Here is a 72,089-nt window from a genome sequence, read left to right as displayed (position 1 = left end):
TTCCAGGGATAAATCCACCAACCAAGGAGTATACATAGAGTAAGCCTTGAATACAAGTACATATAAAGCAGAGTATGGCCTTATCTGACATCAATGGGGGGGATGCCCTTTGTCCTGAGGAGGCTTGATGCCTCAGCATAGGGGGAAGCTACAACAGTGAGGTGTTTTTGTGGAAGAGCACCCTCATAGGGCCAAAGTAGATGTAGGAGATGAGGTGTGGAGAGTTAAACAGGAAGAGAATATCAACTGACCCCCACTGTTGAATTAGTGAAGGCTGAATGAAGCTGAAGGCAACCCTGTAGGAGGACCAGCAGTCTCAATTAATCTGGACCCCCAGGATCTCACAAACACTGGACCACCAAACAGGCAGCATATGCCATCTGATATGTGGTCCCTAGTATACATACAACAGAGGACTACTAGGTCTGTGTTCATTCAGAGATGATGCACCTAACCATCAGAAGACTGGAACCTCCAGGGAGTTTAGAAGTCAGTTGGGGTGGGAGTAGGAATATCCACATGGGGACAGGAAGAAGGGAGGATATATGAGATGTAGAAGAGTCGGGTAGGAGGGTAGGCAGAGTTTTATGGGGTGGGGAATAAAATATAGTGTATAAAATATTAATAAAATATTTAAAAATAAAATATAAATGAATAAAATAATAAATAAAATAATTAGCCTTGAAAAAAGTCCAGGTAACATAAAAAGGCAGTCCTGTCAAAATTTCACCTGAATTTTGAACAGAGACTCTACAAGCAAGAAGGACTTGTTCAGATATCTTGCAACTTTGAAAATAAAAATCACAGATACTAACCTAGGCTACTAAATCAAAACTCTCAATCAACACAAATGGAGAAAACAAGGCATTTCAAGACAGATCCAAAATCAAACAATATTGGTCCACAAATCAAGCCACACAAAAAAATAAAAAATAAAAACCCTAACCAATCCACTGCCTGTCCTTTCTGCTGGGGCAGACTCTTGCCAGGTTTTCCAAAGTAAAGACAACATTTCCTGATACAATCTAGAGAACCAGCTGCACTCAGGGAATTTGGTAAGATCCCCTTCCCACCCCTGGAGTCTAGAGCTGCTGCTGGGTGTCCAGTAGGACTTGCTACCCGGCAATCACCAAAACCTTCACCTTCCAGAATACCACTCTTCTTCCATTCCTTCTGCCCCTTCTGCTGCCTGTCCTCTCTGCTGGGGCAGATTCTTGCCAGGACGGCCACCGTGAAGGCATCCTAGATGTCTCCCCATGCATCCTAGAGTTCTCACTATACTCCAAATATTTGGTAGGCACCCCCTCCCACTTCTGGAGTCCCAGAAGTACTGCTGGGGGTCCAGCGGGACTCACTATCCAGCAACCACTAAAACCCCCACCCCTTTCAAATACTTCTCCCTTTAAAACCCTTCCACCATTTTGCCACCCATCCTTTTGCTGGGGCAGACTATTACAGGGTATGCCACAGTGAAGACACCATCTCCTCATACAAGCTAAAGAACCACCTAAACCAAACAAAGACCAAACAAGGAAAGAGAACTTCAGACTAATTTCCCTTATGATCATTGATGCAAAAATACTCAATAAAATTCTGTCCATCCAAATCCTAAGAATGTATTAAAATGATACATCACAAAGTTCAAGAGGGCTTCATCCCAGGAATGCAGGGACAGTTCAATATATGGAAATCCATCAATGTAATCAACTACATAAACAAACTCAAAAAGAAAAAAAATGACACATGATCATTTCATTAGATGCTGAAACTGGTTTTGGCAAAATTCAGTATCCCTTGATGATAAAATCTTGGAGAAATTTGGAATTCAAAGCCCATAACTAAACACAGTGAAAGCAATATACAGCAAACTAGTAGCCAACATCAAACTAAATGAAGAGAAACTTGAAACAATCCCATTAAAATCGGGGACCAGATAAGGCTGCCCACTTTCTCGCTATCTATTCAGTATAGTACTTGAAGTCCTAGCCAGAGCAAGTAGGCAACAATAGGAAGTCCAAAGTATACAAATTGAAAAGGAAGAAGTCAAAATATAACTATTTGCAAAGGATATGATCCTATATTTAAGAGACCCCAAAAATTCCACCAGTGAACTCCTAAAACTGATAAACAACTACAGCAAAGTGGCTGGATATAAAATTAACTCAAACAAATCAATAGCCTTCCTATACTCAAACGATAAACAAACTGAGAAAGAAATCAGGGAAATGACACCCTTCATAATAGTCCCAAAAAATATTATATTCCTCGGTATGACTCTAACCAGGTAAGTGAAAGTTCTGTATGACAAGAACTTTAAGTCTCTGAAGAAAGAAATCATAGATGTCAGAAGATGTAAAGATCACGCATTGGCAGGATTAATACAGTAGAAATAGCCATTTTGCCAAAAGTAATCTACAGATTCAATGCAATTCTCATCAAATTTCCAAATTAATTCTTCACAGAGCTAGAAAGAGCAATCTGCAAGTTTATTTGGAATAATAAAATACCCAGGATGACAAAAACTATTTTCCACAACAAAAGATCTCCTGGGGGAATCACTATCCCTGACCTCAAGCTCTAATATAGAGAAATAGTGATAAAAACTGTATGGTATTGGTACAGAGACAGGCAGGAAGATTAAGGGAATAGAATTGAAGTCCCAGAAAAGAATCTGCACACCTACAGTCACTAGATATTTGACAACTGAGCTAAAAACATGCAGTGGAAAAAAACAGCGTTTTTCACAAATGTTGCTGGATCAACTGGAGGTCAGCATGTAGAAAAATGCAAATTGACTCATTCTTTTCTCCTTGTACAAAGCTCAAGTGCAAGTGGATCAAGGACTTTCATGTAAACCAGATTCACTGAAGCTTATAGAGGATAAAGTGGGGGAAGAGCCTTGAACACATGGGCACAGGGGGAAATTTCCTGATTAGCTTATGCTCTACAAACAAGAATTGACAAATGGGACCTCATAAAACTGCAAAGCTTCTATAAGACAAAGGACATTGTCAATCAGACAAAATGGCAACCAGCAGATTGAGAAAAGATCTTTACCAATCCTACTTCCGACAGAAAACTAAAAAAAAAAAAAAAAAAAAAAAAAAAAAAAAAAAAAAAACAATGTCTAAAAAGAAGTCAAGAAGTTAGTCCCCAGAGAGTCAAAGAACCCTATAGAAATGGGGTACAGAGCTAAACAGAGAAATCTCGACTCAGGAAACTCAAATGGCTCAGAAGCACACAAATACATGTTTAGCATCATTAGTTATCATGGATAACTAAGCAACCCTGAGATTCCACCTCACACCAGTCAGAATGGCTAAGATGAAAAACTCAGGTGACAGCAGTGCTGGTTAGGATGTGGAGAAAGAGGAACACTTCTCCATTGCTGGTGGGATTGAAAGCTTGTAAAACAACTCTGGAAATCAGTTTGATGGTTCCTCAGAAAATTAGAAATAGTACTACCCGAAGACCAAGCTATATCACTCCTCAGCATACATCCAGAAGAAGCTCCTATATGTAATAAGGACACATCATCCACTCTGTTAATAGCAGCCTTATTTCTAATAGCCAGAAGCTATAACGAATCCAGATGTCCTTCAACAGAGGAATGGTTTCAGAAATTGTGGTATGTCTACACAATGGAGTGCTATTCAGCTATTAAAAACAATGAATTCATGAAATTCTTAGGGAAATGAATGGAACTAGAAAGTGTAACCCTGAGTGAGTTCAAAAAAGAACAAGCATAGTATGCACTCATGGATAAGTGGATATAAGCCATAAAGTTCAAAATAAAAATCACAATTCATGGACAACAGGAAGCTCAAGAAGAAGGAAAACTAATGTAGGGGTGCTTTGGTTTTTCTGAGAAATGGAACAAAATACACACAGGAGCAATTATGGGTACAAAATGTGGAGCAGAGAATGAAGGAAAGGCCACCCAGAGACTGTCCTACCTGGGGATTCATCCTATAAACATTCACCACAACCTGACACTATTATGGATGAGAGGAAGTGCGTGCTAAATGGAGCCTGTTATGGTTGTCTCTGGAGGAGTCCTGCCAGAGCCTTATATAGAGGCACATCCTAGCAGCCAACCATTTGAATGAGTGCAGGGACTCCAATGGAGGAGTTGGAGTGAGGATTTGAGGAGCTGAAAGGGTTTGCAGCTCCAGGGGGAAAACGATGATGTTGTCCAAACAGACAGGACTCCAAGGGACTAAGCTGTCAACCAATGGGTACACATGGTTACAGCCAAAAGTGGGGTGGATTAATGCCGTGTTGGGCATCAATGAGAGGAGAGGTCCTTGGTCCTATGAAGGTGTGAGAGATGCCCCAGTCTGGGAGAATTGAGGAGGGGGACATGTAGGTGTGCAGGGCTTGGATGAAGGGGCATCTTCATGCAGGCAGGGAATGGAAGGATGGGCTGGGAGTTTTCTGGGAGGAGGGAAAGCAGGAAAGGGTATAACATTTGAAATGTAAATGGAGAATACATTCAGAAAAAACTCCAACCATAGGATGATATTAGCATCCAACAACATGCAAGAAAACACACAAGATAACTAATCTCATACCAGCAGAATTAGGGAACCACAAACAAATACACATACTTACATGTAAAACACTGCTCATTAATATCTCAACATTAATTGATTTAATTCTCTAATAAAAAGGACACAGACTAACAAAATGGATATGAAAACAGGATCCAACCTTCTGCTGCATACAAGAAACACATAGCAGTAAAAACAGACACTTCAGAGTAAAGGGCTGGAAAAAGAGTTTTCAAGGAAATGGATGAAGAAGCAAGCTGGAATAATCATTGTTATGTGTAATAAAATAGACTTGTATTCACATGTATATTTCATGTATTTGTGCCTGTTCACATATCTACACATAACTGTATAGACAATGGGCTAATGTTCAGTAACTTCCTCAGTGTCTCTTCAGTATACTACTGATACTTTGTCTTCACAGAAGTTGAAGTTTGTTCAGTGTTTTAGGATGAGTCACTATTGAGTTTCCGAGTTGCAACTTTTTCTATTTTATGAGAAGAAAACTTTTTGCATGTACTTTTGTACACACAATGTTTTTGTAGAAAAGGGATGAGAAATATTTTAATAATCAGAGGATCATGCAGATAGTTTTGAGATTATATCTCTTGTGATTGTCAGAAGCTGCACCCATGAACTCTTACCAACATGAATGCTTAAAAATGGACTGAAAACAGTGGCAAAAGGCCTCAATGCTATATAAACATATACTGTTTCTAAGAATGCTGAGAGAAGAAATAGTTCTATCCAAGGGATAAATGAACTTTTTACATTTTCAAAGGGTAATTAAACTTTTTTATCTAATACCAAATAGACAACTCTACAGGAATATATATGTGTAACTACCTTATATGTATTGAGCAAATTACATTGGTATATTTAGGAATATATATATATATATATATATATATATATATATATATATATATATGTGTGTGTGTGTGTGTGTATATGTATATATACATATATATATTCATATATGTATATAATGTTTTTAAAATGATGCCATTAATATGAAAGACAGCATAGTAATATGTAGAGAAGTTATTGTCAGAAGGAAAGGGAATGGAAAAAGGACGAAATTGCTTTGTAATTTCAAAATTAACAATTATTAGGACATATATCATAAATTTTGATAATTCAAACATTATTTTTGCCATATCCAAATATACTTTAGTTCCTTCAATTTCTGCCATCTTTACATGTCCACAGATCTTTGTTTCACCATTTCTTTTAAATAGTCAGGTTGTGTCACTGTTACTCTATATAACTTTTTTCTAGTAAAATTGAGGCAAATTATAGTTTAAAAAACTGACTCTTCATCCAGTAGTTATTACAAGACGATTCATAGCCATGGGTGGCTCTGTGTCTTACTCAATCTTCAAGCTGATTTTGTATGACTTCTTTTGGAATATGTCTTGTGTGTAGCTGTCACACAACTTTGATTTTATAGTTGTAACAATCCAAATTCAGTGCAGTCATCTACAAAGTTTGTTCTTATAGAATAGCTGATACCTATTTAATGATGATCTCTGAGCCTTTTGCAGTAGTTTGAATGAGATTTAGGAGGCCAGTTTGGGTATTTTATTCTTTTCTCACTAACTGATTTTGAGTATGTGTAATTTTAACTATCACTTAAATGGAAATTCTACTTCTGCATAATTTATATGTTATCTAAAATTGCAAGTATGTTTTCTTGTGCTTGTGTGGCAAGCACTTTATATGATGAGATATTTCTTCAGTTACAAAGAATAATTTTAAGCTAGAAGATTTTTCTTGGTATCTCAAATCTGTATAAGGCACATGGGTAGTCATAATAGAGTTGGTACAAGGTTACATAAAACTACTCAGAACTCTTTAAGTCAATAATTTAATATGTTTACAGAGGTGACAGTAATAGTTTATTAAGTTTTAGACACATCATAGTGATAATCTTATCCATTCTCTGAGCACAGCATGCTTAGAAGCCTTGTTATAAATTTAAAATACCTCAGCATATCTACTGACAAAGAATCCTCTCACTATTTGTATGGATATAACCTCTGCTATCAAATCTCATTTCTTAAACAAAAATGGAACATGTTAGTACCTCAGAAAATGATCCAGTAACCGAGATGCTTATCTTTCAAAATTTGGAACTTCACACGTGGAAAGCAGTTTCATTAAATAGATAGTGGAGTATAATTGACGCAAACATTACATAGGAATGACCGACTTCAGTATACACATGCTAATATATTCGAACACACAGAATGGAAAAAGTTATGGTGGTTTTTTTAATACAAAATGAAGACCAATAAATGTAAGATGGAACACTATTGAGTATATATATGTTCAATGAATATTTGAACTTCATTCTTCATTCAAGTAAAGTTCAGGCTAGATAAGACATAAGCTGAACTCGGCCTCCCACCAGTCAGGAGAGGTGCATCCATCTTGGTTCCGGACTCCGGGGATCGGACAGACTGAGGTACACAAACATAATCCGAGGCCAACACCGCGGTGGTCTGAGCCCGATGGGCGTTGGCCTGCACCCAGGCCCTGGGCTGGTCGGGGGGCCATCGGGGTGCCAACCCAGCCAGGGGTTTTTTTGCCCAGGTCTGCGCGCGCGCCGCCGCCATTTTGCCTGCAGGACAACAGAGAGCTCTGGCGGGCAGACCTATAACAGGCATAGCCTGAGGCTAACAAAGCGGAGGTCTAGGCCCCAAAAGGCACAGGACTGACCCCAAGGACTGGGCGGCTTGGTGGGCCATCTGTGAGTCAACCCACCCAGGGGATTGTTAGCACAGCAGACTCTCCCGGCGCTTTCAGGGAGTGCGGGCGCGCACGCCCGCCATCCTAGTCACCTGGCGGACCCAATTAACAGTCATAGCCCTAGGGGAACTTTGCTCAGACCTTGGCCTCCCAGGCTTTTGCCTGGACTCAGGGACTGGGCGGCCAGGCTAACCTTGTGTGCCACAGCCCGGTTGGCAGATCGGCTGCCCAGCGGAGTGAGCGGAACACAGGGGAGATCACAGCAGCATACACCATCCGCACTTCCTGGGGGTGCACACGGGCTCCATCTGCTCCACAGACACAATCTGGGGCAAGGCCTCAGGCTGAAGCCCTCAGATCTACTTCCTCCGCTTCCGGATCCAGATCAGCCTGGGCGGCAGCACCACATCTCCAAGTCCTGCAAGTGGCTAGCTGGGCTTCCGGGAGGCCAGCTGGGAGAAGTCAGTGTGCTCCAGTGAATCCAGCGGGCCCCAGCGGGAGCCTTCGGGTGCCTGCTTTGGGATCCGAACAGCCTGGGCAGCAGCACCTTGTCTACAAACAATGCAGGAGGTAAGCTGTGCACCAGAGGCCAAATGGGAAGGGGCAGCTTGCACTGGTGAGTTCAGCACTGACAAGACAAACAGACACCAGTGAGAACTAGATGGCAAAAGGCAAACGCAGGAACGTCACTAACAGAAATCAAGGCAATATGGCAACATCTGAACCCAATTCTCCTCTACCAACATGTCCTGGATACCCCATCACACCAGTGAAACAAGATTTGGATTTAAAATCACTGGTCATGATGCTGGTACAGGAACACATGAAGGACATACTTAAAGAAATTCAGGAGAAAATGGATCAAAAGTTAGAAGTCCTTGCAAGGGAAACACAAAAATCATTGAAAGAAATCCAGGAGAATACAAAAGCCAACAAGGAGGAAATGCAAAAAACACTTAAAGAAATACAGGAGAACTTTGGTCAACAGGCTGAGGTCATGAAAGACGAAACACAAAAATCTCTTAAAGAAATACAGGAGAACTTTGGTCAACAGGCTGAGGTCATGAAAAAGGAAACACAAAAATCTCTTAAAGAATTACAAGAAAGCACAAACAAGCAAGTGAAGGAGCTAAGCAAAACCATCCAGGATCTAAAATCAGAAGTAGAAACAACTAAGAAAACTCAAAGGGAGACAACTTTGGAGATAGAAAGCCTTGGGAAGAAATCGGGGAACAGAGATGCAAATATCAACAACAGAATACAAGAGATAGAAGAAAGAATCTCAGATGCTGAAGATTCCATAGAAACCATGGACTCAACAGTTAAAGAAAATGCAAAATGCAAAAAGATTGTAACCCAAAATATCCAGGAAATCCAGGACACACTGAGAAGACCAAACCTAAGGATTATAGGCATAGATGAGAGTGAAGATTTACAACTTAAAGGGCCAGCAAATATCTTCAATAAAATTATGGAAGAAAACTTCCCTAACCTAAAGAGAGAGATGCCCATGAATATACAAGAAGCCTACAGAACTCCAAACAGACTGGACCAGAACAGAAATACTTCCCGTCACATAATAATCAAAACACCAAATGTTCTAAACAAAGAAAGAATACTAAAGGCAGTAAGAGAAAAAGGCCAAGTAACATATAAAGGAAGACCTATCAGAATCACAGCAGACTTTTCACCTGAGACTATGAAGGCTAGAAGGTCATGGGCAGATCTCATGCAGACTCTAAGAGAACACAAATGCCAACCAAAACTACTATATCCAGCAAAACTCTCAATCACCATAGATGGAGAAACTAAGATATTTCATGACAAAACCAAGTTTACCCAATATCTATCCACAAACCCAGCCCTAAAAAGGATAATAGGAGGACAACACCAATACAAGGAGGGAAACTTCACCCTGGAAAAAGCAAGATAGTAACCTTTCATCAAACCCAAAAGAAGTTAAGCATTCAAATTTAAAAAATAACGTCAAAAATGATAGGAAATAACAATCACTATTCCTTAATATCTCTAAACATCAATGGACTTAATACCCAATAAAAAGACACAGACTAACTGACTGGATATGTAAACAGGACCCTACATTTTCCTGCTTACAGGAAAAACACCTCAGGGTCAAAGACAAACACTACCTCAGAGTAAAAGGCTGGAAGACAATTTTACAAGCAAATGGTCTCAAGAAACAAGCTGGAGTAGCCATTTTAATATCAGATAAAATTGACTTTCAACGCAAAGTCATCAAAAGGGACCCTGAGGGACACTTCTTGCTGGTCAAAGGAAAAATACAAAAAGAAGAACTGTCAATCCTGAACATCTATGCCCCAAATGCAAGGGCACCCTCTTTCGTAAAAGAAACTTTATTAAAACTAAAAGCACACATTGCACCTAACACAATAATTGTGGGTGACTTCAACACTGCACTTTCCTCAATGGACCGATCAGGAAAACAGAAACTAAACAGGGACACAATGAAACTAATTGAAGCTTTGGACCAATTAGATTTAACAGATATATATAGAACATTCTATCCTAAAACAAAAAAATATACCTTTTTCTCAGCACTTCATGGTACCTTCTCCAAAATCGACCATATAATTGGTCACAAGACAGACCTCAACAAATATAAGAAGATAGAAATAATCCCATGCCTCCTATCTGATCACTATGGAGTAAAAGTGGTCTTCAATAGCAACAGAAACAACAGAAAACCCACATACACGTGGAAACTGAAGAATACTCTACTCAATGATACCTTGGTCAAGGAAGAAATAAAGAAAGAAATTAAAGACTTTTTAGAACATAATGAAAATGAAAACACAACATACCCAAATCTATGGGACACAATGAAAGCAGTGCTAAGAGGAAAACTCATAGCCCTGAGTGCCTCCAAAAAGAAAATGGAGAGAGCATACATTACCAGCTTAATGACACACCTGAAAGCCCTAGACCAAAAAGAAGCTATTTCGCCCAGGAGGAGTAGAAGGCAGGAAATCATCAAACTCAGGGCCGAAATCAATCAAGTAGAAACAAAGAGAACCATACAAAAAATCAACAAAACCAGGAGCTGGTTCTTTGAGAAAATCAACAAGATAGATAAACCCTTAGCCAGACTGACCAAAGGGCATAGAGAAAGTATCCAAATTAACAAACTTAGAGATGAAAAGGGAGATATAACAACGGAAACTGAGGAAATCCAAAAAATCATCAGATCCTACTACAAGAGCCTGTACTCAACACAACTGGAGAATCTGGAGGAAATGGACAATTTCCTTGACAGATACCAAATACCAAAATTAAATCAGGACCAACTAGACCATCTAAACAGTCCCATAATGCCTAAAGAAATAGAAGGAGTCATAGAAAGTCTTCCAACCAAAAAAAGCACAGGACCAGATGGCTTCAGTGCAGAATTCTACCAGACCTTCAAAGAAGAGTTAACACCAATACTCTTCAAACTATTCCACAAAATAGAAGCAGAAGGAACACTACCCAATTCCTTCTACGAAGCCACAATTACGCTGATACCAAAGCCACACAAAGATCCAACAAAGAAAGAGAACTTCAGACCAATTTCCCTTATGAACATAGATGCAAAAATACTCAATAAAATTCTTGCCAACCGAATCCAAGAACACATCAAAACGATCATCCACCATGATCAAGTAGGCTTTATCCCGGGAATGCAGGGTTGGTTCAATATACGGAAATCCATCATACAATCCACTACATAAACAAACTCAAAGAACAAAACCACATGGTCATTTCATTGGATGCTGAAAAAGCATTTGACAAAATTCAGCATCCTTTCATGCTTAAAGTCTTGGAGAGAACAGGAATTCAAGGCCCATACCTAAACATAGTAAAAGCAATATACAGCAAACCGGTAGCCAGCATCAAACTAAATGGAGAGAAACTTGAAGCAATCCCACTGAAATCAGGGACCAGACAAGGCTGCCCCCTTTCTCCTTATCTTTTCAATATTGTACTTGAGGTACTAGCTCTGCCAATTCGACAACATAAGGAGGTCAAAGGGATACAAATTGGAAAGGAAGAAGTCAAACTATCATTATTTGCAGACGACATGATCATCTACCTAAGTGACCAAGAGAACTCCACTAGAGAGCTCCTACAGCTGATAAACAACTTCAGCAAAGTGGCAGGTTATAAAATCAACTCCAGCAAATCAGTGGCCTTCCTATACTCAAAGGATAAGCAGGCTGAGAAAGAAATTAGGGAAATGACCCCCTGCACAATAGCCACAAACAGTATAAAGTATCTTGGGGTGACTCTTACCAAACATGTGAAAGATCTGTATGACAAGAACTTCAAGACTCTGAAGAAGGAAATGGAAGAAGACCTCAAAAAATGGGAAAACCTCCCATGCTCATGGATCGGTAGAATCAATATAGTTAAAATGGCCATTTTGCCTAAAGCACTATACAGATTCAATGCAATACCCATCAAAATCCCAACTCAATTCTTCACAGAGTTAGAAAGAGCAATATCAAATTAATCTGGATCAACAAAAAACCCAGGATAGCTAAAACTATTCTCAGCAACAAAGGAAAATCTGGGGGAATCAGTATCCCTGACCTCAAGCAATACTACAGAGCAATAGTGTTAAAAACTGCATGGTATTGGTACAGTGACAGGCAGGAGGATCAATGGAAGAGGATTGAAGATCCAGAAATGAACCCACACACCTATGGCCACTTGATCCTCGACAAAGAGGCTGAAAACATCCAATGGAAAAAAGATAGCCTTTTCAACAAATGGTGCTGGTTCAACTGGAGGTCAGCATGCAGAAGAATGCGAATTGATCCATCCTTGTCTCCTTGTACTAAGCTCAAATCCAAATGGATCAAGGTCCTCCACATAAAGCCAGACACTCTGAAGCTAATAGAAAAGAAACTGGGGAAGACCCTTGAGGACATCGGTACAGGGAGAAACTTTCTGAACAGAACACCAATAGCGTATGCTCTAAGAGCAAGAATTGACAAATGGGACCTCATAAAATTACAAAGTTTCTGTAAGGCAAAGGACACCATCAAGAGGACAAATCGGCAACCAACAAATTGGGAAAAGATCTTCACCAATCCTACATCAGATACAGAGCTAATATCCAATATATATAAAGAACTCAAGAAGTTAGACTCCAGAAAACCAAACAACCCTATTCAAAAATGGGGTACAGAGTTAAACAAAGAATTCTCACCTGAAGAACTTCGGATGGCAGAGAAGCATCTTAAAAAATGCTCAACTTCATTAGTCATTAGGGAAATGCAAATCAAAACAACCCTAAGATTTCATCTTACACCACTCAGAATGGCTAAGATTAAAAATTCAGGAGACAGCAGGTGTTGGAGAGGGTGTGGAGAAAGAGGAACACTCCTCCACTGCTGGTGGGGTTGCAAATTGGTACAACCACTCTGGAAATCAGTCTGGCGGTTCCTCCGAAAACTGGGCACCTCACTTCCAGAAGATCCTGCTATACCACTCCTGGGCATATACCCAGAAGACTCCCCACCATGTAATAAGGATACATGTTCTACTATGTTCATAGCAGCCCTCTTTATAATTGCCAGATGCTGGAAAGAACCCAGGTATCCCTCAACAGAAGAGTGGATGCAAAAAATGTGGTATATCTACACAATGGAGTACTATTCAGCCATTAGAAACAATGAATTCATGAAATTCTTAGGCAAATGGATGGAGCTAGAGAATATCATACTAAGTGAGGTAACCCAGACTCAAAAGGTGAATCATGGTATGCATTCACTATTAAGTGGATATTAACCTAGAAAACTGGAATACCCAAAACATAATCCACACATCAAATGAGGTACAAGAAGAAAGGAGGAGTGGCCCCTGGTTCTGGAAAGACTCAGTGAAACAGTACTCAGCAAAACCAGAACGGGGAAGTGGGAAAGGGTGGGTGGGAGGACAGGGGAAGAGAAGGGGGCTTATGGGACTTTCGGGGAGTGGGGGGGGCTAGAAAAGGGGAAGTCATTTGAAATGTAAATAAATTATATCGAATAAAAAAAAAGAAAAAAAAATAAAAGAAACTATGTAAACTTGGGTATGGTGGCTAACCTGAATTATGTATAAGATTTATTATCTTACTAATAAAAATAAACTATGTACAAAAGCAAAAAAAATAAATAAATAAAGGAATCATTACCCTAAAAAAAAAAAGACATAAGCTGTAGAAGAAAATCCAAAAACTATTATGCAACTAAGTCAGTATGCATTTAAATATATGCAAATCTATTAAAATATGTGCATCATACAAATGAGCTTTCAACACATATCTGGCAATCTTTTGTATTTGATTATTTGATTTTTATATGATTATTAACACAGAAATGCATGGGCCAAAGAGGAGATTATTGGAAACTATAAACTATGTATGTGAGACTTAATGGACCATATTTAATACAAGTTCCTCAAGGCACGAGGATGTATTGCATTAATTTGAACAGCCAGAAGTTGTAAATAACAAGAAGGAAACATAGTGCTCTGAACACAGCAGATCAGGCTGCAACTCCCCGCGACTGAGGTAGCAAACATAAGATCTTGCAAGACTAAGAGAGGTTACATACATATATGAGGATGAGAAATGCACACACAATTCTCACATTGTTACTACTGAATGCAGATTTTAGCTCCTGGAAAAGGAAAATAAAATTTAAATGAGAACTCATACCATGAGAAGTTGACTATACTTCTTTGGAAAATCCATTGTCCAAAAATGATTTTGGCAGCAAAAAGTAATCTTGAAAGGTTTAAAAAAATAAATGACATATAGTTGGATGGATAGTGAATGTAGGAATAAAGAATAAAAAACTGGTGTGATTATGATCAAAATGTCTTTTAAAACTAAAGACTATAAAAGTACTAAAATGCAGAATATAAAAGATTTTAACATATGACATACCTGTCCATTCAATATAATTCAATAACAATAAAAAACAACTAAAGCATATGAATGGCAACAAGCATATATTTTTCAAAATGCATTCTTACAAATGATATTAATAGTAAGCATGATCACTGATTACATGCCTAGCCACCTACAACGAAGTTATATTATGTTTTATAGGATGAACTTTGAGGATTTTTCTTGGCAGACATAATTTGTGCTGTGTAATATTTATGTATATCCACCAGAAAACATCCCATAATGGAAAACACCACGGATGATGAGTAATAAATAATGGTTATAACTGACTTTAAATTGTAAGTCAAACTGAAAATAATCTGAAATATCTGTGCATTGTACTAATGCATTTTTATGGAAATCACTCTTGCATTTAAAAGACAGTATTTCTTATTCAACATCACAACTAAGGTTAATACACTTGAGGACATTTAATACAGTGCATAGTACACTCTGCACACTCTCTGCTTGCCATTTCACATGCCCTTTAATGAACCATAAAAGAAAAAAAATAATTGCTTGCCTTAGATTTCTCATGTAATCAGTTTTTGTTAACAGCTATGAGTAAAATTAATTTAAAATGATGTAGTCTTACATTGTCCTGATCTAATATAATTCAGTCATAATTATAAATGCAAGATACATGAATCAGTCAGAAAGCAACCATATAAAATTAACATCTGCAAGTGTTGAAGACACATAAAGCTGTTGTTTACTTTTATTAATCTTTTTATTACTTAGACCAATTGGATTCATTTGAATTCATTGACAGAATTCCTTGTAAATCTCATTGGAATAACCTATGTAATCAAAGTCAACTATTACACTTGATTACAGAAAACTAGATTGATGAACTAGGCTTATGAGAAAATATTTCCAAATTGAATTAATTCTGAAACCTCATGTCTGTTTACATGAATTTAATCACAAGGGATACAGAGAAGCATAATCATGACAAAAATTATTACCCCTATTTTTCACCTGGACACAGGATCTCAGATGCAGAGCCGCAGGACAGAATGTGCTTCAGAATCCTCCAGAGGCAAACAGTGAACTGAAAAGTAAATTCTGTGAGAAGTACTTGTGTTCTTCTAAAGTAACTACAATAATAAAAAGTGACACCTGGATGTGTTCATGAAAATTTGATATGTGATTTCTGCCTGCCTGATGGTTCATGTTACATTTTCCTCAGGCACTTATCTTGGTGACATGGAAAAGATCCTCTCTTTGATTGTTTTCTTCTTGGTTTTGAAGCTTTCCTTCCTTTTTTGCCATTTGAGTGACCCGATGTGCTTTTGGAGAATAAAGGACAATGAAAATTATCTAGGAGATAAAGAGGCTGATTGTTTCTTTTCCATTTTTACAAGCGATGGTTATGTGAAGAATGATTACTTCAGTGAAAATCTAGACAAACAGTAAGTGCATCTTTAATTTATACATAAAAGCACATAAAGCATTCTAAAGATGCTGGATGATAAATAAGATCCTATGTGCCTTCTGGCTGTCCTGCTCTAGGACATGACTAAAATTTAGTTTATGTTTTACAGCTGGTCATTTAATTATGGTGGTTTTAAGGTGTAGCTTGCTTTTTGTCATTTTTGTATCACCATCCAATTAGATGCTGAGTGAATGAATCACACCATTGAATTTATTCTGAGAGAGATTCCTTTAATATGACAATTTCCATTTTAGGATTTCATGTGATATTCCTGAGAAAAGTAATAAAAACACTGGTTTTGGTTTATTTCATAAAGCCTAAGAGAATGTGATTTTTTATAGATTTGCTAATATTTCTTCCATCTGTCTGGATTTCCAGTGCATGAACATCAAACTTCAATATATCTGGCCTGACTTTCAGTTACATTTATTGAAAGGATACACAGATCTAGGTCAAATAATACATATGTCATAATTCCAAAATTAGTTGAAATCACAGAAATCCCAGAAGAAGTAGGAAATTTCAGTAGAATGCTAGGTTGATATGATAAGGAAAGTGATGATTTATTAGTAAAAAATAACTGCTTGTAAAATGTAGCATTGAGAATATGATGCAGTACTCCCAATAAAGTGATGTAGATGAAAAAAATTCAGGAGAAGTTGAAGACTTTGAATAAGAAAATCTTCTGAAATAAATGTGTTATTTCACCCATAACCTAGACTCATTGTAGGCAAGAATTGGCTCAGGTGTTAAAGAGAATGTGCTTATAATTCACTTTTATTCATTTTAAGTCCAACATTCTGACAATTTAATCTCCTTTCAATATACATACTTTCATGTTTTGTTGTATAAAATGAGAAAATTCTAGAGAGGTATTTTAATTCCTCCTTTTATGAGTAATAAAGAAAATAGCAAGATATTTGTTTCCTATCAAGACCCCTGCACTTCCATTTTAACAATGAAAATAAATTATTAATGTAGACCTTGACTAATGAACACATGATGAGCTGCAAAATGTTATTAGGTTGTCATTATTGTGTTTTATTTTATTCATTGCATATGTTCATTACATTGGATTGTTTTATCTAAGTTTCTATAAAACCTTGTACATTACATAACAAACATGTTTCCACAAGAGTGGATTTTACTCTTCCTATATTGTATCTACATAATTAAAATGGCTGCATGGCTATTAAATGTTATTTTATCAGCAATGTTTTGATATTTCTATCATTATTATTAACACACTCTCAAAGTTGATAAAGCAAGTGAATTTTTGGAAATAAAATACTGGATTATTGCTCCACCTATATGATGACTAGTGTGAGGTAGACTTTGATGACTAAGGCTGTTGAACATTTCTTTAGGTGCTTCTGGGTCATTTCAGATTCCTCAGTTAAGAATTTTTTGTTGATCTCTGTACCCCATTTTTTACATAGTATATTTGGTTGTTTGGATTCTAACTTAAGGTCTTTGTATATATTGGATATAAGCCCTCTATCAGATGTTCAGTTGGTAAACATCTTTTCCCAATCTGTAGGTTACTGTTTTGTCCTATTGACAGTGTCCTTTGCCTTACAGAATAGTTTCAATTTTATGGGGTCCCTTTTGTCAATATTTGATCTTAGAGCCTGATCCATTTGTGTTCTGGTCAGGAAGTTCCCCCGTGCAGATGTATTGGAGGTCCTTTCCCACTTTCTCTTCTCTTACTTTTAGTGTATCTTGTTTTATCTGGAAGTCCCACACATTTTAGTGTTGAAAGTGTTAATATTATTGAAATATATCATTTTCAAATCTAAATTTCAAGTACTTTGATGTCAATTGTGATAGACATATTCTAAATTTCTCTATTGCAAAGCAAGTATATTCACCATGTAGTTTCTGTGTTTGTCTCTATCTTAGAGTTTATTGGTAGAAAAAAACTGAAAAAGACATCATTATATGTATTTACTCCCTCTACTTCTTAAACATTGCTGTAGATTAGATATGAAGAATTCCCAATGCCCTTGTACAGTGCATTATTGATCTTAAGCTTGACAATGTTTGATATGTTGCTTTCAATATGAAGATTAAGTTATTGGTTAGAGCATTACAGGGATAGGGATCCTGACTTTCCCTATATGTGTTTAATTGTTTCATCAAACCGTGATGTCAAGTGATTGGTAACCACGGAAACCAAATATTCTTTCAGTTTAAGTCTATATCTCAAAACTTTTCATTTAGAAACTGGCTAATTGGAGCATATTTTTATTAGTTCTTTGAGTGTCATACATTGTATTTTGATTATTTTGATCTTTTTCCTCACTCAATTCTTTGTGCAATCTCCCTTGCCTACTCAAGCAATTTTTTGTATTTTATTTTCAACCTTTCAGGACTAATCAATTCTATCCATGTATTTTCAGATGTGAGATTTTATGCAAGGCTCTGGCCACCATAGACACTAAGAAAAAACTATATGTCCCTTTCCTCTCAGGTAAACCTGAACCTAAGTATGGGATTTTTTGTTGAATTCCACTTCAGTGATTGTATTTAGTTTGTCTTACCCTTGAATTCTTTTAGGGAGTTTGTTTTTTTTTTCTTTTTTTACTGCTTTGAGTTTTTGTGTGTACATTGTTTTCAATATCCAGAAGTTAGCTATCCCTTATAGTCAACACTCACTTTGATCTCTTAAAAGATTTACATTTTCCCAATGATACAAGATGTTTGGAAGGGAATAAAGTTTACACATCCCCTGTAGTGCTAATCATTCCTTAGTATCTGGTTCTCCATATTACTTTATTGTTCTTACCAGGGAAATAATGACCTTCGTGTGCATGAACAACTTATTTCTTATCCATAAATCTGTTGGTAGTAATTGAAATCAATTCATTTCCCATAAAAATGATACACGGTAGCATCAATAGTTATCAAAATATGCATGCTTTTTAAAAAAAATACTTTTAATGTCTTTTTCTTTTAAATTCCAAAGATATGATTTCTTTTTCTCATGTGTTCTATCATTTTCTTCATTTTAAAAAATATTTTAATATGTTTTTTAACCTTCAGTCCTTATCTTCCTCATGGTCTCCCATAAGATGACTCCTCATCTCATTTCTCCTCCTCATTCTCCAAGAGGGTGTCCCCATCCCCTATCCCACCACACCCTGGCAGGCTTTCCCAATCTCTGGGCCTCAGGTCTTTCCAAGGTTAGGTGCAGCTTCTCTCACTTAGGCCAGACCAGGCAATCTTGTGCTGAATATGTGTCAGGGGTCTTGGAACTGATAGTGTGTGCTGTCTCCTTCTTGGTTCAGTGTCTGAGAAATCTTAGGGATCTAGCTAGGTTATTTGAGAATGCTTGTCCTTCTAGGGGTTTGCCCTCATTCTTAGCTTCTTCCAGCCATTCTTTAATTTATCTACAGTGGGCTCAGACTTCAGTCCACTGGTTGGGTATAAGTATCTGCATTTGTCCCAGTCAGCTCTTTGTTTGGCCACTTGAAAAGCAGCAATGCTAGGCTCCTGTCTGTAACCACATCATAGCATTTATAATAGTGGCAGACCTTGAAACTCATAAGTTGCATCCCTAGTAATGCTGGTCACTGGACCTCTTTTCCCTAAGATTTTTTCTTCATTTCTGTCCCAGTAGTGCTTTTAGACAGTAACAATATTAGTTCAGAGTTTTTGACTGTGGTATAGCAACCCAACCGTGCACTTGATTCCCTGTCTTTCTCCTGGAGGTAGACTCTGCATATAAAATTCAAACTTTTATAGTATTAATAAGAGTTAGACCTGCTCCATATGATAATTATTATTTGATTCACATCTACAGAGTTATTTACAATTTCTCAGACAATAATTCAAATGGCATTCTTTGAACAATGCAGAAATAATTTACTATTTTTCTTCCACAAGTACCATTAATTGTGTTAATTTATTTTTAAAAAGAACATTATCTGTTTAAGAATAGCAGAGAATGTATTGTCATCATATTTAATCCCTTCCAATAATTCTTCCAGGTTCCTCCACACTGATTTATGCAATCTTTAAAAAAACCAATCAAGTCTAATTTGCATTGTAAATATGCTTTTATATTTATTGCCTGCCATTATATGAGGTTTAACTATCAAGGGGATACAATTTCAAAGATTACTGATTCTCCCTCATTCAGTATTTGTTCTCTCTCAACATCTATCAAACATCTATATTAGTTCATATTTTAATCATATTCTGTGTACATGTAGATATGGACTATATTATTTTTCATGCATGTATATAGTGGCTATTTAAGAAATAATAAATTCTAATGATGAAACAGAGCCTTCAGTCTGAAATTTCAGAATGTCCTTTCACTTTCATGCATGAAGACATTGTGGTGAATTAAATAGGAGATCATCATCAATAAACTCCTGGCTTTCTACAGCTTAAAGAGAATTCTCACAACTGATATCTAGACACTTACCAAGCAGATGAGAAGAAAACTAAAAATATTATAAAAATATAAAGCACTAAATATTTTATATAGAAACCACTGACTATAAAATGATTGTATAATATACATGTTAATGTAAATTAAAATCTATGAAATAAAAAAAAGTAATCATTAAATTTCATTAAAGCTAATTTGATTTAAACGGTCTTTATTGAAATTAGGTTTTCCTGATGTATCATTTATGATCTATTTGTTTAGGTAAGAATGCATCTATATACTTATATAGATGTATAAGTCCAACACATAATACCTAGAATATTTCATTGGGAATCTTGAATGCTGTTTCCTTTAACTCTTATCTTTTCATAACCTTATCCCTAACCTATTCCTAAATCTACTTTCTGTTCCATACCTGTACATTTATATTTTTAATATAAATGAGAATATATTCTTCATACATTATTATTTTTTTTACTAAGCATACTATTTACCAAGGTTAACTAAATTGCCAGCATAATTCAAATTTGTATTCCCATCATTATTTTTATAAAATATATTTTTAGTACGATATACTCAATTTGTGAATTTTGCTCCCTCAACTTCTGTAAAATCATTTCAAAATTACCTTCAATATGGGCCCACATCTTTGTATTCACTCATTAAAATTTATCATATAAAGAATAGTATTAAAATAGGATAAAAGAAAATTGTCTGAATATTAAAAAATTTGAACAAACAGAAAAGGAGCCCCTGCAAATATAAAGGCATGAGCAGCATAGTTAAATTCAAAGAGAAAAATAGACATGCACATCTTTACATCAAGTAGTCCATTAAAAGAAAAGCTTGGAAGCTATAAAATAAACACAGAAAACTATAAACTTAAAAAGTAAATTTCTTGACAAAATATCATAAGGCAAATGATTTCCAAAATGCCACTGAGTTTATCTTCTGTTTTTCATCCAAATGAAAATGTATTGCAGGTGAGTTTTTGTATCTCAAGTGTGGATAGAAGACATGGAATTGGGGTTTCTTCACTGTTATAGACATGGATGCATTTCTATTCTTTTCCTTGAAGCCATATATTTGGCCCAGTACCATTATTGAAGACAGCTTTTTTTTTAAATTATAGTGTAGTTTTCTGGATGTTGTTATAAAAAATATCTGTGCATCCAAAGGGGTGTGTTTATTTCCAGGTCTCCAGTTGCATTCTCTTGATTGACACCCACCTCCATTTTGGACAATTTTATTAATAGAGGTGTTAAGTACAAAGTGAGATCAGAAATGGTGACAGTGCTTTTAGTTATTTCATTACTTAGGGTTTTTTTTTTAGCTGTTCTTTTTTTTTTTTTAAATACTAAACTGCCGTTGGTAAAGAAACATTTAAAATTGCTTGACATATCTAGATAAATCCGAACTAAATAGAAACCAAGGCAAGTTATATGCTACCTAAGGATACACATGAAGTTAGAGGATCTCAGTTGTAACAGAGAAATATTATAGTTATAAACAATCTTATATCACTCAATTTTGTACAACCTCAAATAGAAGATGAAAAGAGATGACCTGTGTGGTATGAAAACAAGTGTAAGAATTACATTACCTATGAATTCATTAAACTTTTGCAATTATTGAAAAAAGCAAAAATGGCTACCTATCCTTTATATATTTATGAAGGGTCATGACAATTTTAGTCCTGATTCTGTAAAGCAGTATATCATTCTAGATAATTCTCATTTATTCTCCACAAATGTTAGGTATTAGAATTATGTATGAAAGCATTAGAAGAGTCAAAATTGGCTCATAAATATTATTTTCTTCGTGTAGGACACATGTTTCAACATGTTTCACCATGTTCAAAAAATAAGAACTGTAAAAAATGTCACAATGCTATTAATATAAAATTTATATTTAAAAAGTTTATTAAAAATCAAAAGAAAAATGTATACACTGTCTAATTTCAGAACACAGTTAAAGAAGTCAAAATAAGTTAACAGCAAACTGTGCATGCTTAACACTTCTGTATATATTAAATACAAAAGTTCAAAAGATGTTATAAACTTCAATTCATCTAATTTGATAAAACAAGTTTAAAACTTAAATTATTTTGCAGGTCTCACATCCTAATACATATACATAGAAAGTAACAGGATAGCCTAATCAATGGGTCATAAAACTGGACAGCCTAATCAATGAGTCACAAAATCCAAGAATTCTATGCTTAAAACACATTGAACTTTATTACGATTACCGTAATTAGAACCCATATCTGCTTATCAATAAGTGCGTACCATGTGTGTTCTTTGATGATTGGGTCACCTCACTCAGGATAACATTCTTCAGTTCCACCAATTTTCCTAAGAATTTTATGAATTCATTGTTTTTAATGGCTGAGTCATATTCCATAGTGTAAATATACCATATTTTCTTTATCCATTCCTCTGTCGAAGGCTATCTGGGTTCTTTCCAGCTTCTAGCTATTATAAATAGGGCTGCACTCACCGATAAGTGATATTAGCCCAGAATCTTGGAATACCCAGGAAACAATTCACATATTAAATGATGCCCAAGAAGAAGGAATGAGAGGCCCTGGTCCTAGAAAGTCTCAGTGCAACAGTGTAGGGGAATACCAGGATAGGGAAGTGGGAAGTTGTTGACTGGGGAACAGGGGAAGGGAAGAGCGCTTACAGGACTTTCTGGGAGGGGGGATCCTGGAAAGGGGTTTTTTACAAAAATCAAAAAGGGATTTTTTTCCAAAATCATTTGAAATGCAAATAAAAAGATATTAAATAAAAAAGAACCCATATCCACCATAATTGGTGTGCTCTGTTTTCAGTGTGACACCTAAGACCATCCTCTTGATTTCCTCTGTTTATTTTGCCATTGAAGAAATAAATAGGAACATTCATATTTTACCCAACATTTCCCTACAAGTTATGATTGAATGTAACTTAATGCAGGATCATGTGAAAGGAGGTTTGTTTTTGAAAAGAAAGGAAATTGTTCCTAATTACTACTGTAAAAATCAGAGAAGATATCTAATTGTACTTACTGGACCTCTATGGATGACAACTTACAAATTTGGACCAGTCCTCTACTTCTCTAGAACGCCAGAGGTAAGTCATTAAGGGTTACATTTAATGAAATACTATCTTACACACAATCTGATTTTTCTGAATACCAAAACTGTCTAAAAGGTAGAGAATTCATTTACATCTATTCTGATCAATCAAGCACAAAATTTAGATATTTTCTTTGACAAACACAAAAACTTTATTGCAAACTACTGGGAAAGACATGATAGTGTGAAATGTTTTGCCAGAAGACTTAGTCTATCTGTTCTTATATAGCAATTCACAAGAAGTTGGATATGATTTTAATAATAAAACGAAGAATCCATACTTTATCACACTTCTAGCATGTGCTCTAGCACACATAGAACTTAGAATGAGCACTATGCAGTTAATCTTCTTCATACTGATTCTTATGGTCAATATCTTTCAGATTTACTGTGGTTATTTTCATTTCCTAAGTGATCAGGAACATTTTCCTCATCTCTACCAGATGACTCCCAAGGACACTTCTCTGTCACTAGCCATGGTGTCCCTAGTAGTTCACTTCGGATGGACCTGGGTAGGAGTGATTGTTACAGATGATGACCATGGAATTGAATTCCTTTCTGAATTGAGAACAGGAATGGAAAGAAGCAGTGTCTGCTTAGCATTTGTCAGTATTATCTCATATGAGAAGTTTTCATATGTTAACAGGATTGATAAATATTATCACCAAATCATAATGTCATCAGCAAAAGTTGTGATTGTCTATGGGGATAAAGAATCTCCTATACAAATTAACTTCATAATATGGAAATTTGAAAACATTCAGAGACTCTGGGTCAGTGTTTCACAATTTGATATGATCACAATGATAGGAGATTTCATGCTTAACTCCTTGCATGGGACTCTTATTTTTTCACATCAGCAGTCTGAGATGTCTGGTTTTAAACAATTTATGCAGACAGTGTACCCTTCTAACTACAGTAATGGCATGTCTTTCGCTAAACTGTGGTGGACTTATTTTAAGTGTTCTTTGCCACCTCCTAATTGTAAAAAATTGAAAAAATGTCCAACCAAAACTCTATTTATGTGGTTTTTTGTGCCACCCCTTGGAATGTCTATGAGTGAAACATGTTACAACTTATACAATTCTGTGTATGCTGTGGCTCACTCACTTCATGAGATGGTTTTTCAACATGCAGACACATACTCAGAGAATGATGGAAAGGTACTGGAATATAACTCCTGGAAGGTAATGACTCTTAGACTAAATGGCATATATATCATAGGATGGCATTCATAAAGGCCATAGATTTGGTTCAAAATCTATGTAAAGAAATACAATTTATCCTAAATATATGTCTTTCTGTTCTCTACCACTGCATAAGGAGCAAATCATGTTACTTTTATCATTAATGATACAACTAGCATTGGAACCCAAGTCAGCATTTCATTATGTTTCTCATGATATGTCATCCGATATTCCAATCATATATGTATCTCATGACTTTATTATTTGAAACTTTTCTCATGAAATTAGTAAATGAAATTAAGAAAATAACGTGTCTTTTATTTGATCAAAAATTTTAATTAATGTAATGAATAAATCTGAAATAATTTTACGTTCTTTTGCCGTATTTTGAACTATTGTGTATTTAGCATTCTTAATGAGTAAATAACACTGTTGGCAGAAAAAAAATGGATAATTTATTACTACTTTCAAATAAGAAAATTCATGTGGATATGTGTTACCAAATCCAGTGAGAATACAGTATTTGTAAAGCATAAGGAAGCTACTTTACATGCATAAAAATGAATTTTATTTTTTCAGTACTGGATACATTTAGTAATCCAGTATATATGGAATGTATAATGGATATGAATGATTTTCCAAGCTTTATAATTTCTGTAGTAATGTGTCTGCATAGCTGAAAGTAAAATGTCAAATATGTTTTAGGTGTTCTCTTTTCTGAAGAACATAAAATTTGTAAATCCTCCTGGTGACCTGGTAAACATGAATCAGAATAGAAAACTGGAAGCAGAGTATGACATTTTCTATATCATTGATATTTTAAAACAATATGGACTAAAAATAAAAATAGGAAGGTTTTCTGGTCACTTTCCAAATGGACAGCAACTCTTTATGTCTAATGAAATGATTGAGTGGGCTACAGATATCAAGGAGGTAATTTGGTTTTAATTTTTCTGCTTTACATGAAGAAAAATTATCTACAATCTTATCTACTTTTGTTATAACATAAACATTTTACCATTTCCTAATTTATTGAATTCCACTACACTAGATTCATTCTCTGTCTCTGTCTCTCTCTGTCTCTCTCTGTCTCTCTGTCTCTGTCTCTCTCTGTCTCTCTCTGTCTCTCTCTCTCTCTCTCTCTCTCTCTCTCTGTCTCTCTCCCTCTCTCCCTCTCTCTCCATCTCACCATATGTTCCCCAAAATTTTATATATAAAAAACAAAACAATCTAATTTTGCTTTAGAATATGATATGTGTGACTAAAAGGTTTTTCAGTGGCTTTCCTTTGCAAATCACTACAACTTTTACCATATTCACCAAACTGTTTTTTCTATTATGTATCTTATTTTCTTCAGATGCTACCCTCTGTATGTAGTATTCCTTGCAGAGCAGGACTTAGAAAATACTTTAAGGAAGGAACAGCTGTCTGCTGTTTTGATTGTTACCCCTGCCCAGAAAACGAAATTTCCAACATGACAGGTAAGGGTATATGTTCTCAAAGCAGTGATATATTGCTTATATCTCCCATATGCACCGAGTTCTTGAAAGTCATTATGGAAAGCAAATGATAAATAAAAGTTCAAAAATTAACATCAGTAACACTGTGATTTGAATTACTGCCTTTTTTGAACTTCAGTTTTCTCTCATAATTCTAGAATGCATGATAACTATTTCTTCAGAGTAGTAAACATTAATGCATTTTTATAATTGTGTACTTCAAATTTATTAAAGACATTGATGCTATGCATTTTTGTTTTTCAGAATTCACTGAGTTTTACAACAGTCACTAGATGTTACTTGATGTTGTATCATGTTTTAGAAGTATGTGTTTTTGAATTTTTCTATGGTGGAGAAACAGTATCTTTAAAATTTTGTAATTTTCAATTGCCCTCTGGTCCACAGATGAGTTTTGAGACCAATAAATGGAACTATGAATAAACGCTTTTGTTTTAAGTTTAATATATTGTTTCCACAGAGATATTATACGTAAATAGTTACCAGTATTTACATTTAGATTAGTAAAAGCTTTGAAAATAATTTTTCTAAGTAGGAGTGCAATAAGAAGATGAAATATAAAATTACTTGCAGTTGCAGGGCTTAGAAATAGCCAAGCAAATAACTGAAAGTTTAAGAAGCAGGCCAGTGTATAAATGATTGTAAATGGTTTACATGTGAGGATTATAAAGAGAAAGTACAAATTGAAAAAATTACACTAAAATATTAACCAAATTTCATGATACAACTCAGACACTACCATAAAATAATGAAACTGCTTTTAGAATGATAATAAGGATAAATTAATAAAACTTATTAATTCAAATAATATTGTAGCACATGTTTCAAAATCAAATAATCAGTTGATTTTATTGGCTTTTGTATTGGTCGGATATAGCACACCAAAATAAATTTTATTAAATTTGCCTTGCTCCTATATATTTTTCTTTTTTATTGTAAATTTCTCATACAGAGCATCCAGGTACTCTAAACTTCCAATTTCTCTAATCTTCTTGGCTTCCTCCCACATCCTTCTCTGAAAGAACCATTCTCCCTGTTTTATGTCCAGAAAAATGTGGGCCTCTAAAACAAGATAGTCTAACAGGAACAAAGGAGATATAATATGTCAAGCCAAGAGTAACCATACCAAGGATAGAAACGGCAACCCAATAGGTAGAAATGAATTTCAAGGACCTCCAAACAGCCAGAGATATACCTGGTCCCATTCTTATGCGTCCCACAGGAACTCAAGCTAAGAGCACCTCAAGCAGACCTACTCATGCTTCTTGCTAGATCCTTTGTTTATTCTGACGCACATGTAACTGTTCTGTTTAGTGACATGGTAGAATATTTGCACAGATGAGCGTGTGTGTGCTTGTGCCTGTGTGTGTGTGTGTGTGTGTGTGTGTGTGCCTGTGTGTGTGTGTGTGTGTGTGTGTGTGTGTTTGTGCCTGTGTGTGTGTGTGTGCTGATCTGAATTCCCTCTGTATTTTTTCACTTTTCCCTATGGTATTTTCTGAAGAGTAGGACATGATGAAGATTTCTAATTTAGTCTCTCTCTGAATGACTGGATATTGGTCTATATACCTGCTCCTAACTGCTGCTTAGCAAATCTTCTCTACTGGTTCCAGGATAGAGGAAAGAACTGAACTGATCTAACTGCATAAATATGTATGTATGCATATGTGTGTGTGTTTATGTGTGTAGTTATATATATTTTTTTCTGAACTGTTATAGATACTGATATGCTGCTATATATATTGTTATACATTGCTATTTATATATTATTTATATGTCTATATAAATAATATAACAATATCAATTAGGAATCATTGCTTATTTTTTTATTTTTTATTAAACTAATAAAATATATTTAAAATGAACCACACAGAAATGGCATTTTTAATTATTCAAATTTATCTTAATAGTTAAATGCCTTTTAAATGTACATGATATCTTCTGATGCTAAAATTAGTAAGTACTCAACCATATTTTAAAATCAATTTGAAACTTTAAACATGAAAGAATTAAAAAAATATGTATCTTATGATGATCTCTATGAAAGGAATTTGTGACAAGTTCATAATTAGATAGAATGTGTTCCATCTCCAAGGGAGAATAGTCAGTGTAAATGAGGCTTCACAGAAATAATGGGATAGTGTTTCTATTTTGTGAAATAGTTTGAATAGTATTGGTATTAGGTCTTCTTTGAAGGTCTGATAGAGTTCTGCACTAAAAGATAGTTTATTTGATGCTGATTTAACTTTGGTATTTGGTATCTGTCTAGAAAACTGTCCATTTCATTCAGATTTTCCAGTTTTGTAGCCTATGTTCACCAAAAATTTGATGATTTTTTTTTTTGATTTTCCTGTTTCTGTTGTCATATCTCCCTTTTCATTTCATATTTTGTTATTTTACATACTGTCACTGTGCCAAATGGTTAGTCTGTCTAAGGGTTTATCTATCTTGTTGATTTTCTTAAAGACAAGCTCCAGGGTTTGGTTGATTCTTTGTATAGTTCTTTTTGTTTCTAATTGGTTGATTTCAGCCCTGAGTTTGATAATGTCCTGCCTTCTACTTACCCCTTGGGTGTATTTGTTTCTTTTTGTTCTAGAGCTTTCAGACATGCCCTTAAGGTGGTAGTTTATGCACTCTCTAGTTTCTTTTGGAGGCACTGAGAGCTGATTTTTCCACAAATCATTGCATTCATTGTGTCCCACAAGTTAAGGTATGTTGTGCCTTCCTTTTCATTAAATTGTAAAAAGTCTTTAATTTCTTTATTTCACCTTTGACAAAGTTATAATTGAGTCGGGAGTTGTTCAGCTTTCATGTATATGTGGGCAATCTCTTGTTTTATTTGAGATTGAAAATGAGCCTTAATACTTGGTGATCTGATTGGATGCAAGGAATAATTTGGATTTTCTCCTATCTGTTGAGGCCTGTTTTGTGACTGATTATATGGTGAATTTTGGAGAAGGTACCATGAGGTGCTGAGAAGAAGGTATATTCTTTTTTTTTTTTTTTTTTTTTTTTTTTGGATGAAATGTTCTATACAAATCCATTTGGTCCTCAACTTCTGTTAGTTTCACTGATTCTTTATTTAGTTTTGTTTCCATAACCTGTCCACTGATCGGGGTGGGTTGTTGAAGTCTCCCACTATTATTCTGTAAAGCGCAACGTGTGGTTTGAGCTTTAGTAAAGTTCCTTTTATGAATGTGGGTGCCCTTGCCTTTGGAGCATAGATGTTCAGAATCAAGAATTCTTCTTAGTAGATTTTTCCTTTGATGATTATGAAGTATCCCTATTTATCCTATTTGATAACTTTTGGTTGAAAGTTGCTTTTATTCAATATTAGAATGGCTACTCAAGCTTGTTTCCTGGGACCATTTGCTTGGAAAATTATTTTCCTGCCCATTACTCTGACATAGCCTCTACCTTTGACACCGAGATGCATTTTTTGTACTCAGAAAAAATGTTGCATCCTGTTTATATACCCAGTCTGTTAACCTATGTATTTTAATTGGGAAACTGAATTCATTGATGTCACCAGATATTATGGAATAGTGATTGTTGGTTTTTATTATTTTTGATGTTAGTTTTACTTTTTTTTTGACTATCTACTTTTGGGTTTATTGAAAGACTATTACTTTTTTGCTCTTTCTAGGGTATAGTTTTCCTCATTGTGTTTGAGATTTTCCATCTATTATCCTTTGTAGGGTTGGATTTGCAGAAGGATAATGTGTAAATTTGTTTTTGTCAAGGAATATCTCATTTTCTCTACCTATTGTATTTGAGGATTTTGCTGTGTATAGTAGCTAGAGCAGTCATTTTTGCTCTATTAGGGTCTGTATAACATGTGCCCAGGATCTTCTAGCTTTCATAGTCTCTGATGGGATGTCTGGAGCAATTCTGATGGGTCTGCCTCTATATGTTAGTTGATATATTTCCCTTATTGTTTTTAATATTCTTTCATTGGTTTGTTCATTTGGTGTTTTGACTACTATGTGACAGGAGAAATTTTTTTTCTGGTCCCATCTATTTAGAGTTCTGTAGACCTCTTATATGTTTATAGTTATCTCTTTCTTTAGGTTAGGGAAGTTTTTATGTAATTTTGTTGAAGATATTTACTGCCCCTTTAAGTTGGGACTCTTCACTCTCTTCATTATCTATTAACTTTAGGTTTGGTCTTCTCATTTTGTCCTGAATTTCCTGCAAGTATTAGGTTAGGAACATGTTGCATTTCAAAATTTCTTTGACTGTTTTGTTAATGTTTTCTATGCTATCTTCTGCACCTGAGATTCTCTCTTCCCTCTCTTGTATTCTGTTGGTGGTGCTTGTGTCTATAACTCCTGATTTCTTTCCTAGGTTTTCTATCTCCTGGGTTGTCTCTCTCTGTGATTTTTTTCTCTTTTCTTTTTTCACTTTTAGATCCTGGATGGTTTCCTTCAATTCCTTCACCTGTTGGTTGTGCTTTTTCTGTAATAGTTTAAGGGATTATTGTGTTTCCTCTTTAATGGCTTCAAGCAGTTTATCTTTGTTCTGTATTTCTTTAACTGATTTGTTTATGTCTTTCTTAATGTCCTCTATGATCATAATGATATGAGATTTTAAATCAGAGTTTTGCTTTTCTGGTGTGTTGAGGTATCCAGGGTTCATTGTAGTGGAAAAATTGGGTTCTGAACCAAGTAGCCTTGGTTTCTATTGCTTATGTTCTTGCTCTTTCCCTTCACATTCTGGTTATCTCTGGTATTAGCTGTCCTTGCTGTCTATGACTGTGGCTTGTTCCTCCTGCATGCCTGTGTGTCAGAACTCCTGGGAGACCAGTTTGCTCTGGGAGGAATTTGTATATGAAGAGCTCTGGTAAAGGGTCAGCTTTGGAATGCATCCTGTCCAAAGGCTGTTCCTTGGTTCCTGTGTCCTTATGGCGCAAGGAATGTCCCTCTTAGACAAGGAGTTTGAGCAGAAGGATTGGTTATAACTGAGCTCACAGGAGAATCAAGACCCCTAGAAGACCAGTACTCTCCAGAATGTATTTGGTTGTGGGAGTACTTCTGCACAGGATCAGTTCTAGGTTCAGATGGAATCTGGAAGAATTCTGTCCCAGTCTACTCCTCAGTTCCTGTGTCTTGAAGGTTCTGGGAAAATCTCTCTGAGCAGAAGTGGTAGTCTTACCTGTGCTAACAGGTGTGTCTGCTCCCCTGGGAGACCAGTTTTCACCTGGAAGCATTTAGTTAAGGAGTAATGTGGCACAGGATAAGCTCTGGGTGAAGACAGAAACCAGAAACCAGAAATCTTCTCCAGTGGTTTTCCAAGAGAGTATCCAGTCAGTTTCTAGGCATTCAAGACTTCTTCAAGTTTTTTTTTTATTTCAATATATTTTTTATTTACATTTCAAATGACTTCCCCTTTTCTAGCACCCCACTCCCCGAAAGTCCCATAAGCCCCCTTCCCTCCCCTTGTTCTCCCACCCACCACTTTCCACTTCCCTGTTCTGGTTTTGCCCTATACTGCTTCACTGAGTTTTTCCAGAACAAGGGGCCACTCCTCCATTCTTCTTGTACCTCATTTGATGTGTGGATTATGTTTTGGGTATTCCAGTTTTCCAGGCTAATATCCATTTATTAGTGAGTGCATACCATTATTAATCTTTTGAGACTGGGTTACCTCACTTAGTTTGATGTTCTCCAGCTCCATCCATTTGCCTAAGAATTTCATGAATTCATTGTTTCTAAGGCTGAATAGTACTCCAGTGTGTATATATACCACATTTTTTGCATCCACTCTTCTGTTGAAGGATACCTGGGTTATTATAAATAGGGCTGCTATGAGCATAGTGGAGCATATATCCTTATTACATGCTGGGGAATCCTCTGGGTATATGCCCTGGAGTAGTATAGCAGGATCCTCCAGAAGTGAGGTACCCAGTTTTCTGAGGAACCTCCAGACTGATTTCCAGAGTGGCTGTACCAATTTGCAACCCCACCAGCATTGGAGGAGTGTTCCTCTTTCTCCACATTCTTGCCAACACCTGCTGACTTCTGAATTTTTAATCTTAGCCATTCTGACTGGTGTAAGGTGAAATCTCAGGGTTGTTTTGATTTACATTTCCCTAATGACTAATGAAGTTGAGCATTTTTTTAAGATCAAGTTTTGATATAAGCATTTCCCACTCTGAGGTTGTGTTGAATTCTGTGATCTCAAACTCTTCAGTCTTGGAGTCACTGTCTGCTGCCATCTACTGGAGCAAAGCATCAGCCATTCCTTAACTTTTTTTTTTTTTTTATATTTTTACTTTCTTTGTTCTTTGTTTACATTCCAAATGATTTCCCTTTTCCCAGATTCCCCCTCCCCATATGTCCCATAAACCTCTCCACCCATTCTCTAATCACCTACCTCCATTTTCTCTGTCCTTATATTCCTCTCCAACACTAGATCAATAATTTCTGGGATCAAGACCCTTTCCATACTTTTTCATGGGAGTAATTTTTTTATGCAATTTGTGCCTTCGGTATTCAGAGCGTCTGGGCTAATTAATATCCACTTAACAGAGATTGCATTCCATGTGTATTCTTTTGTGATTGGGTTACCTCACTTAGGATGATATTTTCCAGAACAAACCATTTTCCTATAAATTTTGTAAATTGATTGTTTCTAATTGCTGAGTAGTATTCCATTGTGTAACTGTACCACATGTTCTGTATCCATTCCTCATTTGAGGGGCATCTGGGTCCTTTCCAGCTTCTGGCTATTATAAATAAGGCTGCTATGAACATAATGGAGCATGTGTCTTTATTGCATGCCGGGGAATCCTTTGGGTATATGCCCAGTAGAGGTATAGCAGGGTCCTCTGGAAGTGTCATGTCCAGTTTTCTGAAGAACTGCCAGACTGATTTCTAAAGTGGTTATATCATCTTACAGCCCCACCAGAAGTGGAGGAGTGTTCCTCTTTCTCCACATCCTTTCCAACACCTGCTGTCTCCTGAGGTTTTGACCTTAGCCATTAGTCAGGTGTAAGGTGAAATCTCAGGTTTGTTTTGATTTGCATTTCCCTAATGACTAATGATGTTGAGCACTTCTTATGTTGCCTCTTGGCCATCTGAATTTCTTCTGGTGAAAAGTCTTTGCTTAGATCTCTACCCCATTTTTAATAGAGTTATTTGGTTCCCTGGGGTCTAACTTCTTGAGTTTTTTGTATATATTGGAAATTAGCCCTCTATTGGATATAGGGTTGGTGAATATCCTTTCCCAATATATTGGTTGCCGTTTTGTCCTTTTAACAGTGTCCTTAGCCTTACAGAAACTTTGTAATTTTATGAGGTCCCATTTGTCAATTCTTGATCTTAGAGCATAAGCTATTGGTGTTCTGTTCAGGAACTTTTCCCCTGTGCCCATGTCCTCAAGGGTTTTCCCAGTTTCTTTTCTATTAGTTTCAATGTGTCACAAAACCAGGAGCAGATTTTCTTTGAGAAAATCAACAAGATAGATAAACCCTTAGCCAGACTAAACAAAGGGCACAGAGACAGTATACAGATTAACAAAGTTAGAAATGAGAAGGGAGATAAAACAACAGAAACTGAGAAAATTAAAAAAAAAATCATTAGATCCTACTACAAAAGTCTATACTCAGCACAATTGGAGAATCTGGACAGGAAATGGAGGAAATGGACAGTTTCCTAGACAGATATCAGACACCAATTAAATCAGGATAAAAAAGATCATCTAAACAGTCCCATAACACCTGAAGAAATAAAAAGGGTCATAGAAAGTCTCCCAACAAAAAAAAAAAGGTATGGGACCAAATGTCTTTAGTGCAGAATTTTATCAGACCTTCATAGAAGACCTAACACCAATACTCTTCAAACTATTCCACAATATAGAAACAGAAGGAACTCTACCCAACTCATTCTATGAAGCCACAATTACGCTGATACCAAAACCACACAAAGACCCAACAAAGAAAGAGAACTTCAGGCCAATTTCCCTTATGAGTATTGATGCAAAAATACTTAATAAAATTCTTGCCAACCGAATCCAAGAACACATCAAAACGATCATCCACCATGATCAAGTAGGCTTCATCCCAGGGATGCAGGGATGGTTCAATATAAGGAAATCCATCAATGCAATTAACTACATAAACAAACTCAAACAAATAAACCACATGGTCACTTCATTAGATGCTGAAAAATCATTTGACAAAATTCAGCATCCTTTCATGCTAAAAGTCTTTGAAATAAAAGGAATTCACAGCACATACCTAAACATAGTTAAAACAATATACAGCAAACCTGTAGCCATTATCAAACTAAATGGAGAGAAACTTGAAGCAATCCCACTAAAATCAGGGACTAGATAAGCCTGTCTCTACCTCCATGTCTATTCAATATAGTACTTGAAGTCCTATCTAGAGCAATTAGACAACATAAGGAGATCAAAGATATACAAATTGGAAAGAAGAAGTCAAACTATCACTATTTGCATATGATATGTTAGTATACTTAAGTGACCCATAAAACTCTACAAGAGAACTCCTACAGCTGATAAACCACTTCAGCAAAGTGGATTGTTATAAAATCTACTCTAGCAAATCAGTAGTCTTCCTATACTCAAAGTTAAAGCAGGCTGAACAAGAAGTTAGGGAAATGACACGCTTCCCAATAGCCACAAACAATATTAAGTATCCTGGTGTGACTCTATCCAAACAAGTAAAAGATTTGTATGAGAAGAACTTCAGGTCTCTGAAGAAGGAAATTGAAGAAGACCTCAGAAAATGGAAAAATCATCTATGCTCATGGATTGGCAATCCACTACATAAACAAACTCAAGGAAAAAAAATATCATCATCTCATTAGATGCTGAAAAAGCATTTGACAAAATTCAGCATCCTTTCATGCTAAAAGTCGTTGAAAGAACAGGAATTCATGGCCCATACCTAAACATCATTAAAGCAATATACAGAAAGCCAGTAACCAAAATCAAACTAAAGGGAGAGAAACTTGAAGCAATCCCACTAAAATCAAGGACTAGACAAGGCTGTCCTCTCTCTCCATATCTTTTCAGTATAGCACTTGAAGTTCTAGCTAGCGCAATTAGACAACATAAGGAGCTCAAGGGGATACAAATTGGAAAGGAAGAAGTCAAATTATCTCTATTTGCAGATGACATGGTAGTCTACTTAAGTGACCTGAAAACCTCCACCAGAGAACTCCTACAGCTGATAAACAACTTCAGCAAAGTGGCTGGTTATAAAATCAATTCAAGCAAATCAGTTGCCTTCCTATACTCAAAGGATAAGCAGGCTGAGAAAGAAGTTAGGGAAATGACACATTTCACAATATCCACAAACAATATTAGGTATCTTGGTGTTACTCTAACCAAACAGGTGAAAGATCTATAGGACAAGAACTTCAGGTCTCTGAAGAAGGAAACAGAAGAAGACCTCAGAAAATGGAAAAATCTGCCATGCTCATGGTTTGGCAGGATTAATATAGTTAAAATGGCAATCTTCCCACAAGCAATCTACAGATTCAACACAATCCCCATCAAAATCCCAACTCAGTTCTTCATAGAGTTAGAAAAAGCAATTCTCAAATTCATCTGGAATAACAAAAAAACCCAGGATAGCTAAAACTATTCTCAACAACAAAAGAAATTCTGGGGGAATCACTATCCCTGACTTCAAGCAATACTACAGAGAAATAGTGTTAAAAACTGCATGGTATTGACACAGTAACAGACAAGTGGACCAATGGAATAGAATTGAAGACCCAGAAATGAATCTACACACCTATGGTCACTTGATCTTCGACAAAGGAGCCGAAAACATCCAGTGGAAAAAAAGATAGCCTTTTCCTTAACTTTTGAGGAAATGTTAAGTACAATTTGTGATTTGCTAATTCTCAGGAATATTCAGTTTCCATGTTATGACCATACAAATAGGGTAGGGCATCAATTCCTTCTTGTGGAATTGATTTCAACATAATTTCAGTCATTGCTTGGTCATTTCAACAAGTTATGAGCTACTTTTCCTCCAGTACCCTTTGCAACCTGGACAGATTTTAGGTGAAGGGTTTAGGGTATGTTGTAATGTCTATGTTTAAGTTTGCATAGCCTGTAAAATAAGGATTCTTGCACATACCAGCTGTACCTTTCCTTGTTCAATAACTAGAGCTAAACTTATCATCAGCAATGGAGTCACAGTATTAGGTTTCAGATAGTTATATTCAGACCAAGCACCAACATGTGTTGTTTACAGATTTTCTTGTCACCTGGTCAACCAAAAACTCAACCCAGCTTAACCCAGCAAATTACTTTCTTGGTTGCCAAAGATCATACGTTTAGCCTCTGTATTCTCCATTAGTAGAAGTCTTCACTATGGCTATCTTCATAGGTTGTACATTCAAAATATTTCTACTGTACTACATTTCCACATGCTCAACCTAATACTTTCAAACTTCTGCTGTTTACCCTCCACCCTCATTTTTCAAGCCATAAGGGACCACTTGATCTTCTGTTTTCTTCTGCCCTCAACAACAAATATATCATGCACTTTTAAATCACTGTTACTCTCTTAAACAGCTTGAGGGATGCTTTTGTTCCACAAGTTCTTTCATGATCAGGATTTTTTTAACTATCTTCTTTGGTTATTTTCTTCTTCTTTTTTCTTTTTGTGTGAAGTTACAAATTGTTTTTAAGGTTCTATAAAGAATTGTGTTAGCATTTTGATGGGAATGGTATAATTGGGTTGAATCTGTAGGTTGCTTTTGTCAACATGACCTATTTTACTATTAATCCTACCAATCCATGAGCATGGGAAATCTTCCCATCTTCTGATATTTCATTCCATTTCTTTCTTCAGAGACTTTTAAGTCCTCGTTGGATAAGTCTTTTTCTTGATTTGTTAGTGTTTTATTTCTATTTAAGTGGTTATCATAGATTGTATTGTTGCCATAATTTCTTTCTCAGCTGACTTATGCTTTATTTAAAATGGGACTATTATAATTTTTTGAGGTAATATTTTATCAAACCACTTTGCTGAAGGTGTTTTTTCAGCTGAAATATTTCTGTTTTGGAATTTCTGGAGTCACTAATGTATATTATCATATTATTTGTGGATAGACACACCTTAACTTATTCCATTCCAGTTTGTATCACATCTTCTATAGTTATATTGCTGTAGCTAAAAATTCAAGTACTATGTTGACAAGATAGGAAGAGATGCAGGAGACTAGTGTTTTTTTTATTTTCTATATTCTTTGTTTACATTCCAAATGCTTTCCCCTTTCCCGGTTCCCGTCTCCCCATATGTCCCATAAGCCCTCTTCTCTCCACCCATTCCCCAATCACCCCTCTCCCATTTCTCTGTTCTGGTACTCGCCTACAATTCTGGATCAAGCATTTTCATGACCATGGCCCTCTCCTTCCTTCTTCTTGGGAATCTTTTTTTATTCGATATACTTTTTATTTACATTTCCAATGATTTTGCCTTTCCTGGCTCCCCACTCTGAAAGTCCCATAAGCCCTCTTCCCTTCCCCAGATTCACCATCCACAACTTCCCACTTCATTGTTCTGGTATTGCCCTATATTGCTGCACTGAGCCTTTCCAGAACCAGGGGCCACTCCTCCATTCTTCTCGGACATCATTTGATATGTGGATTATGACTTGGGTATTCCACATTTCTAGGAGAATATCCGCTTATCAGTGAGTGAATACCATGATTGATCTTTTGAGACTGGGTTAACTCACTTGGTATGATGTTCTCCAGCTCCTTCCATTTGTCTAAGAATTTTATGAATTCATTGTTTCTAATGGCTGAATAGTACTCCATTGTGTATATATACCACATTTTTTGTATCCATTCCTCTGTTTAGGGACATCTGGGTTCTTTTCAGCTTCTGGCTATTATAAATAGGGCTGCTATGAACATAGTGGAGCATGTATCCTTATTACATGCTGGGGAATCCTCTGGGTATATGCCCAGGAGTGGTATAGCAGGGTCCTCCGGAATTGAAGTGCCCAGTTTTCTGAGGAACCACCAGACTGATTTCCAGAGAGGTTGTACCAATTTGCAACCCCACCAGCAGTGGAGGAGTGGTTCTCTTTTTCCACATCCTTGCCAACACCTGCTGTCTCCTGAGTTTTTAAACTTAGCCATTCTGACAGGTGTGAGGTTAAATCTCAGAGTTGTTTTGATTTGCATTTCCCTAATGATTAATGATGTTAAACATTTTAAGGTGCTTCTCAGCCATCCGAAGTTCTTCAGGTGAAAATTCTTTGTTTAGCTCTGTACCCCATTTTTAATAAGGTTATTTGGATCTCTGGGATCTACCTCCTTGAGTTCTTTGTATATATTGGATATTAGTCCTCTGTTAGATGTAGGGTTAGTGAAGATCTTTTCCCAATTCGTGGGTTGCCGATTTGTCCTTTTTATGGTGTCCTTTGCTTTATAGAAACTTTGTAATTTTATGAGGTCCCATTGGTCAATTCTTGAACTTAGAGCATAAATGATTGGTGTTTTGTTCAGGAAATTTCCCCCTGTCCCGATGTCCTCAAGGGTCTTCACCAGTTACTTTTTTATTAATTTCAGTGTGTCTGGCTTTACGTGGAGGTCCTTGATCCACTTGGAGATGAGCTTAGTACTAGGCTAGAATGATAGATCAATTTGTATTCTTCTGCATGCTGACCTCCAGTTGAACCAGCACCATTTGTTGAAAAGGCTATCTTTTTTCCACTGGATATTTTCAGCTCCTTTGTCGAAGATCAAGTGACCATAGGTGTGTGGGTTCATTTCTGGATCTTCAACTCCTATTCCATTGATCTGCCTGCTTGTCACTGTACCAGTACCATACAGTTTTTTACATTATTGGTCTGTAGTTTTGTGTGAGGTCCAGGATACTGATTCCCCAAGAATTTCTTTTGATGTTGAGAATAGTTTTAGCTATCCTGGGTTTTTTGTTATTCCAGATGAATTTGTGAAGTGCTCTTTCTAACTCTATGAAGAACTGAGTTGGGATTTTGATGGGTATTGTGTTGAATCTGTATATTGCTTTTGGCAAGATTGACATTTTAACTATATTAATACTGCCAATCCATGAATATAACAGATTTTTCCATTTTCTGAAGACTTCTTCCATTTCCTTCTTCAGAGACTTGAAGTTCTTGTCATACAGAGTTTTCACTTGTTTGGTCAGAGTCACAGCAAGGTACTTTATACTGTTTGTGGCTATTGTGAAGGGTGTCATTTCCCTAATTTCTTTCTCAGCCTGCTTATCCTTTGAGTGTAGGAAGGCTACTGATTTGCTTGAGTTGATTTTATAACCTGCCACTTTACTGAAGTTGTTTATAAGCTGTAGGAGTTCTCTGGTGGAATTTTTTGGGGTCACTTAAGTATACTATCATATCATCTGCAAATAGTGATAGTTTGACTTCTTCCTTTCCAATTTGTATCCCTTTGACCTCCTTTTGCTGTCTAATTGCCATAGCTAGTAACTCAAGTACAATATTGAAAAGATATGGAGAGAGGGGGCAGCTTTATGTAGTCCCTGGTTTTAGTGTGATTGCTTCAAGTTTCTCTCCATTTAATTTGATGTTGGCTACTGGTTTGCTGTATATTGCTTTTACTATATTTAGGTGTGGGCTTTGAATGCCTCTTCTTTCCAAGTCTTTAAGCATGAAAGGATGCTGAATTTTGTAAAATGCTTTTTTTCAGCATTCAGTGAAATGACGATGTGGTTTTTTTCTTTGAGTTTGTTTATGTAGTGGATTGCATTGATGAATTTCTGTATATTGAAACATCACTGCATCCCTGGGATGAAACCTACTTGATCATGGTTAATGATCTTTTGAAGTGTTCTTGTATTGGGTTGGCAAGAATTTTATTGAGTATTTATGCATCAATGCTCATAAATGAAATTGGTCTGAAGTTCTCTTTCTTTGATTGATCTTTGTGTGGTTTTGGTATCAGCATAATTGTGGCTTCATAGATGGAGTTTGGTAGTGTTCCTTCTGTTTCTATTTTGTGGAATAGTTTGAAGAATATTGGTGTTAGGTCTTCTTTGAAGGTCTGATAGAATTCTGCACTGAAACCATCTGTTCTGTGCTGTATTTTCGTTTGGAAGACTTTCTATGACTCCTTCAATTTCTTTAGGCATTATGGGACTGTTTAGATGATCTATTTGGTCCTGATTTAATTTTGGTATTTGGTATCTGTCAAGGAAATTGTCCATTTCCTCCAGATTCTCCAGTTGTGTTGAGTACAGGCTCTTGTAGTAGGATCTGATGATTTTTTGGATTTCCTCAGTTTCTGTTGTTATATCTCCCTTTTCAGTTCTAAGTTTGTTAATTTGGATACTTTCTCTGTGTCCTTTGGTCAGTCTGGCTAAGGGTTTATCTATCTTGTTGATTTTCTCAAAGAACCAGCTCCTGGTTTTGTTGATTCTTTGTATGGTTCTCTTTGTTTCTACTTGATTGATTTCAGCCCTGAGTTTGATGATTTCCTGCCTTCTACTCCTCCTGGGTGAAATAGTTTCTTTTTTTCCAGGGCTTTCAGGTGTGTCATTAAGCTGGTAGTGTATGCTCTCTCCATTTTCTTTTTGGAGGGACTTAGGGCTATGAGTTTTCCTCTTAGCACTGTTTTCATTGTGTCCCATAGATTTGGGTATGTTGTGTCTTCATTTTCATTGTGTTCTAAAAAGTCTTTAATTTCTTTCTTTATTTCTTCCTTGACCAAGGTATCATTGAGTAGAATATTGTTCAATTTCCACGTGTATGTGGGTTTTCTGTTGTTTTTGTTGCTATTGAAGACCACTTTTACTCCAAAGTGATCTGATAGGAGGCATGGGATTAGTTCGATCTTCTTATATTTGTTGAGGTCTGTCTTGTGACCAATTATATGGTCGATTTTGGAGAAGGTACCATGAGGTGCTGAGAAAAAGGTATATTCTTTTGCTTTAGGATAGAATGTTATACATATATATATGTTAAATCTAATTGGTCCAAAGGTTCAATTAGTTTCATTATGTCCCTGTTTAGTTTCTGTTTTTCTGATCGGTCCATTGAGGAAAGTGCAGTGTTGAAGTCACCCACAATTATTGTGTTAGGTGCAATGTGTGCTTTGAGCTGTAATAAAGTTTCTTTTACGAAAGAGGGTGCCCTTGCATTTGGAGCATAGATGTTCAGGATTGAGAGTTCTTCTTGTTGTATTTTTCCTTTGACCAGCAAGAAGTGTCCCTCAGAGTCTCTTTTGATGACTTTGGGTTGAAAGTCAAATTTATCTGATATTAAAATGGCTACTCCAGCTTGTTTCCTGAGACCATTTGCTTGTAAAATTGTCTTCCAGCCTTTTACTCTAAGGTAGTGTTTGTCTTTGACCCTTAGGTGTGTTTCCTGTAAGCAGCAAAATGTAGGGTCCTGTTTAGATATCCAGTCAGTTAGTCTATGTCTTTTTATTAGGGTATTGAGTCCATTGATGTTAAGAGATATTAAGGAATAGTGCTTGTTACTTCCTGTCATTTTTGACGTTATTTTTTAAATTTGATTGGTTAACTTCTTTTGGGTTTGATGAAAGGTTACTATCTTGTTTTTTCCAGGGTGAAGTTTCCCTCCTTGTATTGGGGTTTTCCTCCTATTATCCTTTGTAGGGCTGGGTTTGTGGATAGATATTGAGTAAACTTGGTTTTGTCATGAAATATCTTAGTTTCTCCATCTATGGTGATTGAGAGTTTTGCTGGATATAGTAGTTTTGGCTGGTATTTGTGTTCTCTTAGAGTCTGCATGAGATCTGCCCAGGATCTTCTAGCCTTCATAGTCTCAGGTGAAATGTCTGCTGTGATTCTGATAGGTCTTCCTTTATATGTTACTTGGTCTTTTTCTCTTACTGCCTTTAATATTCTTTCTTTGTTTAGTACATTTGGTGTTTTGATTATTATGTGATGGGAAGTATTTCTGTTCTGGCCCAGTCTGTTTGGAGTTCTGTAGGCTTCTTGTATATTCATGGGCATCTCTCTCTTTAGGTGAGGGAAGTTTTCTTCCATAATTTTATTGAAGATATTTGCTGGCCCTTTAAGTTGTAAATTTTCACTCTCATCTATGCCTATAATCCTTAGGTTTGGTCTTCTCATTGTGTCCTGGATTTCCTGGATATTTTGGGTTACAAGCTTTTTGCTTTTTGAATTTTCTTTAACTGTTGAGTCCATGGTTTCTATGGTATCTTCTGCTTCTGAGATTCTTTCTTCTATCTCTTGTATTCTGTTGTTGATATTTGCATCTATGTCCACTGATTTCTTCCCAAGGCTTTCTATCTCCAACGTTGTCTCCCTTTGAGTTTTCTTGGTTGTTTTACTTCTGATTTTAGATCCTGGATGGTTTTGTTTAGCTCCTTCACTTGCTTGTTTGTGCTTTCCTGTAATTCTTTAAGAGATTTTTGTGTTTCCTCTTTCATGACCTCAGCCTGTTGACTAAAGTTCTCCTGTATTTCTTTAAGTGTTTTTTGTGTTTCCTCATTATTGGCTTTTGTATTCTCCTGGATTTCTTTCAATGATTTTTGTGTTTCCCTTGCAAGGGCTTCTAACTTTTGATCCATTTTCTCCTGAATTTCTTTAAGTATGTCCTTCATGTGTTCCTGTACCAGCATCATCACCAGTGATTTTAAATCCAAATCTTGTTTTACTGGTATGATGGGGTATCCAGGACATGCTGGTAAAGGACAATTGGGTTCAGATGTTGCCATGTTGCCTTGATTTCTGTTAGTGATGTTCCTGCATCTGCCTTTTGCCATCCTGTTCTCACTGGTGTTGGTGTTGTCAATGCTGGACTCACCAGTGCAAGCTGCCCCTTCCCAGGTGGCCTCTGGTGCACAGCCTACCTCCTGCAGGGCCTGGAGACAGGGTGTTGTTGTCCAGGCTGTTCAGACCCAGAAGCAGACACCTGAAGGATCCTGCTGGGGCCTGCTGGATTCACTGGATCTCACCGTCCTCTCCCAGCTGGCCGCCCAGAAGCCCGACTTGCCTCTTTCAGGACCTGGAGATGTGGTGTTGCCACTCAGGCTGATCTGGATCTGGAAGTGGAGAGGTCTGGGGGCTACCACCAGAGGCCTCAGGACTGAAGCCTAAGCTCTATGCCACAGGAATGAGCTGTGTTGTGAGCTCCCAGACTGCCTCTGGGTGCACACCAGGTCTCCTGCACTTCCTGGATACCGAGTGCTGTGTCCCAGGCTGTTCAGATCCCAAACCAGGCACCTGAAGGCTACCACTGGGAACCGCTGGATTCACTGGAGCACACTGCCTTCTCCCGCTGGCTGCCCGGAAGCCCCACTTGCCTCCCCCAAGACCTGGAGATGTGGTGCTGCTGCTCAGGCTGATCTGGATCCGGAAGCGCAGAGGCCTGAGGGACACCACCAGAGGCCTCAGGACTGAAGCCCAAGCTCCAAGCCACAGGAATGAGCTGCACTGTGAGCTCCCAGACTGCCTCTGGGTGCACACCAGGTCTCCCGCACTTCCTGGAGACCGAGTGCCTGTGTGACTGTTTACATGATCTATGTGATCCTGATTTAATTTTGGTATTTGGTATCTGTCTAGGAAGTTGTCCATTTCCTCCAGATTCTCCAGTTGTGTTGAGTATAGGCTTTTATAGTAGGATATGATGATTTTTTGTATTTCCTCATTTTCTGTTGTTATAGCCCCCTTTTCATTTCTAATTTTGTTAATTTGGATACTTTCTCTGTGCCTTTTCGTCAGTCTGGCTAAGGGTTTATCTATCTTGTTGATTTTCTCAAAGAACCAGCTCCTGGGTTTGTTGATTCTTTCTATGGTTCTCTTTGTTTCCACTTGATTGATATCAGCTCTGAGTTTGATGATTTCCCGACTTCTACTCCCCGGGTGAATTAGCTTCTTTTTTGTTCCAGAGCTTTCATGTGTGTCCTTAACCTGAAAATGCATGCACTCTCCATTTTCTTTTTGGAGGCACTCAGGGCTATGAGTTTTCCTCTTAGCACTGCTTTCATTGTGTTTTGGATATGTTGTGCCTTCATGTTCATTAAATTCTAAAAGGTCTCTGATTTCTTTCTTTATTTTTTTCTTTGGCCAAGGTAATGTTGAGTAGAGTGTTATTCAGATTTCATGTGTATGTGGGCTTTCTGTTGTTTTAGTTGCTATTGAAGACCACTCTTAGTCCATAGTGATCCTATAGGAGGCATGGGATTAGATTAATCGTCTTTTATTCGTTGAGGTCTGTCTTGTGACCAATTATATGGTTGATTTTGGAGAAGGTACCAAGAGGTGTTGAGAAAAAGGAATATTCTTTTGCTTCAATATGAAATGTTCTATAAATATCTGTTAAATCCAATTGGTCCAAAGTTTCCATTAGTTTTACTGTGTCCCTGTTTAGTTTCTGTTTTCCTGATCAGTCTATTGAGGAGAGTGGAATGTTGAAGTTACCCACAATTATTGTGTTAGGTGCAATGTGTGCTTTGAGCTTTAGTAAAGTTTCTTTTACAAATGAGAGTATCCTTGAATTTAGAGCATAGAGGTTCACAATTGATAGTTCTTCTTGGTGGATTTTTCCTTTGACCAGCAAGAAGTGTCGTTCTGTGTCTCTTTTGATGACTTTAGGTTGATTGTCAATTCTATCTGATATTAGAATGCCTACTCCCGCTTGTTTCTTGAGACCATTTGCTTGTAAAATTGTCTTCTATCATTTTACTCTAAGGTAGTTTATGTTTTGACACTGAGGTGTGTTTCCTGTATGCAGCAAAATGTAGGGTCTTGTGTCCTTATCCAGTCTGTTAGTCTATGTCTTTTTATTGGGGGAATTGAGTCCATTGATGTTAAGAAATTTTATGGAATAGTGATTATTACGTCCTGTCATTTTTGATGTTATTTTTATATTTGAGTGGTTATCTTCTTTTGGGTTTGATGAAAGAAGGTTACTATCTTGCTTTTTCCAGGGTGTAGTTTACCTCCTTGTATTGGAGTTTTCCTCCTGTTCTTTGTAAGTCTCGGTTTGTGGAAAGATATTGTATAAATTTGGTTTGTCATGGAATATCTTGGTTTCCCCATCTATGGTGATTGAGAGTTTTGCTGGGTATAGTAGTCTTGTCTGACATTTGTGTTCTCTTAGAGTCTGCATGAGATCTACCCAGGATCTTCTAGCTTTCATGGTCTCTGGTGAGAAGTCTGGTGTAATTCTGATAGTTCTTCCTTTATATATTTCTTGGCCTTTTTCTCTTACTGCCTTTAATATTCTTTCTATGTTAAGTACATTTGGGGTTTTGATTATTATGTGATGGGTGTTATTGCTGCTCTGGTCAGGAATCATTTGATATGCTAATTGTGTCTTGAGTATTCAGAGCTTCTGGGCTAATTAATATCCACTTATCAGAGGTTGCATTCCATGTGTATTCTTTATTGATTGGGTTACCTCACTTAGGAGGATATTTTCCAGTTCCAACCACTTGCCTAAAGATTTCATTAATTGATTGTTTTTAATTGCTGAGTAGTATTCCATTGTGTAAATATACCACATTTTCTGTATCCATTCCTCCATTGAGGGACATCTGGATTCTTTCCATCTTCTGGCTATTATAATAGGGCTGCTATGAACATAATGGAGCTTGTGTCCTTATTGCATGCTGGGGAATGCCCTGGGTATATGCCCATGAGTGTTATAGCAGGGTCCTCAGGAAGTGTCATGCCCAGTTTTCTGAGGAACTGCCAGACTGATTTCCAGAGTGGTTGTACCATCTTACAATCCTACCAGCATTGGAGAATTATTCCTCTTTCTCCACATCCTCACCAACACCTGCTGTCTCCTGAGTTTTTAATCTTAGCCTTTCTGACTGGTGTTAGGTGGCATCTCAGGGTTGTTTTGATTCAAATTTCCCTAATGACTAATGATGTTGAAAATCCAGCGTTCTTCAGGTGAAAATTCTTTGTTTATCTCTGTATGCCATTTTTAAATAGGGTTATTTGGTTTTCTGTGGTCTAACTTCTTGAATTCTTTGTATATATTGGATATTAGCCCTCTGTCAGATGTAGGGTTGGTGGAGATCCTTTCCCAATTTGTTGGTTGCTGTTTTGTCCTTTTGACAGTGTCTTTTGCCTTACAGAAACTTTGTAATTTTATGAGGTCCCATTTGTCAATTCTTGATCTTAGAGCATAAGCTATTGGTGTTCTGTTCAGGAACTTTCCCCCTGTGCCCATGTCCTCAAGGGTCATCCCCGATTTCTTTTCTATAAGTTTCATTGAGTCTGGTTTTATGTGTAGGTCCTTGATCCACTTGTAGTTGAACTTAGTACGAGGAGATAAGAATGGATCAGTTCACATTCTTCTGCATGCTGACCTCCAATTGAACCAGCACCATTTGCTGAAAAGGCAATCTTTTTTCCACTGGATATTTTCATCTCCTTTGTCGAAGATCAAGTTACCATAGGTGTGTGGCTTCACTTCTGACTCTTCAATCCTATTCCATTGATCCAAATTTTGTCTTATCACTGATTTTATTAAGATCTCTTTAAGATCTATCCACTTAATGTGGTGATGTCTCTGCCTCTGTGTATTTCGATTTTATTTTGGTGTGTACACCTTGTTCCTTATCACTCCAAGAATATAATCATGAAGGTGTATAGAATTTTGGCGAAGAGTTTTCAGTATCTAATGAATTAATCTCTAAATCTTTTTTCAGCTTTTTATACTGTGAATAATGTTGATGGATTTTTTAATGTGCAACATCTCTGACTTTAATGCCACTTTATCTTGGTGGATGATATTTTTAATTTGTTATTTTGATTCTCTAAAAACAAAGTTCACAACAATTTTTGAGCTGAGACTTTTATCATAAATGACCATAACAGAACTGGGCCTAAAATTCTCTTCATTTGCTGAGTAATTCTGTAGTTTAGTTACCCTGGTTACTATGACCTAATAAAAATAATTTGGTAGTGGTAGTGTTTCATTTTTACTTTTCTTTTTTTTTCTTTTATTGGATATATATATATTTACATTTCAAATGCTATCCCCTTTCCAGATCTCTCCTCTGGAATCACCTAACCCATACCCCCTCTTCTTGCCTCTATGAGGGTGCTTCCCCAACCCCCAAACCACTCCTGCCTTGCTGCCCTCAAATTCCCCCATACTGGTGTGTTAAACCCTCTCAGGCCCAAGGGATGATCCTCCCACTTATGCCCAACAAGGCCATTCTCTGCGACATATGTGGCGAGAGCCATGGTTTTCTCCATGAGTACTCTGGTGGTGGTCTAGCCACAAGAAGCTCCAGGAGTTATGGTCAAGTCATACTGTTGCTCCCCTTAAAGAGCTGTAAGCCTATCAGCTCCTTCATTCCGTTTTCTAACTTCATGATCAGGGAAACAACACTCAGTCCAAAGTTTGGCTGGTAGCTCCTGCCTTTATATTTTCAAGGCTCTGGTAGAGACTCTCAGGAGACAGCCATATCAGGCTCCTGTGAGCAAACAATTTCTGATATCCTGAATAGCGTCCAGGTTTGTTGACTTTATATGGGATGTATCCCTACATGATGTGGTCTTTGGATGCCCTTTCCTCTTCTCTTTGCTCTACAATTTGCCTCCACAATTCCTCTTGTGAATATTTTGTTCCTCCTTCTATGAAACACTGAAGCATCCACACGTTGGTCTTCCTACTTCTTGAGCTTTCCATGGTCTATGAATTGTATCATGGGTATTCTGAGCTTTTAGACTAATATCCACTTATCAATGAGTAACTACCATTTTTTCTTTTATGAATAAGTTACTTCACTCAGGGAAATAATTTCATGTTCCTCTCCTTTGCCTGAGAATTTCATGATGTCATTGTTTTTAATAGCTGACTAGTACTACATTTCATAAACGTACCACATTTTTTGTATCCATTCCTTTGTCGAGGGAATTCTGGGTTGTTTTTTGCTTCTGGCTATTATAAATAATGCTGCTATGAACATAGTGGAGCACGTGTCCTTAATATATGTTGGTGAGTCTTCTGGGTATATGCCAAGGAGTGATATAGTTGTGTCTTCAAGTAGCACTATGTTCAATTTTTTGAGGAACCATTGACTGATTTCCAGATAGTAGTATTAGCTTGCAATCCCATCAATGACAGAATGTTCCTCTTTCTTCACATTCTTGCTAGTATATGGTGCCACCTAAGGTTTTGATCTTAGTCATTCTGACTGATGTGATGTGGAATCTCAGAGTTGTTTTGATTTGCATGTTTTTGATGAAATAAAATATTGAACATTACTTTATGTGTTTCTCAGCCATTTCAAGTTTCATCAGTTTGGAATTCTCTGTTTAGGTCTGTTTTCCATTTTTCAATGGGGTTATTTGTTTCTCTGAAGTGAAAGCTTTGAGTTCTTTGTATATATTGGATATTAGCTCTCTATCGGACATGGGATTGGTAGAGATCTTATCCCAATATGTTGGTTTGTGTTTTGTCCTATTGAGACTGGTTTTTTGTTTTGTTTTGTTTTGTTTAATTTTTTTCACCTTACAGAAGCTTTGACATTTTATGAGGTCCCATTTGCTGATTCTTGATCTTAGCATATAAGTCATTGGTGTTCTGTATAGGAAATTTTCCCCTGTGACAGTATTTCTTTTGTTTCAACTTTGTGGAATACATCAAAGAGAATTGGTACTTTCTTTATATTAAATGTCTGGTAGATTTCTGTGCTAAAAACATCTGGGCCCGGGATTTACATTGTCGGGAAACATTTACTGACCACTTCTATTACCTTAGGGATTATAAGAATATTTAAATTTTTTGTTAGCCTCCATTTAACTTTAGTAACATGTATCTACATAAATGATCATCAATTACATATAGATTATACAATTTTGAGTAGTATCGTCTTTTGAAGTAAGACTCAGTGATTCGTTGACATACTTCAATGTCTACTGAGCAGCATGGATGAAATGTAGTTAGTGTTGGGTAGTAATTCATGGTTTAAATATGAAATTGATTCTAACACCAGAAAGTGGAGGCCACTATCCAGGTCTTATGCTAGTTAATACTTCTTTAATGTATAAAGGCTGTGTGTTTGTGTTTTTCCCCCTGGAATTCTATACAATGCTGAAAATACAACATTTTTTAACACTTGATTATTTTATTGTATTTGCTTCCCCTTCAGTCCACCTGCCACCAATCCTCAATCCATTTCTTTTCCCCATGCCTCCTATATCATGTTCCCCTCCACCAGGGCCTCAAACTGGCCTGTGTATGCTGCTGGTTGGTGGCTCAGTCTTTGGCAGCTCCTTGGGATATGGGATAATTTACCCTGTTGGTCTTCCTATGGGGTCACACTCCCTTTCAGCTACTTTGGTCCTTCCCCTAATTCAAACATAAGAGTTCCTGACTTCAGTCCAACAGTTGTGTGAATTTGTCTGTCTTTAGTTCTGGCAGCTGCTGATGGGTCTTCTCTGAGGACAGCCATGTGAGGTTAAAATCTCTAAGTACATTGAAGCATCAGTAATACTGTCAGGCTTTGGTGCCTCCCTCCCCCCTGAGATGAATCCTAAGTTGGGATGGTCATTGGACTGTCTTTCCTTCAGTCTCTTCTCAATTATTGTCCTTTCAGTTCTTATAGACAAGAACAATTCTAGGTCACAAATTTTGACTGTGGATTAGTAACTATGCTCCTTTATTTGAAGCCCTGAGTATCTACTCAAGGTGGGCTCTTTGAATTCTCTCTCCCCAGTGTTGGGCATTTTTGCTAAAGTTACCACCTATGAGTCCTGGGAGCAGTTAACATTTCAGGTCTCTAGTACTTTCTATAGGATTCTCCACCTTCCACCCTCCCAGATTTTAATTTTCTGTTCATTCTATTGGCCATGTATACTTCTCTCCTGCACCCCCCATATCTAATCTTGTTCCCTATCTCCCCCCTCTTCTTTTCCAATATTCCTCTTCTGCCTGCTGTGATTATTTACTTTCGTCTTGTAAGTGGAATTGAAATATACTTACTTGGTCCTTTCTGTATGTTGAACTTTTTAAAATCTGTAGATTGTTTCCCAGGTAGTCTTTACTTTTTTTGTAATATCCACTTATCATTGAGTACATACCAGGCACATACTTTTGGGTCTGAGTTACCTCACTCAGGATATTTTCTGGTTCCATTCATTTGTCTGCAAATTCATGATATCCTCTTTTTTAATAGATGAATAGTATTCCTTTGTGTAAATTAACCACATTTTCTGTATCCATTCTTTGAGTGACATCTGTGTTGTTTCCAGCTTCTGGCTCTTACAAATAAGGTTGCTATGAACATTGCAGAGTACATGTCTATGCAGTATAGGTGTGGCACATTTTGTATCTATGTGCAAGAGTGGTTTTGTTTGATCTTCAAATTGAATTATTTGGAATTCTGAGGAACCACCAGACTGATTTCCAGAGCGGTTGCACCAGTTTGCAATCCCACCAGAAATCGAGGAGTGTTCGTCTTTTTCCTCATTCTTGCCAGCATTTGCTGTCATTTGAGTTTTTGATTTTTAACCATTATGATTAATGTGAGATAGAGTCTTAGGATCATTTTGATTTGCATTTCCCTGATGACTAAGGACACTGAACATTTCTGTCAGTGTGTCTAAACCATTCAAGATTACTGTGTTGGGAAATGTTTGCTCTTCTCTGTACCCTATTTTTTAAATTTGGTTATTTGGGTCTTTGGAGTTTAGCTTCTTGCATTCTTTATATATTTTGGACGTTAGCCCTCTTTCAGAAGTAGGGTTAATATGATTTTTTGCCAATCAGTAGGCTTTCAGTTTCTCCTATTGGTGGTCTCTTTTGCCTTACAGAATCTTTTCAATTTCATGACGTCCCATTTATCAATTCTTGATGTTAGATTCTGAGCTATTTACATACTGTTCAGGAAAATTTCCCCTGTGAAAATGAATTTAAGGTTATTTCCCACTTTCAAATCTATTAAATTCAGTGTGTCTGGTATTAGGTTGAGAAACTTGATCCACTTGGACTTGAGCTATGTGTCAGACAATAAATACGGATGTATTTTAATTCCTCTGTATAGAAACCACCAATGGGACCAGTAGCACTTACTGAAGAGGGTTTCTTTTTTTCCACTGTACTTTTAAGCTTCTTTGTCACATATCAATTATTTTTAGGTATATAGGTTTATGATGTATCTGTAGAACTTAACTAAAAAATTCTAAGATTTTATTGAATATGATTTTCTCTAATGATGTCTCTTTCAATGTATGGTAAAGACATAATTATATGTATGTGTAAGAACAAATGTGTAGAAGAGAGTTTGGGATTATAATGTTTTGCTAAAATGTTGGCTGACGGAGTGGTAGAGTATATATGTCAAAATATGTGCTTGAGAACATATGTATAACCACACCGTTTGCTTAAACATCCCCTTCTAAGTTCTTCTTTTGAATAGTATACACAATTATAAATGAAAATTGTATGGTCCTATTAGTGATCAATTCTAGGCATAGTGTGTGGACAAATAAAATTGGAAATTAAGATCAAATCTTTTAATGCTTCCATATTTAAGTTTGCATCTAACACAAGTTATAAGCCTAATTAGGTTTAGGTTATCATGCGATTATTCTAGAAAAATTAAATCTGATGATACTTCCCTTCATACACTAGACATGGATCAATGTGTGAAGTGTCCAGAAGATGAGTATGCCAACACAGATCAAACTATCTGCCTCAAGAAAGTTGTGACCTTTCTGGATTATGAAGACCCCTTGGGGATGTCTCTGGCTGGAATGGCTCTGTGCTTCTCTCTTCTCACAGTTGTTGTACTCTGTGTATTCTTGAAACACCGAGACACTCCCATAGTCAAGGCCAATAATGAAACTCTCAGCTATGTCCTACTCATCTCCCTCATATTTTGTTTTATCTGTTCCTTGCTCTATATTGGTCATCAGAGTATGGCCAGATGCATCCTGCAGCAGACCATATTTGCCATTGTGTTCACTGTGGCTGCCTCTACTGTCTTAGCCAAGACAATTACTGTAGTACTAGCATTTAAGATCACTGTTCCAGGAAGAAGACTGAGGTGGCTGCTGCTTTCAGGGGCACCTAATTACATCATTCCCATATGCACCCTGATCCAAATGATTCTCTGTGGAATCTGGCTGGGAACTTTTCCTCCATTTGTTGATGCTGATCTATACATGGAACATGGACACATCATCATTTTTTGCAACAAAGGTTCAGTGATTGCATTCTACTGTGTTCTGGGATATATGGGCTCTCTTGCTCTAGCAAGTTTTATTGTAGCTTTCCTGGCCAGGAATCTGCCTGACACATTCAATGAAGCCAAGCTCCTGACATTCAGCATGCTCATGTTCTGTAGTGTCTGGGTCACCTTCCTCCCTGTCTACCACAGCACTAAGGGCAAGGCTATGGTTGCTGTGGAAGTCTTCTGTATCTTAGCCTCAGGTGCAGGGATATTTCTTTGCATATTTTTGCCTAAGTGCTACATAATTTTGTTGCGACCACAGATAAATACTTTTAATGGGCTTAGGAAAATACATGCAAAAACTATAAATATTAATTGAGTGCAATTTTTTCTTTAGTACACTAACTGTATCTCCATTATCACCACACTGCTTATTATGTATTGTATCTCTATGTGGGTTTCTCCCATTAAAACATGTAGAAAACAAACTGGATAATAAAGGTCTAAGATATGATTTGAATCATTTCTATTGGATCATACTGCATAATCAGGTTTTTATCATAGAATATTCTTATATCTTAAAATTGTTACTTTTGCATAAAATTATTTCATTTGATACCTATTGTCCAGTGGTAATTTTGTGTTGTTAGATTCCAAGAAAAATGATTAAACTGTAGATTGTGTATACAGCTAGCACTTAATAAGAAAAACCTATATATTGATCTAGAACTGTAAGAAAATCTATAAAGCATAATTAGATAATTTTCTATGTGGTGTTGTTCCTGGAATTGGGATGATAAGAATAACAAGGAAGGAGCAAAAGAGGATGCTTGAACCTCACCCAGACTAAGAATCCAAAAAAATTTTGGATGTAGATAGAGGAAGAAATTGGTTGGGAGAGGGAATGGGATGGGGATTACAGAGATCAGGTGTAGAGTCAGCTAGGGAGAGAGAGTCAGGTAAGTAAAAAAAAAACCTCAGCAATAGGAGAAGAAGGAAGGCATCTCAATGGTGTGTTGGAGATCTGGGATCGCGGAGGTTCTGAGGGGTATTGTAGAGTGATTCTAGCTGAGATCCTGACAGTATGCAATTAAGAGCCTGAAATGGCATCCTCCAGTAGACAATCAGGCCTCCAAGCGGACATCAACTAAATAATCTTCTACTCATATTTTTTTCCTAAAGACCACATAGAAGTGCAGGGACAATGATCAAGCAGATATTGAGGAAATAAATAACCAATAACTGGGCCCCTTTAAGAGTTATCCTATCTGCAAGAACGGATCCCTGAAATGACTTAAACTGTTCTATTATGCTTGCAGTCAGAAACCTAGAATAATTATCTTCTGAGATTCTCAACTCAGCAACTAACAGAAACAAATAAACAGAACCATAGCTAAACATTGTACACAACTCAGGATGTCCTCTGCAAGAATTGTGAGAAGGATTGAGAGACTAAAATGACTCATGGCCTCCAGAATTAAAAATAAAACAAAACAAAACAAAACAAAAAACTAACATGGAGCCTTGGGAGCTCCAGAGATGAACTATCAACTAATGATCATACATGGGCTGGCTCTAAGATGCCTGCACAAATGTAGCAGAAGTGTCACTTGGAATTCATGTGGGTCTGCAAGCACCTGGATCAGGGGTTGCCCCGGACTCTGTTACTTGCTTGTGCAACCTGTTTCCCTGGCTGGGCTCTTTCTCCATCTTCATTGGGGGAAGTTGTGCATAGTCCTTCACTGAATGATGTCTCAATATGAGTTGGTACCCTGGTTATTGGGCAGGAGATAGTCTCCCCTTCTCATAAATGAAGGGGAGGGGACAAAATGGAGAAAAGCCAAGTGAAGTGCATATTCAGAGGGGAGGTTATGATCAGGATATAAATTTAATGAATATATTAGTGGAAAAATGAATTATTTACCTGAAATTATATTCCCAAGAAGACATTATAAAAATTTCAATTCAAGCAAAGAAGGAAAACCCAATAAAGAATGTTCCTAGCCTTAAAATGAGATATCATCACATTCTTTATGTATTTTTTAAGATCTCCTTACATAATAATAATCTAATAAATCACTTGCTTGAAAGTTCTTGAGAAAAAGAATAATGGTGTTGTGCTATTATTACACTTTTCTGTTTAAATATGAAAACTTCCTTACTTGAAAAAATTTTATGACTTATATTCTAATGATTTATAAAACCTCATTACTGGGGATGCAAATAGAAGTATAATATTCCTGTTTTTTTTTCTTTTGCTATGTGGTAGTAGTACAATGTGCCTTTCAAAGTAATTATGTTTAAGTCTGAGACTTGGTTTCCATCAAATTTAGTAACAAAAGTTCATTAATATGATACACAGAAGTCAACTGAGAAAGCAAAATGATTTATTGTACTAAGTGTGATAGACTAGGTGATCCACCTTAAAGAGAATAGCTATAAAAAAAATCCTCTCACCATCACGACTTAGGTAAATAGTTTGAATAGGATGCAGAAGAAATTAATAGCCAGTGCCTAAGGAAAGCTGTCAAATGAAATCATGATAATATTATACTGCACTTGAAGTTCTGATTACTAAACAAAATCTATAAACGACTAAACTGTTGTAATTCTAGTTTATACTCACCAGATCTTCTTTGGAACCTCCAAGCACACTATAAGCTATAGGCAGTAAAAAATTCCTATGGAAGGAAAACTCATTATTTTTCAGTATTTTTTTTGTTTATGGTAAGATCTTCCTTTCTAGTAAATTGCCCTAACCCTATTCAAAGTTTGGTATCACTTACTGAACATAGTGTGTTTCCAAAGAGCAACATCAAGAAGTTTGGAAAAGGGTGAGTTGAAATGCAGCAAGTTTTATGTGGAAATTAGGAATAGGTTATATTATAGTGTTATAATAGATGAAATAATAAAAAAAAGAAAGAAGTTTAAAATACTGTCTAGTCTGCTATTCCTCTTTCATTAATGTTTTAAAGGTGATTATTTACAGTGTTAAATTTAAGGTACTATGGTTTTATTAAATGTTGAGATAAAATGATGGGGTGTATTATAGGAATTCTTAAGGTCACATATTCTAGATTTTCAATTATGATTAGAAAGAGATATGCTACATGAATGTTCATATATATTCAGAATAGTGTTAGAACAAAAGGAATGATGATCATATTTTAAACTCATCACTAATTTTGCTCATATTTTGAAAGAAATTGGATGGTTAAAAACTATGGTGTGGACTGAAACCATAATATCATATTAACCTAGAAAACTGGACTACCCAAAAATACACACATCAAATGAGGTACAAGAAGAATGGAGGAATGGCCACTTGTTCTGGAAAGATTCAGTGTAGCAATATAGGGCAAAACCAGAACAGGAAAGTGGGAATGTGTGGGTAGGAGAACAGGGGGAGGGAAGTGGGCTTATGGGACTTTTGGGGAGTGGGCGGCCAGAAAAGCGGAAATCACTTGTAATGTAAATAAAAAAATATATCGAATAAAAAAAAAAACTAAAAAAAAGAAATATCTAGACTTCCAATATTCTATAAGCTTATTATGACATTCTCCTGGACAAGATATGGGTTGGCCATACATTGTTGCAAGGATATAATAGTAAATAATCTACAATTAATGAAGAGCTAGAAAATTAATGGAAGAAATCCCTTTAAGGAAACTCATGGATTTTCTTAAAGGACATTGTGACAGAAATAACTATTTGTGAAATTACAGGCATGGTGATATCACATTAGAGATAATAATTCTTTAAGAAAACTTGTTGGGCAATGTATAAATACATTAGACATTATAAGAAAGATTTAAATGTTTAGTACTCCTACTTTGCAGTACAGTTGAATAAAGTAAAGAATAGCGATTTGGCCTTCCAATTGTTTCCATATACTCTTGAGTTTTGTTGAATTACAAAAATTTCCTTGGGGAAATTCAACATAAATATGTGTTGTACAGAGATAGGGAACTCACAAAAAATAAAATAACTACATGTATCATCTAACTGCAATTTGGTGAAACAGCCAGTATTTTGTGGTTCTTTACCAGAATATGGTTCAGACATTATTTACAGGGGCAGAAGTAACTCACTTAAGACCCGAACTTCATGGGTGAAGCAACACAAAGCTGGGGATCTGGAGTATACTTACTGCACAAATCTCAGGATTTTGACAAGGTTAGAGATAAAGTGTTCATTAAAAACAAACAAACAAACAAACAAACAAAAAAAAAAACCTCTGATGTAAAGATCTTCTAGGCATCTTTGTATGTTTCTCCTCCCAGGAATGTGGCATGGTTTCCTAGTCTTCATTGCACCTCTTCTTCACTGAGAAGTTTCTTGCATCTAATAATTTTTTCACTTGTTTTTGTCTGAGGCATAAGTTTGAATGTCAAATTAAACTCTTTTTTGTTTTGTTTTTGTTTTTGTTTTTCGAGGCAGGGTTTCTCTGTATAGCCCTGACTGTCCTGGAACACATTCTGTAGACCAGGCTAGCCTCGAACTCAGAAATCTGTCTACCTCTGCCTTCCAGAGTGCTGGGATTACATGTGTGTGCCACCAACACCCAGCTAAATTAAACTCTTATACAATATTCTACCCCTTCCTCTGTCTCTCCTATTTCTTATTCCTCCTCTTCTTCAATATTCCCTGAGTCATGGATGGAGTAATTTCAGATAAACATGAATCGTTAAGATATAGACTATCATAACCCAGTAACAAACACTTGGTTTCAAGGTCTTCACCAATGGTTATGAATTGAGGTTGAAAATCACTGACAGTTAAGTGTACGTAAAAGCAATTTCATGGGGATATTACATAAAAACTAGAATAACCACAGAAGTAGCTTCCATAGCCACAGGACTTTTCTCTTGTTTACCGCAAAACTCCCTCATGGTAAATGTGCATGGAATTCTATTGGAAGAGAATTGTTCTTAACCATATTAACAGGACAATAATTGCACAAGTAGGAAAAACCTGCTTATTAATATTGTTGTTTAGCATATTGGCTTATTAAAAAGCAAGAATGTTGGAGAGAGTTCACAAGCAATATTCATGTTCATCCCCTAACTCATGTCGAAGCAAGCCAGCATAATCTTTTTCAATCGAGTCACCACTTAATTTCTTCATGACTTAATAGTCAAAGTATGTAATTGCAGGGCATTTAGGCATATGGTTTGCTGGTTATCTACACAAGCTGCTCTTAAAGGGGCCAAAAGTTTTTTTAACATCTTTGATAAGAGAGCTGATGGCTGTTTTTTCCTAGAGAAACTTCTATGATTGTGCTTATTGGGTTCAACAAATGACAAGGTGCTTTGTAACAATGTCTTTGACCCATTTATGCGTTTCTCATATCAGGTGAATGAGAATCATTTCTCATATCAGTGCATGAAATCACTTTTCTATATTCTGTATTTTATTGTTGAATATTGTCTTTATATTTCCTGTTTGCATTCCCCAACTTTCATTTTCACCTATTCCCTTAATTTGTGTTTCATGTATAGATTCTCTATAGGCATATATTTTTTGCAAGTTACTTTTAACAAGGATTTAACCTCTCCTCTAGACAACTAACCAGCAGAAGTAATAGAAGACAAAAGTTATAAGGATATGGGGGAAGTTTACCTCTTTATCAATAGTTCTTTGTAGGCAAGCTCCACCTTCATTATCAGCAGTTCAATCTCATAGCAAATACCAAAAATGACTCAGTAGTTATAGACCAGTCCTCTAAGCAGGCAGATATCAGGCGCAAAGCACAGCTATAGTTCGATCCTGCAGAAACTCCGAGGCTCAAGAAGTAGCAACAAATTGTGAGACAAGCAAAACAAACCAATGCTCATTGCTAGGCTTCAACTGTCTGTGAAGACATACTTAAACATCATCATCATGGGATCTCTCATGATGATTCCATATCAATATCAAAACATTCTTTTACCTGAATCTGCTTCAGGAAAACATTCATTTTCATGTCTATTCCAGCAAAACATTTTCACCTGAATCTGGTTCAGAAAATCATTCTTTCATGTCAGCTTTTGCAAGACATTTTTACTTCTGTATGCCCCCAACAATAATCATTTCATATAACTAAATGTACAAAGGAACTAGGAGTTTCTACTTTACTTCTCTTCCCTTTATTAGATCTTATAGACTTTATTGCTTCCCTTCAATTGTCTCTTTGCTTTTTAATCTTCTACAAATATTTATTAATTTCTTCCAATTGTTGGTGTTTTCATGGCTTTATTTGGGAACTTATTATTTTTCTTTAAATGTTTGCATTTTTTCACATTTTAAAGGATTTATTCATGTCCTTTATAAAGCCCACTATAATATATATGTAAAATGTTCATATGTATTTTTAGTTTTAAAGCCTTTTTCTTGTATTTTAACTATGTTGGAAGATCAGGACCCATTGTGTTAGAATAGCTGGCTCTGGTAGTGGTATATTGCCCTGGGTGTTACTGTCTGGCCTCTTAAACTGACATGAAGAAATATGCTTTGGGGTTATTATATGTATTTGTCTACACACTTATTTCTGAGTTTGTCTTGGTTGAATTGGAGTTTTGTTCTTCAGCTTAAATTCTCTTTGGATTAGGTGGTTTGCTGAGTTTTGCCTGGTTTCCTGGTCAGCTAAGGGGTTGTGTTCATGGGCAAGACTTGATAATGTTGGTGGCTGGTAAATGAGAGTGCAAGTGTGGTGATATATCAAATCCACAGGAGGCTTGGATAGGATTGAAATGAAGCTTGTTAAGGTTTTGTCTTTTACCATCTCCTATAATGCCTATGGTAAAGTCTCAAATACTGGATTCTGTACATAGGCCCTGTGACCCAACACCAATTTCTTTCTGATTGATGAATAAAGATTCCCACAGAAAATAGCTGGTGTAGAAGAGACATGTATGGGGTTTAGGTATGTCATGCTTTGGGTCAGAGGAAGGAGGAAGAATGAGATCTGCAATGGGATATGTAAGCCATAAAATCCTGACCTTATGGGCTGGCCAATTAGAATTGAGAGCAACCCAGATGAAACAGTAAGTTGTAGGTAATAATTTGGAATTATAGATAGGGAAATAGGTTCTAAAAGCATGGAGGTTATGTAGCTACCAAAGTCTTGTGCTGAGTAAGACTTATCAAGAAGTCTTACTTATTAAGTCTTGTTAAGTCTTACTTACTTATTAAGAAGTCTGTGTGTGTTTTTACCCAGGAACTCAATAATATAAGGTGGTGTAGAAACCTTGGACTTGGGTTTAAATACTTTTTAAAACAGAAGCTGCCCTTACTATTCTGTTGCAAGGTTAAGGTAGACCCTTAGAGCTATGTAGGATGAAATAAACACAGTAGGGGTGGTCTACAGAGATCCTACTTGGTCTTCTGGCAGGTGTGGCCTCTGGAAGAGAAAGCGATATCATTCTTGAAGTTTTAAAATATAGCCATTTTATAATACTTGATTTTTTTTGTTTTTGTTACATCCCCAGTCCCCCTTCCCATAGTTCCTCATCCCATTCATACCTCTTAGAGGATTCTCTCCCTTACCAGACCTGCCTCATTCCTAGGGCCTAAAATTTCTAGATGATTATATGCATGTTTTCCCACTGAAACCAGAAAAGGCAGACCTATGCTCCATATGTGCAAGGGGCCTCTGACTGACCTGAGTATGCTGCTGGTTTGTGGCTAAGTCTTTTGGAGCTCCCTGAGATTTGGGTTAGTTTAGCCTGATGGCCATCCTATGGGGTTGCTCTCCCAAATAGCTTCTTCAATCCTTCCTCTAAGTCACATATAGGAGTTCTTAATTTCAGTACAATGAATACATATAAGTGTATAAGCCTCTTTTGCAATCAGCTGCAGATAGGTCCTCTCAGAGGACAGTCATGACATGCTAGACTCCTGTATATAAGCACATTATAGCATCAGTAATAGGATGAGGCCTTGGTGCCTGCTTTCCCATGAAATGGATCCAAAATTGGTCTTTTCATCAGTCTCTTCTCTATTTTTTTGCTGCAGTTCTTTTACACAGGAAAAATTCCGGGTAGGAAATTTTATTGGGTGTTAGTAACACCAACTAAACAACCATCAAACAATAATTTGTGTAACAGACCACATTCAAGTACAGGGACAATGATTAAGCAGAGACTGAGATAATAGCTAACCAATGACTGGACCCAGTTAAGACTCATCTCATGGACAAGAACCAATCCTAGGAACTATTTTAGGTACTCTTATTATCCTTGCAGTCAGGAACCTAGCATAATTATCTTCTGAGAGCTCCTGCCAGTGACTGAGAGAAACAGTCATAAGGAAAATGGAAGTCAAAATGATCCTGAGTTTCTACCTCAACTAATCAGAATAGTTAAGAACAACATTGGGCACAGCTCAGAGAGTCCTCTGACAGAATTGTGGGAAGGATTACTAGAACCAAATGGATCATGGCCTACAGAAGAAATTCAACAAACACAATAAACCTAGATCCTTGGGAGCTCTCAGAGATGAACTATCAATTAATCATCATACATGGAGTGGACCTAAGCTTGGTGTAAAAACATAGCAGAAATGCAGCTTGGAATTCACTTAGGTCTGCAATTACCTGGAGCAGGAGCTGTCCTGGAATCTGTTACCTTCCTGTGTATTCAGTTCCAATGACTGGGTGCCTTGTCTGGTCTCAATTGGAGAAGATTTGCTAAGTCCTACAGTTATTTAATGACTTACTGTGGGGTAGAACCTATGGCACAGAGGAGTTTTCCCCTTCTCAGAAAGAAAAGGAAATGAGGAAATTTTGAGGAGCCATGTGAGGTGAGTAATCATAGGGGAGACTGTGAGCAGGATGTCAACTGAATCATTACAGTAATGGAAAAGTGAATGACTCACTTGAACTTTTATTCCTAAGAAGAAAACCTGAAAACCAAAATTCCCGCAAAAAAGAAAAACCCATAAAGAATATTCCTGCACTTAAAAACAGATATCATAACATTGTGTGCTTATGGTCATTCAAGTCTCCTAATGTAATAATAATCTAATATATAACATACTTGAAGGTTCTGAAAAAATAAAGATGTTATAACATTACAGTTTCTGTTTTTAATGTAAAGAATATTTAGCATGAAGTTATTTTATGAATTGCAATGTAATGCTCTAGAAAACCTCATGACTGAGGATGTAAAAGTGGCTTATAATGTAACAGAGTGTTGTTAATTTACTAAGTGGTCATAGTATAGTATACTTTTCTAAATAATTATGTTTATATCTAAGACATAGGTTTCTATAAAACTTGTTTATGTGATACACAGAAATCAATTCAGAAATGCAATATATTTTATTTACTGAGAATAACAGACTAGGTGATCCAAGATACATTAAATAGCTAACAAAATCCCCTCATTGTCAAGGCTTTGTAAAACTCATGACATAGGAGGCATAAGAAATTAAGTGACTAACTGACAACGGAGAGCTGTGAAATGCTATCTTCAAAAAAAATATGATGTCACAATTAAAGCTCTGGTTACTAAGCAAAATTACACAAGATTAAAAATGAAAATCCTAGCATACACTCAGGAGATCTTTAGGACATCCCCCTCCCCTATGTATACTATAAGCTATAGACAGTAGAGAAAGCCTATGGAAGGTAAACTCCTTCGTTTTGGGATATATTCTTTATGGTAGGATCCTCCTCTCCAGTAAGTGGACCTAAACCTATTCAAAGTTTTGCATCATTTATTGAAAATAGTGAGTTTCCAAAATCCAAAGCCAAGAAGTTTAGAGAAGAATGGGTAAAATGTTTTATGGGGAAGCTAGGAATAGGTAACATGATAGTATTACATTCATTTTATTTGAAATAATCAAAGAGAAACAAGTCTATAATACTCTCTAGATTATTTTATCTCTCATTAACATTTTGAACATGATTGTTTCCAGTATTAAATTTAAGGGACCATGAGACTTATAGGATATTTTGTGCTAAAATGATAGTGTATAACAGGAATACTTAAAGTCAGATATGCTAGATGATCAATTATGATATGAGAAAAGAGATATTTTGCTACCTGAAGGTTCATAAAATCTGAGAATATTGTTAAAAGGGAGCAAAAGGAATGCTGATTAAAGAACAATGTTTTAAATTTGGTACTAATTTAGGTCATATTATAAACAAAACTATAATGTTTAAAATTATAGTGTGGACTGTAACTCCAGTATCACTAACAAATTACTAGTCCTCAAATGTTCCTTAAACTTCTTCCGATATTCTCCTGGACAAGATAGGGGTTGGTCATGAATTGTTCCATGGGTATAGTAATGAATAATCCTCAATTTATGAAGAGTTGGCCAATATTTTCTGAATTCATGATTTAAATGAGCCTTTCCATTTAAAGAAAGTGTTTGCTTTCCTTAAAGAATGGTGTGAGAAGAATAACTGTTAGTGAAATTACTGACATTGTGATATCCCTTGGGAGATAATACTTTGGGCAATGTATGAATACATCAGACACATAAGAAACCTAAATGTTTATTTTTGCCACTTTGCAAAATAGATTGAAAAAAGTTAAGAATAGGGATTTGGCCTTTCTAGATGCTTCCATTTACTCTTGAGTTGCATTGTATTATAAAATATACTTTGATAAATTCAACATAAATATCCAGAGATAAGGACCACAGCAAAAAAAAAAAATTAAATGCAGGTATCAACTGCAGCTGTTTCAGTGAAATGATCAGTATATTGGATCAGAATGTTGGCATTGCTTACACAAATATGGTTGAGAAGTTATTTAAAAGGTCAGAAATAACTCACTAATGCCAAGCCCATTGCGGATGAAACAACAGAAAGCTGGGAATCTGGAAAATACTGCACAAACATCAGTATATTCAAAAGATTAGAGAGGAAGTGTCCATTCTAAAAACTCTCTGGTGTAAATGTCATCTAGTCAGCTTTTTTCTCTTTCTCCCAGGCAGCTGGGATAGTTTCAGATTCTTCACTGTAACTCTTCACTGAATCTATGATAGTTGGTTTTATTATGCTTTTGTTTGAGTGAGAAGTTCTAATCTAAATTTAAAGTGTTATAAAATACTATATCCCCTCTTCAGTCTCTTACATTTCTTATTCCTCCACTTCTTTAATTTTCCCTTAGCCATGGAACAGTAATTTTAGATGTCCATGAATAGGCAAGAAATAGGCTGCCATGACCCAGTAACAACACTTGATCAGGATCTTCTCCAATGGTTATAAATTGTGGCTAAAAATGACTGACACTGAAGTTTAGGTGTGAGCATTTTAAAGGCATATCACATAAACCTAGAAAAAAAACATAGGAGTAACTTCGATAACCAATCGATTTTACTGTTTTAGTGCAACAGGCTTAAAATCCCTTTTGGTGGATGGACCTTGAATTCTGTTGGTAGAGTGTTGGTTTATCTCTGATAACTGACCAACTATTGCACAAGCAAGCATAAACTGCTTATTATATTTGCACTTTAGCATGTAGGCTCAATCAAGTAAGAATGTGGAAGACAGTTAACCATGAGCATTCACGCTCCCTCTGACCCCTTCCTAATATCAAAGCAAGCATCATAGTTTTCAGTCTAGTCACAGTGTAATTTCTTCATATCTTACTGACAAAATATTTAATTTCAGGGTCATTGGGAATATGGATTGTTGGGAAACAGGCCAGGTGGTGTTAGGGTTTCTTTCGTTTTGGTTCTTCTTCAGGCATTGGAGGGGGAGGAGTATCAGTGGAGGTAAAATACTTTTTTCTTAGTAGATATGGACACAGGGGAAAATTTCCTGAACAGAACACCAATAGCCTATGCCCTAAGATCAAGAATTGATAAATGGGACCTCATAAATTACAAAGTTTCTCTAAGGCAAAGGATACTGTCAGTCAGAAAAAAACAACAACCAACAAGTTGGGAACAGATCTTTACCAACCCCACATCCAACAGAGGGCCAATAGCTAATATAATCAAAGAATTCAAGAAGTTAGACTCCACAAAACCAAATAACCCTATTAAAAATGGGGTATAGAATTAATAAATGAATTTTTTACCTGAGGTTGAATTGAATGGCTGAAAAGCACCTAAAGAAATGTTCAACATCCTTTGTCATCAGGGAAATGCAAATCAAAACAACCCGGAGACTTCACCTCACACAGGTCAGAATGGCTAAGATAAAAAACTCAGGAGACAGCAGGTGCTGGAGAGGTTGTGGCGAAAAAGGAACACTCCTCCACTGCTGACGGGATTGAAAGCTGTTACAACCACTCTGGAAATAGTTTGTAGGTTCCTCAGAAAACTGGGCATAATACTACCGGAGAACCCTGCTATACCACTCCTGGTCACATACCCAGAGGATTTTCCAGCATGTAATAAGGACACATGCTTGACTATGTTCATAGCAGCCTTATTTATAATGGCCAGAAGCAGGAAAGAACCCAGATGTCCCTCAGTGGAGGAATGGATACAGAAACTGTGGCAGATATACACAATGGAGTACTATTCAGTTTTAAAAAGAATGAATTCATTAAATTTTTAGGTAAATGGATGGAACTAGAAAGTGTCATCCTGAGTGAGATAACTCAGTCATAAAAGAATGCTCATGGTATGCACTCACTAATAAGCGGATTCTAGTGCAAAAGCTCAAAATAAACAAGTTACAATTCACCTAGCACAGGAAGCTTAAGAAGAAGGAGGACTTAAATCAGGGTGCTATATTTCCTCTGAGAAAGGGAACAAAATACTCACAGGAGCAACAAGGGAGGCAATGTGTGGAGTCTGAAGTAAAGGCCACCCAGTGAGTGACCTACCTGGGGATTCATCCTATAAACAGTGACCAACCACACCACCCCCCCCCCAACTACGACAAGAAGCATGTGCCAAAAAGAGCATGCCATGGCTGTTTCCAGAGAGGCCCTGGCAGAGCCTTACAAATACAGAGGCAGAAACTAGCAACCAACTATGGAAATGAGTTTGGGGTCCCCAATCTGGAGGGTGGTCCAGAGGAGCTGAAGGGGTTTATAGCCCCATGGGAAGAACAATGACTTCAGACACCCAGACACCCCAAGACTCCCAGAGACTGAGCCATCAACCAAGTGGTACACATCATTCCAGCCAAAAAAGTGACAGAGGACTGCCTTTTTGGGCATCAGTGGGAGGAGTGGTCTTTGGTCAGGTAAAGGCTCAATAGAGGTCCCAACAAAGGGAATCGTGGGGCAGGGGGGGAGGAACTTGGGGGGAGGTTGGAGTATGAAGGGTAAAGGGGCATATACATGGAGGCAGGGGGTGGGAGGATGGGTAGGGAATCGTTGGGGAGGGGCGCTTTTGGGAGGGGGAAATTGGGAAAGGTTTTACCATTGGCAATGTAAATGAAGATACTCAATAAAAAAAGGTTTTAAAAAAAGAATATCCCTAATAAAAGAAAAAATGAAATTACAGGAGATGTTTAGGATTGATGAATAATAATTAAGGGTTCACTTATCTAAGTAAAAGTTACTTTGCTACTGTAGCTGACTTGTATTCTTTGTTCCTCTGAGGCCAGAACCATGTCCTTAGCATTTAGTACCATATCCTAAAACAGCAGTATAGTAAATAAAATTTAATTAAATAAAATTTAATGAAATAAAATTTAACTATATAAAGTTTAATTAAATAAAGTTTAATGTAGTAATTGCTTTTGTCCAGATACCTTGTTTGTCAGAGTAAGGGGAACTTTGGAGCAATAAACTTCCATATCACCAGGATAAGAAAATAATACTCACAAAAGAAAAAAATTTATATGCATAAATTCACATAAAGTTACATGCAGATTAACACATTCATATTTATACATTTCCATTCAAAGCAGTTGGGTCTGCTTTGCATACATTCTCATAATTATGTGCACACACACACACACACACACACGCACGCACGCACACACACACACACACACACACACACACACATCCATTTGGAATAAAGGATCATGCATCACTGCAGATAGATTGCACTCTTTCTGGATGAAAATGGACTCCAATTTTTATTTTATAGAGAAAGAAAAGGCTTTTACCCTTTTAATGCTAAATGAATAAAATGCAAGTTTGTAATAAGAAAGCTTTGATCCTTGTAATAACACTATGCCTGGTTTGTTACTAAGAAAAGACCTGTTCTTTCCCATGCCAAGACCAAGCCTGCCTGTTCCTTCAGTTCTCTGCAGCTTCTTTTATTCTTTTCCCACTATATTGTGCATATTCCTCTCTTAGGTTTTTATATTATGTTATAGTTTCTAATTATTCCACTCTGTATTCTCCTTCTAAACTTGCTCTATCCTTCTAGTCTGATGTCACAATAATGTTCTTACTCTCAATACCTGTTTTCCTAATACTATGTCTTTACTTCCAAATTCTTGAGTTAGGCTCTGTGACAAAAAAATTGAAATAGAAGTTTACGTAGAAATAGAAGAAATATATTGAAGTAGAAGTTTACAACAGAAGTGTTTACATGGATATCTATTAGAAGTACTTATCTGACTAAATATTCATGAACAGTCACAGCTCCACAGGTTCATCTAGTATAAAACAATAACTTAGTAATTACTGAAATTTTCCATAGGTGAACTCATTCAATATTTTTCTTCTGCACTAGCAAATATAATAAATCATTAGTTTTGTTTTAAAATCTCTTGGAATGTGCTCTGAGTAGCAGAAACTTTGATTACTATCTAGGAGCAATTGACTGGTGACACTTGGGAGACTCACAGAATTCTCATTGAAGTTCTGATTATCAGAAAAGGCCTTAATTGCAGTCCCAGTAAAAGAGAACTTAATAAATATTAGAAGTTCTTACAGGATTATTGTAAAGATTTGAAAAGTCGTATATTTGTCTATGTTGCATCAATACAAGACAGTACATCTTCATATATATGCAAAGACCTGCTCTAAAGGATAGCCAAATATTTATTGATTGTAACATATGTTTAATAATAACAGGAATAAGGTATATTAATACAGTAACTTTTCCTAAAATGACTTTCACATGGGCTCTGGCCTATAGGAGCAAAGCTGTCCTGCATTATTACATTCTGAGGAAGACCATTTCAGGAAAATCACCTGTTACTTATTAGTGTTCCTATGATGGCTCCTGACAATGGGGAGACCAGGAGTAATAGCTTTTATAATTTGTATTATTTCAGGATCTCCTCTTGTCAACAAGTTACAGGAAGGTATCAAATTCCTAGCACTAACTAGTTCAATCTATTTAGATATTGCCTCAATATTTGTCCTTTTATTCAAGAGATAACATGTGGATTTATTTATTTCCTTATTATCTAAGCATCCATTATTTTACAATATTTGGAAATGAGACTAAGTATGTTAGTCTATGTCTTTTTATTGGGGAATTGAGTCCATTTATTTTAAGAGATATTAAAGAAAATTGACTTACTTCCTGTTAATTTTGTTGTTACAGTTTGAATTATGTTTGTGTGGCTATCTTCTTTTGGGTTTGTTGTAAGATTACCTTCTTGATTTTTCTAGGGTATAGTTTCCCTGCTTTGGTTGGTTTTTCCATCTATTATCCTTTGTAAAGCTGATTTTGTAGAAAGATATTCTATAAATTTCGTTTTTTCATGAAATATCTTTTTTTTTCTCTATCTATTTTACTTGGGAGTTTTGCTGGGTATAGTAGCCTGGGCTGGCATTTATATTCTATTAGGGTTTGTATGACATCTGCCCAGGATCTTCTAGCTTTCATAGTTTCTGGTGAGAAATCTGGTGTAATTCTGATAGGTCTTCCTTTACATGTTACTCAACATTTTTCCCTTACTGCTTTTAATATTCTTTGCTTAGTGCTTTTGGTGTTTTGAATATTATGTGATGGGAGGAATTTCTGTTCTGGTTCAGTCCATTTGGAGTTCTGTAGGCTTCTTGTAAGTTCATAGGCATCTTTTTCATTAGGTTAGGGAAGTTTTCTTCTATAATTTTGTTGAAGATATTTACTGGCCCTTTAAGCAGGGAATCTTTGCTCTTGTGTAAATGATTGTCCTTAGGTTTGTTTTCTCATAGTGTCCTGGATTTCCTGGATGTGTTTTATTAGGAGCTCTTTGCATTTTTGCATTTTCTTTGACTGATGTGTCAATATTTTCTATGGAACTTTTTGCAACTGAGAGTCTCTCTTCTATCTCTTATATTCTGTTGGTGACATTTGCATCTATGACTCCTGATCCTTTTCCTAGGTTTTCTAACTCCACAGCTTTCTGCCTTTGTCATTTCTTTATTGTGTCTATTTCCATTTTCAAATCTTGGAAGGTTTTGTTTTTCATTTCCTTTACCTGTTTGACAGTGTTTTACTGCAATTCTTTTAGGGATTTTTGTGTTTCCTCTTTAAGTATTCCTACCTGTTTACCTGTGTTTTCCTGTATTTCTTTAAGGGAGTTATTTAAAGACTTCTATTACCACCATGAGACACAATTTTAGATCTGAATCTTCCTTTTCAGATGTGATTGTATCCAGGATTTTCTATGGTGGAAGAATTGGGTTCTGATGATGCTATGTTCCCTGGTATCTGTTGCTTATTTTCTTATCTTTGCCTCTAAGCTTCTGAATATATCTAATGCTACCTGCCCTTGCAATATCTGACTGTAGCCTGCTCTTCCTGTGAGCCTGGTTGTGTAAGAACTCCTCAGAGTTCTTCTGTCTCTGTGGTCCTGTGATTCTGGGATCCTGGGTTCCTGAGAATCTGAGATCCTGAGATCCTGGATGTGTCAGTGCTCCTGCATGTCAAACTGCTTCTGGGGCTCTGGGATCTTGATGTGACCAAACTCCTGGGATCCTGAGATCATGTGATCCTGTAATCCTGGGCATATTAAAGCACTTGGGAGTAGAAGACCCTCAGGGTTCTGAGGGGCTGGGGAGTTCAGGGCCAAGTTAAAATAGCCCAGACCAGAAGGAACCTGTGTCCCTTGTTAGGCAGGGATCCTCTGTCCCTGGGTCCTGCTGCTCACAGTTACTCCCACTGGTGTTGGGACAGATGTCAAGTCCTTTTCACCTCTGCTCCTATGATCCTGGGCTTTTTAGAGCATCTGGGAAAGGAAGTTCTTCTGCTTGTTGCTGGGCTGGCTGGGGATTTTTCTCCCAAGGTTAACCAGCCCATATTGGAAGGAACTTGTCAAACTGGTCGGGCTGGATTCCTGTGTCCCTCTGCCCCACTGGTCACAGTTACTCCCAGTTGTGGGATATATGTTAAATCTGTCTCACCCATGCTCCTACGATTCTGGGCTTGTTAGAGTGCCTGGGAGCAGAGGTTTCTCTGTGTGTTGCAGTGTAGATGTGTCTTGAGGTAGAGCTATTGCTAGCTTTTTGAGAAACCACCAAAATGATTTCTCAAGTGGTTTTACAAGTTTGCACTCTCACCAGCAATAGAGGAGTATTCCTCTTTTGTACATCCTCACAGATATGTGATAGCTCTTGAGGTTTTGTTCTTAACTATACTGACTGTTGTGAGAGAACATCTGATTGTTTTGATTTCCATTTTCCTGGTGCATAAGGACTTTGAATATTTCTTTAAGTGCTTCTTGACCATTGTAGACTGCTATGTTTATAATTTTGTGTTTAGCTCTTAACCCCCCCCCCCCTTTTTTTTTTAATTTAGGGAAAGTTTTAGTGCCCGGTTTCTTGATTTCTTTATGTATTTTGGATAGAAGCTTCTTGTCAAATATAAGACCCTTGAAGATTCTTTCCCGATCTGTAGGCTGCCATTTGGTCCTACTGGCAGTATCAAATGCCTTAAAGAAAATTTTGAGTTTCTTTTGAGGTCCCATTTATCAATTATTGATTTTGGGAATTGTCTCCTATCACAGTACATTACATGCTTATTCCCATTTTCTTTTCTATGAGATTTAGTGCATCCTTTTTTATGTCATGGTGTTTGTTCTACTTGGACTTGAGTTTTATACAGGACTATATACAAAGGATCTATTTTTACTGAGTTACATGTAGACATCTAGTTAGATCAGCAACATTTGTTGAAGATGCTTTGTTTTTGCATTGAGTGGCTAATTTACCACAAAATCAAGTGTTCATAGGTGTGTGGGTTTCGTTTTAAGTTTTCCGTTCAATTCCATTGATCAACATGTCAGTTTCTGTGCCAATACTATGAAATTTTTAAAACGACTTCTCTGTAGTACAGCTTGAGGTCAGGGATGGTATTTCCTCCCTATGACCTTTTATTGCCCAAGATTGTTTAAGCTATCCTTTGCTTTTTATGTTTTGTTTTGATTTTTTGCTATACAATAATTCTTCTTGCAAGGTCTACAAACGTTTGTGTTGGAATTTGCTGGAGACTGCATTGAATCTATAGATTGATTTTGGTAAGATGGCTATTTTCACTATGATAATCCTATCTATATATGAACATGAGTGATCTTTCCATCTTTTCATATCTTCTTCAATTTCTTTGTTTGATGACTTTAATTTCTTGTTAAGCAGATCTTTCACTTGTCTTGATAGAGTTATAGCAAGCTGCTTTATAGTATTACCAGCAACTGTTAAGGCAATTCTTTCTGTAATTTCTTACTTGGCCTGTTTATTGCTTGTTTTAATGAGCACCATATTTCTTTGAGATTATTTTCTATCTAGCTACTCTGATAAAGGTGTTCTTAAGTTATAGGAGTTTTCTGGGAGAAGTGTTGAGTTAGTTTGTGTATAATATATCATCCCCAAATACAGATACTTTGACTTCTTCCTTACCATTTTGTATCTACTTGATCTACTTTTGTTGTCATTTTTTACTACTTAGAGTCTTATCATCTCTGTTGTATATATAGGAAGATAGTAATCAGCCATAACTTGTCTCTTATTTTAGTGAAATTGAAATATATTTTTCACCATTTAATTTGATATTGGCTATTAGATTGTTGTGATGTGCTTTTATTATTTTGAGATAGCATGCCTTGTTTCCCTGTACTCTCTAATACTTTTAACATGTCAATGGATGATGTTTTACTATGTTCCAGAATTTGGTTTGCAAATCTTTTATTGAGTGTTCTTACAACAGTGTTCAAAAGAGATATTAGTTTGAAGTTCTCTTTCTTTTTTGAGTCGTTGTGTGGCAGTGTTCATTCTACTTCTTTTTTTAAAAAAAATTCAGTGTATTCTTTATTTACATTTCAAATGATTTCTCCTTTTCTGTCTCCCCACTCCCTGAAAGCCCCATAAGCCCTCTTCACTCCCCCTGTTCCCCCATCTACTCCTTCCCACTTCCCTGTTCTGGTATTCCCTTATACTGCTGCAGTAAGTCTTTCCAGAACCAGGGGCCACTCCTCCGTTCTTCTTGGACACCATTTAATATATGGAGTATGTCTCACTATTTGCAGATGATATGATAGTATACTTAAGTGACCCAAAAAACTCTACTAGAGAACTCCTACAGCTGATAAACAACTTCAGCAAAGTGGCTGACTACAAAATCAACTCAAGCAAATCAATAGCCTTTATATACTCAAAGGATAAGCAGACTGATAAAGAAATTAGGGAAATGACACCCTTCACAATAGCCACAAACAGCATAAAGTATCTTGGTATGACTCTAACCAAACAAAGAAAGACCTATATGACAAAAATTTAAAATCAAAGATCTCAGAAAATGGTTCATTCTACTTCTATTCTGTGGAACAATTTGAGGATTACTGATATTAGCTCTTCTTTGAAAGGCTGATAAAATTCTACACTTAAGCCATCTCTTCCTGGGTTTTGTTTCATTGAAAAATTTTAATGACTGCTTCTATTAACTTAATAATTACAGAGAATTTTAAATATTTTCTCTGAACTTGATTTAACTTGGTAAGTCTTATCTATCAAGAAAATCATGTATTTCATTAAGATTAGTAATTTTGTGGAATACAGGTTTTGAAGTAAGGACTTATGATTCTTTGCATTTCCTCGTTGTCCTGTATCTTTTCATTTCTGATTTTATTTATTGGTTTGCTTATCTCTGTCTTTTGTTAAGATTGTCTAAGGGTTTGTCTGCCTTGTTGATTTTCCCGAAGGAACAACACTTGGTTTCATTGATACTTTGC

The 72,089-nt window shown here is 36.5% G+C and overlaps 1 protein-coding gene across 1 annotated transcript; it reads left to right on the top strand.

Moving 5' to 3' along the window:
- Positions 1-15,474: 15,474 nt before the first annotated feature.
- Positions 15,475-52,445, top strand: LOC127681488 (vomeronasal type-2 receptor 116-like). The gene is made up of 6 exons (XM_052177783.1): positions 15,475-15,680; positions 22,942-23,221; positions 23,610-24,413; positions 25,119-25,346; positions 25,771-25,894; positions 51,526-52,445. Exons 1-6 carry the CDS (start codon positions 15,475-15,477, stop codon positions 52,443-52,445), a joined length of 2,562 nt encoding a protein of 853 aa, XP_052033743.1.
- The last annotated feature ends 19,644 nt before the right edge of the window (positions 52,446-72,089 follow it).

The sequence above is a fragment of the Apodemus sylvaticus genome, chromosome 1 (assembly GCF_947179515.1).
Source record: "Apodemus sylvaticus chromosome 1, mApoSyl1.1, whole genome shotgun sequence".
Taxonomy (NCBI): Eukaryota; Metazoa; Chordata; class Mammalia; order Rodentia; family Muridae; genus Apodemus; species Apodemus sylvaticus.
The sequence above is the reverse complement of the archived record's forward strand: the minus strand, read 5'-3'. Positions and strand labels throughout refer to the sequence as shown.

What these genes read in the sequence shown, in the direction of transcription:
- LOC127681488 (XM_052177783.1), top strand. Translation starts at nt 15,475, where the DNA reads ATGGAAAAGATCCTCTCTTTGATTGTTTTCTTCTTGGTTTTGAAGCTT. An exon ending in AGTGAAAATCTAGACAAACA is followed by an intron (nt 15,681 to 22,941) that starts GTAAGTGCATCT and finishes CTCTGTTTTCAG; the next exon opens with TGTGACACCTAAGACCATCC. An exon ending in GGGCTACAGATATCAAGGAG is followed by an intron (nt 25,347 to 25,770) that starts GTAATTTGGTTT and finishes TATTTTCTTCAG; the next exon opens with ATGCTACCCTCTGTATGTAG.